At 47.8% G+C, this 71,634-nt stretch overlaps 1 protein-coding gene and 1 long non-coding RNA gene across 3 annotated transcripts in view; both read right to left on the reverse strand.

The window, feature by feature from the left end:
• Window positions 1-15,411: 15,411 nt before the first annotated feature.
• Window positions 15,412-41,984, reverse strand: LOC116446192. Its single transcript, XR_004241080.1, has 3 exons — window positions 41,880-41,984; window positions 20,985-21,152; window positions 15,412-18,791 (listed from the first exon to the last, which is right to left on the reverse strand). It is a non-coding gene; the product is annotated as an uncharacterized LOC116446192 (long non-coding RNA).
• A 21,552-nt stretch (window positions 41,985-63,536) lies between these two features.
• Window positions 63,537-71,634, reverse strand: part of BMP4 (bone morphogenetic protein 4) — a 14,247-nt gene continuing 6,149 nt past the window's right edge. Inside the window, exons 1-3 of one of the 2 annotated variants that reach the window (XM_032113102.1) lie at window positions 66,541-66,655; window positions 65,609-65,985; window positions 63,537-64,597 (exon numbers count right to left, since the gene is read on the reverse strand). In XM_032113102.1, the coding sequence (XP_031968993.1) occupies window positions 63,756-64,597; window positions 65,609-65,978 (1,212 nt within the window). In that variant the 5' untranslated portion in view covers window positions 65,979-65,985; window positions 66,541-66,655 and the 3' untranslated portion in view covers window positions 63,537-63,755. Of the gene's footprint in view, window positions 64,598-65,608; window positions 65,986-66,540; window positions 66,656-71,634 lie in introns of those variants that run through there. The other variant, XM_032113103.1, reaches the window with a different exon arrangement.

A 71,634-nucleotide genomic window follows, 5' to 3' on the forward strand; every position in this document is an offset into this window, starting at 1 on the left:
TTCCAGTGCACTTTATGTAATGTTGATCACACACACACACACACTTGGAATTCACCTTCTGCCTGAGGATGGCCACGGGGTTACTGCACTTCCACGGATGTTCCTTTGCACAGCTGTGTCCCATTGCCCCGCTGAAGGAAAGATGTCCTCAGCACCTTGCTCTGCAGCTTTATTGCATGCATCACACCACCCCTTGGCATTTGGTTCCTTCATCAGCTTTAGCCTGGAAGCCATTCCTGTAATTTGTCAGCTGTAGCGTAGGACAGGCCTTGCTCTCCAAATCAGCTGCTCCACAAAGGCCGAGCCATGGATCTGCCTGTTCTTTGGTGGACCTGGACCTGAAAGCCACAGTGCAGCCATGCACTGGGGAGCCTCCCATGTATTTATCTCCTCTTTAAATTACCTCTTTTCAGCAGCTGGGGTTCATCTCCTCCTAAAGGCCAAACCTGAATATTTTGCAACTGAGGCAGAGCACTTCTATGATAGGAATTGCTTTCATCACAAGCACCTCCTGCCAGGCTGACTGGGTGTCTCTTACTGATCCGAACTGTCCTGGAGCAAGGACCTTTCTGCTTTCCAAGGGACGCTATTTCATCCTCATTTTTGCAGGTAGGATACAAGACTTTCTCTGTCTTCACTGCACAGGTGACAGACCTGGTCACCTTCACACCATGGCAGTGAAGGAGCAGAAGGCAGGAATCCTATACAGGATCCCTAAAGGATGGATCCAGCTCAATCAGTCCCTCAGGACACCAGCAATGAGGGCACAGGCAGATCCTTCTGAGTGAAGAGCACCACTTTCCCCATCTCAGCTCCTGAGTACACAGTTGTAGAGCATGGTCCAGGATGGATTCATGGGAATAACAGAACTAAAGATGTGCTGGACCCTCCCTCTGTAAGCTTTGCTCTCTGCAGCAAGTAGACCCCCAATAGTTCTCCACATCTTTGATAAGACAAGGGGGAATGGCTTTGAACTGAAGGATTGGTTTAGGTTGGATATTTGGAAGGAATTCTTCCCTGTGAGGCTGGTGAGGCCTTGGCACAGGGTGCCCAGAGAAGCTGTGGCTGCCCCATGATCCCTGGAAGTGTCCAAAGCCAGGCTGAACAGGGCTTGGAGCAACCTGGGATGGTGGAAGGTGTCTCCGCAGAGATACCACAGCAGAGGGGCTGGAAATAGATGTTTTTTGAAGTCCAACCCAACCCACTTCATGATTCTATGATCCTGGACACATCTGGGCCTGGCTGGAGCCCCAGCAACACGTGTACACTGAGTTCACATGTGCTCAACAGCAGTGACTCAAATCAAAAGGCTACAGATCAACCCACCCTTTTTCCTCCTCTTTCCTGCTCCCACCCCCACCCCAGGTCAGTACGCAGAGCACAAATCTTCGTGGTTTTTTTTTTTTGCCCTTCGAAGTGAAACATTCTGTATCTTATTTATTTTGAAAACAATTTATAAGGGCAATAATAACATCCTTTGGCTCCTTGCCTCCATAGCCCCGGGCTCTATACATGCCTCATTACGGGAACAGCACACACCCTGCCATGCACAGGCAACTCACTGTACGCTCATTAAAATTCTGTAGGTATTGGCTGATATAAACAAAGAGGAAAGTGCACAGTACTAGAAAGCCGAGTGCAGAAAATGATTGCAGGATAGGTCGTGTGGTTCAGCGACACGGCTCGGAATCCTGGAAATCTGAACAACCTTTTGTGGTTCCGGCATCCCACGCAACCGCGCACCGTTCCTGGACGAGCGGCGCGGCTACGCCAGGAGGCAGTCGTTTGACACGGATCCATGCTAGGGCCGGTGCAAAACAAAACAAAACAAAGTTTGCCTTTTGTAGGAGGAGATAAATAACACAAAAATCAAAGTGGCTGTGACAGAAAACTTTGGAGAAAAATCCGAGCCTTGGAAAGTCCAGGCTCTTGTTGGAAGAGTAACGCGCCCCAAAATGGCGAAGAAGAGGAAGAAAAATGTGCAGAATGCATTGTGTAAAGAGTGATGGAAAGGAGTTATAAAGTAAGTAAACATGACTTCCAATTTGATCCATATTAAGATTTATTGACCCTGGAAGTCAATATTCTCTGCACCAGGGCCAAGGTTAACATTGAGTTTGAGGCCAATGGGAAAGTTGTAATGAAGTGCTGGTTAAGAGGCCCTTGCAGAACTATCTGGTTTTGCCGGAGGGTTGGAAGTCTTTCCATATGATCAGCCCCATCTTCCTCTACATTTCAAAGGCATCCAAGTCTGCCAGTTTTTCTGTGAAATCCCAGCCACATTAACAGGGTGCCAAACTGATAAACCCCTTGGATAGCTTTCCCAGCAGAAGTCTGAACTACCTCTATGCTACAATAGCTCTGAGGCTTTGATCGTGGTCAGGACCTGCTCATGCCAATCCAGTGTAAACACAGAGGGAAGGAAAAGTTGACCTCAGCTGATGACAAGTTAAGAACATGTTTGATGATGCTGTAGGAAAAAGCAATATTAGTGAATTTCTGTCCTTTGACAATTCCTGCTTTAGGGAAGAGCAGGCATACACCATCACAGCAGAGATTTGCGAGGTTGTGCAAGTAAAAAGTATTTGTTTGGAGTCAATAAAGATGTGACAGCTCTTTTACAAGAAAAGAACTCATCCTTTGCTCTCACACCCTGGCCTTGCCATTGCAATTTTGCAATTTTCTTAGAAATTCACTGTGAGATGTTAGATGGACGGAGAGCAGACAATCTCGGTATATTAAAAATAAAGCTCTTGTCCAAAGTCTGCTCTGAGGCATAACTTTATACTTCCAGAATATCTGAGCCTGCAAAAACCTGGATTTCCAAGGTTGGTTTGGGCACTTGCCTAAAACCTTACTGCACCTGCAGAAAGATTTGTGTCCCAGACATGATCCGTTTTCTTGAGTTTTACCAATTAGGCCAATAAATGGCACCACTTCTCCCAGTGAACCTTTGCTTCCCTAAAACTGCTCTGCCAAATCTTCCTTAGCAAGAGGTGGGGGCTAGAGCTGGAGAGAAGACTGTGGTTGTTATGAACCTGGTGACAGCACAGTCCAGCAGAGCTCACCATGAATTGTATGAATATTTTTGGAGACTGTACAAGACCACAGCCCCGACAGGGAACATGGATTTCTTTGGAGCACAGAGGGAAAGCAGTACAGCACTTATTTCAGTCCTATTCCAGAGGAGCAACTTACTTTTGAAAGTACTCTAAATAAAGTTGCAATGATTTCCCCAGGACTTTGCTGGGTTTGTACATCTCAATGTCCTTCTCCAGCTGCTCGCTTTCTCCTTGTGTTCATTAAGACATTGGATTTTGTTACAAGGTCTGGGCAAAAGAAAAATAGCTGTATGCACATTTAAACAGACAATTAAACTAAAGAGCACCATGTACCGGCACAGAAGAATTCATGGTGTTATTCATATGTTTCTGAGCCCAGTGAGGCTGTTGTTGTGCACAGCAAACAGCACCTCACCAGTGTTCTCATCACAGCCTTTTTTGTCCGTGCTTCACTTTTCCTTCTCCAAAAAGCACCAGCTTTGGGTCAGAACCTGCAAAACACAACTGTCTTCTCTAGGAGGGAGGATCTTGAGGAAATCGATTCCTGGTAACTACTTTTGGCTCTCCATCCTCTTAGACATCTCCCGCTGACCCTCTACAGTTATGTTTTCCTCTGTGTCAGCATCTTCTTTAATGAGCTAAAATAGGAAGCACCTCAGTAGGCTCTAAGGGATGTACCCAGAATTCTTCATTATGTGGGAATTAAGCATAAAATTGGAGAGAAATATGGATGGATGGGAAGTATGTCATCAAATGGGAGCCTAACCCCTTACCAGTAACACAAGGCTGCAAGCCGCACTGCCAGACCACTGGGTAAACCAGGTTTCAAGGAAAGGATACTTACTGGGAAAGGAGATTCAGTGCCTGCAATCCAGTGACAGCTGCAAACACATCCCCAAACCCACATTACAGCCCTTCCTCAAGACACAATCAGGGAGAAGCCAGCTCTCAACCTAAACCTTAATTTAGCTGAGTGCCACAATTGCTGCATAACTTGGCATGGTGGACATGGCCCTACATAGACTAGGAGAGTGCTCAGCAAACAGGGAGGAGAGCTGGGAATGCCATTTTCCCACACTTCCTTACAGAATCAATTTTCTTCTCCCAAACGACAAACAGAAGACAGAAGAAGAAGATGGATGGAGCTGTTGCCATTCACTGGATCCAGGAGTGTATTAAGGATGACATGGTCACAGCAACTTCAGCAGTACAAGATACAGCCTTTTGCATTTCTGCACAAAAAATGTATTTTGTCCCTGAAAGAGACCACTAATAATTTTGTGCAAAATATTAACACGTTCCCACCCAAATCCTTTCATCAGCACGTGGGTATTTGAGGCACTTCAACCTTGCAAAGAAAGTTTTGAGGTCCATGATCAGTGAGCATCACCCGCTGGGGAGCAGGGAAAGGCATAGGCAGCAGCTGCGAGGTTTTGAGATGAAGCTCCAGCTTTTGGCTTAGAGAGTTTATACCTTTAAGAGGCACAAAACAAAAAAGAAACCCAATCCTTGAGATGAGTCACTCCAAAGTGTGCCCGCTTTTCTCCTCGCAGGCCTGAGCAGCCTCACACAAAGCCCCGGGGCACAGGCTCCTCATTTGGCAGGGCTCAGCGCAGCAGCAGGGCCAGGGAATACCTTTACGCTGGAGAATTTGGCTTGTAACAAGGCTTTTCAGGAACACGGCAATTGCCCACGTGAACGCATGGCTTCCTGCATTAATATGCTAAAGAGACAAGACAAGCATCTTTAGCTACAGCTGAGGACTAATTAAGACTGCTCTTTTACAAATATTGCATGGTTCATTCCATTCTTCCCCGATTAAGAACAAAAGAAGAAAGAAGTCATTTATTGTCATGAGTCACTTCAGATACAATGGAAGGAATTCCAACAGATGACTGAGACAAAACAAAAGCTGACATTATGAAAGCCATGTCTAAACACTAATTTAAACTGTCAACTTGCTAGTGAGGAAGGTTCATGACAGAGGGAGGATTCAAACTTAAAAGAGCACATAAATCATTGAAGAGATTAGCAGCGTGTGATGGGGCCAAAGTAGCTGCGCTGGAAACTCGCTGACTGGTAGCGAGCTCCTCGTAATTTGGGGGTGAATGTCGTGTTTTGCCAACAGTCCTGGACTAAAATGAGTAGTTCGGGCCGCGTTCCCAGAACTGGGAGTTCTGTGTGAGTCAGTGGCATTACTCCCATTTCCAGCAGGTGAGGATCAGACCCTTTGTGTCCCACATTAGATAAAATCTGGCCTGAGCTTTCCTCCGGCTCATCAGAAGTGCTTAATTTCGGAAAGGAGCCAAAAAATGGCTTTGGGTCACATCCAGAGCTGCTGTAAATGATCGTGACCGACTTCCACAAGCTGGTTACACCACTCAAGCACCTTCCTTTCAATAGCACCTCAGTAACTCCTCTCTTTTGATTTACAGGGGACGTATCTTGAGGTAGTGCCTTGTAATTCTCTGCAGACCTGCTTTCCACCGGTAGGAAACTCACTCATCTCCACTTAAGAAACATGGCACATGAAAATGCACTGAATGCTGCGGGGTTTCACTTGTGGATCTTTTTCCTACACATTAGAACAATTTCTTACAAAAGAAGCAAATACGTGCTTTTCAGCCCGTTTGGTTTTTCAAACAGGTGCATGGCCTCCAGCTCTCACACATCAGCTCTGCTTAATTTGTATCGGTCTTGAACTGAGCCACAGTTCTGCAAAATGAAAGAATACTGTATTTAGATCATCTAAAACCTCTGTCTTTATGTGCTCACTCCCGTTTTTGCTAATACTCCCAAAGCAGAGAAACCATTATGGATTACCAACGTAGAACCATTCATACTGATGGATTTAAGAAGATTTAGCATCTATCTCAACTATTTTAAAATCCAGTTCACCCTGAAATCCACACAAGCAAAAGCTCCATCTTTTCTTCAACTCAATATGCAGGCTCCTTCTCTGCTTCCCTCACAGACCAGAAAGCAACCAGTGACCCTGTTCCCCCAAAATTTATCTTAGTAAAAAGGAAGAGGCCAAGAAAGTGTTTGATAAGCTGATGAATAAGAAGAATTAAGAAAATGCAGTTATTTACCCATCTGAGGGCACTGCTGTGTGGACTGGTGGGCAATACTGTGTCTCCTGGACACCAGCAATGAAGAAGATCCACTTCCTCACTGTACTGCTCTCCCAAGGATGGGGATATTACTCTGGAGATGGCTCCCTTTAACTGTCTGAACATCACTCTAAAGTCAGTGGGGAAGGTCCAGGCCTTCGCATCCTGCTGGAATTAAATCACTCTCAGCTTTGGCTCCAATTCAGGCAGAAGTTCAAAAAGTCAATTATAAAATAAATAAAAAGAGGGAAAGTAAATGAGATGCAGAGCCCTTTAACTTAGAGGAATGAAATCACTGTGGAAGTTGGGGAGAGATTTGCTGGTAGTTAAGGCATAATCAGGATCCTTTCCAGCATCCTCGTGTTTTGCTGAGCTTGGTGCAGAGGAACGGAATTTTTTCTTCACATCTTTGCCATGGAAACGACTACAGATTTTCCTTTACTACCACTGGCTACTTGTGTTCTGATGGTCATTGGGCCTGTTGTGCTGGGCACTGCAGAAAGGCTGATCAAGAGGACTGGCAACAGATGATGACAGGTAAATAATGGGATGAAACTTGCCACATCCACAAAAGCAGAGGTTTAAAAAGAAGTAGACAGTAAATTTTTTAAGCTACTGAGAGCTTCTTACGGAGACCAGTTGAAAGGGTATTGCAGAAACTAGGACAAGAAATGAGATCCTGGATGAGAGCTTTAGCTGTGGGAATGGGGGAATCCCACTGTGTTAGGGATGTTCTGCAGAAAATCTACAAAAATTGACCATGGGTGAGAGGGCACTGAGATGACCAGGAGAAGATGAAGCACGGTATGGACAACAGTGGAGGCAGAGCTACATTACCCTTGGCATTCAACAGAGAAAAAGCAGAGAAATGTAGTGGAAACAAAAATGGATTTTGGTCAGTTGAGGAGTGAGCTTCCTCTCTGAGCCTTTTGTGGCTGGAAAGTCAGCAGCAGAGACAGCTGGATTTTTCTGGAGCAGTAGAACTGGAAAAGGAGTAAGTAGGTCCCATGTGAAAGTTAGAGTTGGACAAAGTGAAGGCAAGCTTGCAGGATTGAGAGAAGTGGTAGAAGCAGAGAGAAGCATGAAAGAGATTTCATGATGAAGAACATCAATTTCTCTCCAACAGGTGCCAGTCTGGTCAAGGTAGAGGAGAATGGGAGCATGGGGCTTGTTCCAAAAATGCCCCCCTCATTCAGACATGAGGGTCACCTGCAAGTTCACCAAATCCTGGTTTGGCTACTTTGAGGCAGTGAGCCTCAGACACAGGCAGGGCAAAATAAACCACCCAACAAGAGCTGTGCTTTGCACACTTTGGCTACCACTCCCCAGAGCCTTCAGTGGGGAAGACAATGTGAGTCCATTGACACTGGTTCAGTCATCCACCAGGCTGTTATCTCATTCTGCTACATCACTTTAACACCACTGTATCTTTCCCAGAAGCCTCAGCTTAAAATTGCTGCAGTGCAGGGGTGAACCAGGCCTTTCGTTTCCAGGCTGACATCAATAAAGCTACACCCAGAGTAAAATTAGCCCCAGGACAGTTATTCTGACATTTTCACAACATAAACTTTTGGGGGTTTGGATTTGTTTTTCTTTTCTTCCTCCCCCTCTCCCCTCCCCCCTTATTTTAGTGGTTCTCCACTGAACCCACTTCCACAGCATGGAAAGGGAGGGAGATGTACCTGGGCTCTTTGTGCAAGAGGATCACGAGGCAAGCGTCAATGTAGCTGTGCTGACAAACAGATCAGGCTTTGGAGATCTGAGCCTGAACGTTACCTCATGTTTTAGCAGCTTCACTGGCTCCGATGCCTCAGATTGCCTGAATTTCCCACCAGCTCAGCGCAGTTCTTTTCCACATATTTGAGGTGTTGAATTAGTCTGGAGCTCAAAGGAGCAACATTTCCAGGCTCTTGATGAAGAGCATGTCTATCAGTTGAGAACAAGAAGAGCTGCCAAGCTTTTCCAAGGTTGTTTGCCTGCATCTGAAGTGTGGATGAGCTGCTTGGCCCTGCGGGGTTATTTAAGGACCCTCTGGTATCTGCCGTGATACGAAGGCAACGTAAATATCCTTATGTGTGTGTGTGTTGACGGAATAGAGGTCCATAAATCCATGAGCAGTTGGCTGCATTTTTCGCTCAGCTCCCATCCATGTTTGTAAACACTGCAGAATGAGCCCCAAATCTGTGTCCAACACGGAGCAGTTATGGAACATGCTGTAATCCTGTAATGCGAACCAGAGCGGGCCCGCTAACCGTGCAGCTCTGGAGAGAATTCCTGACATGATCCTTTTACGTATTTTATGTTAATCACTTCCATCTCAGGAACACACACAAACAATACCCCATTAGACGTTCCCTTTGGCACTCGGACAGCAGCACAAGCTGCCGTGTGTGCCAGAGCGGCGGCCGGAGCAGCCGCAGTAGGGATGGGAGGCCATCGCTGGATGCTGCTCATGGGAAGCAACTGAAGGACAACGTGCAAAGAGTACAGCTGAGACCAACTCCTCCTTTGGGTTTCTTCACTGGTTTTCCTGTGGGCTTTTCCAGGAGAAAGGTCTCCAGCTGCTTGCCTGAGAGGGCTCATGGATGTTGGAGTGTTGCCATGATGCCAAAGACCCTAAAGGCCTTCTTCATGGGAGATGGAAATTTGCTCAGCACAGATCTCCACATCACTGTGCCTTGAGCAGATATAGCACAGAAAGGACAGAGCTTGGGATATATCAGTACCTGCCTGGTCAGGTTTCCCTGTCCTTTTTCCAGTACTAGGGACACACAGAGATTTAACTCTTTAAATAAGCCTTGGAACTACTTGGCAAGTATTTTCCTGGTGGAAAGAAAAGGGCTGGATCTCCAAGAGCAGGGAGTGTGCACAGAGGGTTTTGCTGCAGGCTGGGACACAAATACCACTTCCAGAGGGGAGGTGGGACAACTCTGAGAACTGAGGGTACAAATCCTGCTGTTGTGGGGAGCTCATGGGGACCTCAGCACTGGGAAGCAGGCAGAGGGAAAGGGAGGAGAGGAGGCCACATTTGCAGAAGCAACTGCTGGAAGAGAACATGTAAAACAAGTCCTCTGCCATGGCAAGGGAGATTCCCCATATTTAATTGAATACCCACTGGGTGGTGAGGGCAGACAGCTTTGTCAGCTCACCACAGCAGCAATTCCAGCAGGTGTTGTGCCCCACTGCCAGCAGGGTGGGATCCACAGGGACCCTCCATCCCCAGAGGTACCCAGCACACTCCAGCAGGTGGGAATCAGCCAGCACCATCCCACACCGGGTCAGTAGGCAATAACCAGGAAAAGCAGAAAGGAGAAGATAACTTCAAATACCCAGCAGTTTCATACAATTTTGAAATGCTCTAAGCCCTCAGATACTGTGTTTTCCTTCTCTGCCAGATTTTTTTTATTACTAAAATGAAGATTTCAAGAGCTCACACAACACAGGCCTTTGGTTGCAGCAAAGCAAGACGGACTGGCACTGGTGCCACTGAGAAGCAGTGCCTGGGCTGAGACATTTCTGCTCAGGAGGTACTTTTAAAACAATTAAAAAGCAGCTCTGACTTTGAATAGTAACGCTGAAGCAGAATTCACTCCAACATTCACTAGCCCAAATGTCTTCGCTGAAATCATGCTGTTCCCCTATTGTTATTTAACAATAAATCCTGCCCCAGGGGAAATGTGTATAAATATGAATTTAAGAGTTCCCAGATACAAAGTATCTCCACTTTTTTTACCCTCCTGGGAGATAAATGGCTTAGAAATCTCCCTACAAAGATGTGCTTTTCTTGATGCTTTTCCCCTTAACGCTCTAAAATGATTCTGTATGAGGGGAGAGCACCCAGCCACTGCAGAAGGACGAAGAAAAGCATCTTAATAAGATAATGCCTTTATTTCAGTGCTGAGGCATTAAATACCATGGTGTGCATGCAGATGTGCTGCTCTGGAGCCCAGCTGGACTGTTCTGTGGGAAGGATAATGTGGATTGTTGATTGTTGTGTTCCCTGCTCCCTCTCCCAGTGCTCTGGAGTCCAAGAGGCAGTTCTGGAGCTGCCCAAGGGCTCCCACTGCCTCTCCATCTCAGGGATGTGCTATGCAGAGGTGCTTTTGTTGGAAGCTTCATTTTACAGCTGAGGGGAGGGGAATGCTGAACCTCCAAACCTGGATTCCTTGTCCTTTGTGGCCCCATGGGTGCCAAAGTGGTGGCAGTGTGTGGCCTGCAGGTCAGGGGGATCAATGGACCGGAACAGCGACTTTAAAAACAACTGATTTCAATCTCAGCTCTGAATCCCAACCTGGCCACCACTGTGTGTAGAGGGATACATGGACAGCAGTGTTCTGTGGTCCAAAAAATGTTGGTGAATAGCTTCACAACCCTGCACTGAGTACATATCAGCCAGATTTTGCAATCTAGCCTATTTGTGTTTGTGATATGAGAGACTAGACTAGAAAGAGAAGAGGAGAAAAGAGGAAGAGAAGAGGAAGAGAAGAGAAGAGAAAAGAGAAGAAGCTGATCAGACATATGTGATATCCACAATCAGATATATCTCGAAATGCAGACAATGTTGTTAACTCTCCAAGCGTGGCAGAGTGCAGAATTTATCTCCTTGCTTTTTTTTTCTTTTTATAACATTTCACCCCTAATAATATTCTCCTCTAAAGGAAACCCTAAAGGTGATTCACCCAGAGTGGGGAAATGTGGGGTATGTCCAGCCCCTGCCCTGGAGGGATCTCTGCTGAGATAAGAGATTTCATAATCGCCCAGCAGGACTCCCTGGAAAGGCAACCACTTCTTTGGTCAGGGCAAGAAAAGACAGACCCACAATCCTTTAGAAGACCTTATGCAGATCCTTTGTAACCCATTGGTCTTCACCCATCCCCTGTATCCCTATAAAAGCAAGCCCTCTGCCCCTCTGGGGGTCAGAGAGGGTTCTTGTCCCTGGCTTTCCCCTTCGCCGGAGGGGACCAACAATAAAGATCTCTTCGTGTGGAACCAGCCACACGAGCCTCTCGTCTCTCTCTCTGGTCTGGCCTGGAGGCTGCCCTGCAGAGCTGAGCTGGAATCACGAGCTGATAATCACTAAAGAGCTGACAGCCTCTGCAAGGGCCCTCCTGCCAGCAGCTGAGGGAAGACACCGGGCCTCGGGAAGGCGATTCCCTTCGGGACCATCTCCCCGGACCGGTCACCTCTTCCTGGGTCAGAGCTACTGACCCCATCACCAGCTGTAATAGGGAAAGGCACATGTGCACCTTGGCAAGGCACGAGGTGTGTGTGGTGCAATGGATGCTGAGCACAGGCAGAGCATCCGACCTCCCTGACTGCTGGTGGAGTGACACCACACATTTTCCATGAAGGCTGGGCAGAGTCCCTGGGAGTAACTTGGTAAAGCCCCAGGCACTCGGAGAAATGTTGAAAGTAATCCAGCTAAAGCTCCAGCTGGAAAGTGGTGGGTGGGAAAAAGAGCTCAGTGATTGGGATGCCAAAGAAGCAGAGGTGAGATAGCAGTGGGGAGGGATCCTCCACAAGCCAGTGCCGTGCTCAGCTGCTACAGAGGAAAACATTTGGGTTTCACCACCTCGTTTCTGTGTTTGTCCATCCCAAGTGTTAATCAATCCTCTGTGATAGCAACCTAACAAAGGGCTTCTACCCTGCACAACAGCCACAGTTACTAACTGCTGCTGACTCCCTCTATCAACATTTCTTTCACTCTAGTTTTGCCCTGGGTTTTTCCATCAGTGCACTGAACTTTTGAGGGAGAAGAGCACAGCTTCTGTGTTCTTTTCCAAGGCACTGGAGGTACCGAGGGAGAATTAACCATCTTTATGATTTTTGCTGTGAAACATTCCCTCTGCTCCCCTCCCTTTCCCATAAAAAGCCAGAAATGCCACTTAAATCACTATTGTTCCCTATGATTTAATTTCATACCACTGCTCAGCAGCTACAGCTATTTACAGCAATCCCCAGTTAAGTGATCATGGATATTTAGGAATTTTAATGCAGCGAGCTCATCCCCAAATTCAGCATCTCTCCTGGCAGCTGGGGTGTAGATAGGACATGTTTACTTAATGTGCTGGAAGCCCAAATATTTAGTTTGTGGTTTCAGTGACTGAATAATCTGTGTTCGAGGGCTACGTGTGCAACTCAGAGACCATGGAGGGAGAACAGGTCTGGGACTGAAGGTGGAAATGTGTTTGTCAATACCCCAGAGCCCCCCACAGCCACATCTCACCTCCCCTACCACGAGGTTGGAGAGGGCATGGATTAATACAAACAGCCTGCTGATGTCCCTTTGACAGAAAATGTGGGAAATGGAGTTTAGCTTGGATTTATGAACTGGGAAGGCCGTTCCTCATCCTGATTAATGGCGAGTCACGGAGCAAAGCCGAGGCCGCTCGCGAGCCCGTGTGCTCCACGTCAGGTGTCGTGGGAGTGAGAACAGTGGGAGAGCACAGAAAGGTCTCATGACAGTCTGTTAACTAATTTTCATGTGCCAAGTGAAGACGTGTACTGGAATTTTGCAAAAACTATATTTAGCAGTGCCGAGCGTCTCTGAAGAGAGCTTTGTAAGATGCTGGAACAGGGAGAAAAAATACACACAGGTATAAAAAGCACTCCAAGAAAGCAATAACTTACACAACTTTAGAGGGATATCCGACAATACATTTACTGCCAGCTGGGGACTCAGATGAATATCCAGGAGGCTGATGAACAGCAGGCTGCCCAGCCCTGCACTTCTGCTGGAATACAAGTGCAAAACCAGCTCATGAATGGCCTTTTCCTCCATGGATTTCCAGGGTTTTTGCCCTGGGGAGCTGGCATTTCCTGGGAATCCACATGGCAGATCTCCTTCCATCACAGCCTCATCCTCCTGCTGAGAAACCTCAACAGAATCCCAGAGATAAGATTTTTTTACATTTCTCTGTATCTTTTTTGTCATGTTGTGGTGATGTAACATGGATGTGAGGAAGAAGGCAAATCCTCAAATCCTCAGCTGTGTGCAGAGGAGGGCAGGGAAAGGCACTAATGTGCTGCATGATGGGGCAGTGAGGTGACCCAAGACTTGATGGAGCTGGGGAAGAGGATGGAGAGTCGGTCCTATGAGGAGCAGCTGAGGGAGCTGGGGGGGCTTAGCCTGGAGAAAAGGAGGCTCAGGGGGTCTCCACAACTCCCTGATGGAGGGTGCAGCCAGGGGGGATTGGGGTCTGCTCCCAGGGAACAGGGACAGGATGAGAGGGAACGGCCTCAAGCTCTGCCATGGAAGATTCAGGTTGGGCATCAGGAGGAATTTCTTCCCGGAAAGGGTTGTCAGGCATTTGAAAGGGCTGCCCGGGGAAGAGGCGAACTCACCACCTCTGAAGGTGTTCAAGAAATGACTGGAGGTGGCACTCAGTGGTTTAGTTGATACGGTGGTGATCAGTTAAAGGTTGGACTTGGAGACCTTGGAGGTCTTTTTTGACCTAAATGATTCTGTGATTCTCTTTCACCCCATGGTCATCCATGGCTTGGTCCTACAGCTGAGGAGCACAGAGGAGGATCTCCTGCATCTTCATGTTGTGTTTCACTATGCCATGCTTGCTCATTTGGACACCAGAAAAGGAAGGGTGCTTTCATCCCAAACGACCCTTCAAAATACTCTGGTTGAACCCACCATCACCAGGCAGCGTTATTATCAAATATCTGCAGGAAAACAACCAGCAATTAACCTGCTGCAATACACACACGTTCCTTTCATAGAGGAGGAAAAAAAAAGGAGAAAGAGAGGAAAAGGGAAAATAAAGAATAATGCCACAGGATCTCCGCAGTAGCACAGAGGGCACAATCCAGTACTGTACAAGAGCCATGCAGCAGAGGCCCAGAGGACACACTGTCCCAGCACAAGGCCTGCCAGCATCCTGACAGAATTAGGAAGTCCTCTCTCACAGTTGCCCTGTAGACATGAAATTACACAAAGAAAGACTTCATTAGGATCCCGAACTAAATATAGTCAAGTGAGGAGAGTGGAACATTCAACTTTCGCTCTTGGCAAGCAGCACGGCTTTGCAACCTTTAGGATATTGTTTTAACTAAGCTGGAATTCTGCATGGCTGTGATTCTGACAGCTCAGCACCTACCAGGGGGAAAGAATTACAAAAATAAAACCTTTACCTGAGAAAACCCTGGAAAATGTATGTGCCCTCATGGCAGAGCTCCTGCCCAGACAAAACTGCTGCTGTCACTGGGAATGACAGGCTGGAAAATTATTGGCATCAATGAGAGTTTTGTATGAGCTAAGATCATGGGGTCAGAGCCAAACTGTTTGCAGCTCCAAAAGTCTTAGAAAATTGTGGATAAAACAGAAAATAACCAATGCTGAGCCTGTGAGAAGCCTTTCTGAACAGTCCAGGTCCACCAGCATCTTCAGGGCTTCAGGTAGCTCTGTCCTACCTAACACACTGCTCCACATCCAGCAGTGCCTCGGCATCACTGCTCCATCTGCACCTCTGCTGGAGGAATGACCTCCCTGCTGAGGCCTCAAAATGCAATCCCACCAGCTTCAGGAGCAAAAACACAGGCATGTGAAGAACAGGATCACTTTTACCAAAGAGTGTGGGCATTCAAATGCTCCTGAGGGAGGTAGGACCACCAGTGTCCAAGCTGGCATCACTTGGGAGCCTGGGTCCTGCTTTGTCTTCATGGGAAAAGGTCCTGGCATCAGATGATGCAGTTTGATGAGGACACCTATTTGTGTTAGGCAATCCCAGACCCTTCCCCCTGCAGGAATTGGAGCACCAAGATCCCAGTTCTGCCATCCAGCCTTGAGTGTATTTTTGGGGTGTCAGAAACAGGAGCCAGATTCTGATCCTGGCTTCCTTCATTGTTCAGGTGTTTTACTCTTGCACAAATCCAGAGCTCCCAGAGCCAGGGACATCTTTTTAGGGCTGTCACACTCTGTTTCTGCCTGCTCTGCACGGGGAACAAGCACAAACACCCAGGAGACAGCGGAGGATCAGCCTTCCCTACAGGAAAACCAGAGGTACATGGGTGCTCACTTCAAGCACATAAATTCCCAACACCTCATCTGCTGTCAGGAGTCAGGCACATTGAGGTTTTATTAATCTGGCCTTTGGAATCATCCTTTTGTTTGTTCTGAATCCCTAATAATATCGCCAGTCCCTAATAAAGGTCAGAAATCCCACACTCATCTGTCATCCTAACAGCATCCATTAAAGAGAATAAAACACTCCTGAATCCAGCTCATGATGCTTTAAGAGGGGGCAGGAAACCCCCTGAACAAAAAGGACCCATTAAGAGGTGAAGTGGGACAGAAGAGGAAAAAAATTCCATCCTGAAAATGATCTCTGCTATTTCCCTACAGCTACGTCAGTGGGGTGAGGCCTTCGGTGGAAACGACTCCTCTGTGGGGACACCGTGAGATGCAAAACCTTCCCAGGGACATCCCTCCTCATGTGCTGTACATCTCTCCTGTCATGGAACAACCTGGAATAGCTTTTTGAAGACATCTCCCATTAAGTGAGCTGCCTCCAAGGGATGGGGAGAGTGACCAAGAACAGCTGGACCAGGGGAGTTTCCAACCCAGCAGGAATATCCACAGATAGGAGAGGAAAAGGTGGATGACCCTGGGAGAGTGTTTGCAGAGAGTCAGTTAAGTAAACCAGGTGGAATAAAATCAGTTTATTCTGATTAACTTTTAGCCTCAGACATGAATTTGCACTACCACAAACCTGCAGACTCCCCTGCCAAAACCTGCAGCTTGAGCATGGCACAGAGCCGCCCTCGCCCTCTCCCAGCTCGGGCTGTGCTGCTGGACCTCAGCTCCAGGGCTGGAGGCTCCCAGGACAGAGCAGCTGGCAGCCAAGACCAGCCAGGGCTGCAGCTTTCGAGACACGTTCCACAAACATCACTGTTTTAGGAAAAACATCAGCAAAGAGCGGTCACGTGTTTCACTCCAGGAGCTGAAGGCGTGAGAAGGGCTTTAAGAAAAAAAAAAAAAGGTCTATTCATTGAAGAAAAGCAATCCAGAAAAGAAACCAAAAAAGGAAGCAGGCCTGATGTAGACCCCCCCAGAGAGCTGTGGGGCATCCTGAACAGAAGAGTGGCTTTGGAGCACCACCCTGGCCCACACAGGCAGCAGTGCCCACCTCTGGGATGGGTGCAAGGGGCTGATGGGTCTCTTGAGACCAGGAATTCCCAGGATGGCTTTCCTGCACCCATTCCTAGCCCTTTGCTGGAGCTGTGCCCTCTGCAGCAGGCATAGGGAGCCCTGCTGAGGAACCCCTGCCTTTCACTGGTACCAGTGCAATTATTTCCTAAAATGCCCCAGGTTTTCCTTCTGCCAGAACGGAGCCTACCTGTGGCGTATCTGATCCCCTTCTGTAACTCTGCCTAAAGCAGTCCCTTCTCATCTCTAGACTTCTGCATTTTTAGTTTTCTGCATTAAAATGGACTCTCTGCAAAAGGCAGACTCCCCAGCATGGTGGCAGGTGTGATGGAAAAAGACATTTTACAGCATGGATTCATGGTCAGAACAAATCCAGGAATGTGGAAACACAGGTGTGTGGAAGCAGGGATGCCCAGCCCCAGAGCGGAGGCATCGTTCCCCCACATCCCCAGCCAGCCCTGCTGTTTGGCCCAGGGTTGCACTGGCTGGGGAAGAGCAGGGAGCTCCCAGGCCTCCTCCATTCCCAACTTTTGCTACCCTGTGTCTCCTGGGTGGCAGCAGGATGTTCCAGTGACACTCGGCTGCAGACACAGCATCAGAAGGGACAAAGTTATACCTGGCTTCTGCATCTTCCATCTGTGCCAGCTCTCCAGCATTTATCACCCCCTTTAAAAGCACAGCTTTCCCTCTGCCCCAGACTCTTCTTTTGAGCCCAGGCTGAGATCTTCACCAGGAAAGTCCTCTGGAACTGAGAAAAGAGGTAGAAGGGTCCAAAAGAAGCACCAGATGTACCAAGCAGTGAAAACGAGCCCTGCCACTGTGTAAGAAGGCACAGGCTTGTACAATATGATATATACTGTGCATACTGAGAGAAAGAATATACTTCTCACTGTAAAGTGTTTTACATGTTAACCATCAGGCATACACCAAGTCAATGGATGCTGGCACTTTACATAAATATATGATGATGCAGTGCTATATGTAATAAAAATCTGGAGCCCAAAATATGGAAGCAATTCAAGAAAACAGATCTCACATTTTTGCCTTTGTTACAGTTCAATTCTGACATGCTCAGATTAGAATTCAACATCTGCATGCATTTAAAATTAAAATATATAGGTATTCATGTTCTCCTCCTTCCACAATGTTTTACTGCTGCCTTTTTCTTCTTAAATATTAAAAACATTACATTATTTTATTTCAGATGTCTCAATATATTACGCATCACCCTTTCACCTCAGAGCTTTGGTTCAAATCCAGCTCTTCGCTGAGGAAATAGAAAACATCTGAAAATATTTAGTAGTCTCATCTCAGTGTCTAATCACCGTCTGCTCTGACATGACAAAACACAACAAACAAACTGGCTTGCCACAGATGAAAAATGTTTACACAAAAATACTCAGGAGTGTAAGAATGAATAAAGACATCTCTAACTGCATTAAAGCCCATGTTGTTAAGTAATAACAAGTAGTTTGCAGATAATCTGAGCTGCACCTGCCCCTCTGGAAAGAAAAAAACAAAAAGGCAGGTGATTTAAAGTCCTCGCAGCCTAACGGGTCCCAGCTGCATGTTTTTTTGTTATTCTAAAGCAGGAAGATGTGTCAGGCTACAGTGCAAATATTGTCCATGGGCATCACGGTCTGGAGAGCCTAAGCACCTCGTGATTTAGGAATCTCAGAAGAAAACTTTATTGCCGGCAAATCCTCCTGGACTAAAATATATGTACTTTAAGAGGAGCGAGCATAAATAAGTCTTTGTCTTTGCTGGGGAATTCAGCCATTTGGTGGGTGGTGGGGAGGGACAGCAGCTGTCCCAATAGGCTCCACGTTGGGCACTGCAATGGGGCACAGCACAGCTGCTCCACGGGGCAGGGATGGGTTTAACATGCAGGAGAAAGCACAGGAGGAAATTAGCCACTATTCCAAAGGCCAGGAAGGTACAGGATCATCCCCCTGCAGTCACCTCGAATCCTGGATTCAGTTTTGGGCCCCTCATGACAAGAAATTGAGTGATGGGAGTGTGTCCAGGGAAGGGCATGGAGCTGGGGAAGGGTCTGGAGCACCAGGAGCGGCTGAGGGATCTGGGAAAGGGGCTCAGCCTGGAGCAAAGGAGGCTCAGGGGGGACCTTGTGGCTCTGCACAACTCCATGGGTACAGCCAGGGGGCATCGGGTTCTGCTGCCAGGGAACAGGGGACAGGATGAGAAGAAATGGCCTGAGCTTACTTTTACTATTAAGGGTTATCAGAACTCCACATAAGTAAAAGGAGTGATCATAAAGATGGAGCAGCTCTTCCTCTTCTACAGACAGCTCCCACCTACCCTGCCTGCAGCATTGACCTCATCCCTAGACATGATCACACACTGGCTGTTGTCAGGTTTCACCCCACAGAGCTTTGGGGGAAGTGGTTCCATAACTATTTCCAAACCAAAATTTTTCAACTTGCAGGAGCTGACAGGAACCTATATGGGAAAAAAAAAAAAGGTTAAAATTCCTTGCCCTGTCCTTGAGTATCCTCAAATCAGTTGAATATCAATCAAAATACATTATTTTTTTTCAGGAGGATATTGTAGTATTTCCTTCTGCAACAGCCAAATTAAATACGAATAAATTAACATGCTAAGGTTTCACCATATCCCCTTTAATGCAAAATAACATCTATCCCTTAATTCAATAAATTAGAAAGTATATTTTTTCAAGGGGAAAAAATACCAGTGTAGCTAAGTCTTTGCAGATCTTGGCATGTCTACAATACACAAAGGACAGGCCAAGGAGAGAGACCCATGGCCATGCTGCCTCCAGAAGTCAGGGCTCAGCTGAGGAACCTCTCTGGGAGGAAGATTTGCTCCTCTGGGCACAGTTGAGCCAGGGCAGGTTCTGAACAATCCCGAATCCAATCTAACCCCACTCCTGCTGCAGCACTGAGCTGCTTCCCTTTGCACACACCAGCACTGGGTTTCTCGCCTGGATAATAATTTCCTCTCCATGTGACTTAGACAATACCCAGAGCATTTTCCAATAAGGCTTTCTCCACAGCACCCCTTGGTCTGGGGTTACATTTTATTGTCTCTGCTTCATTTTCCTGCACTTTCCTTCTGCTGTTGTGTTTTCCTTTTGCCCCTTGATGAAATCTCTCTCTTTGCTCACCATATTTAAATTCAGCAATGACACACAAGCTTGTTCACACAACTTCACACCTCTCTGCCCCTGCTACAAACCCACTCTGAATTAATTCCCATTCCAAGATGTGAACACTGTTCCCATCAGCCATGTGTCCCTGCAAGGCAGTGTATTAGTAAATTATTTCTCCAGGCTCTTGATTGACATTGTTGAAAAGATACTTTTCATGCGTGTCAGTCTTTGTGGGGTGAAAATGCTTTTAACATGCTCCTAGGATTTACATGGGCTTCCCTGGGCTGCTGCTGCCAAGTTCAGATGCGGTTGGAACATGTGACATTCTTTGTCCTACTCTTATTACATTTTCCTTTTTATGCAGCCCTGCTACATATTTCATATTTTTCATATTTCTGCCCTGTGATGTAAAGAACAGCCATTTGCTTAATGTCCACTCCAGCATGAGCCTGTCAGATCCTGCTGCGACCGCTGGGCTTTCTTCTCCTTCTCTTTTTTTTTTTTTAATTTTGTTTTCTTTTCATTATTTACCTTCTCTTAATATTTTAGGACTCAGCCCTTCGAAGAGCTGAGCAGATGCCACGTGTCTGCTGAGCCAGGGTAGGAGACCACACGTGCACTCATGGAGAGGGACAAACCCCAAGCACCACATGTTTGCTTCTCTCCCAGCAAGCAGAGATCGGGTCTCATTTCTGGCTCTGCATGCAACAGTCCAGCCCCAGAGCCAGAGCTGGGATGTTTCCAGGATATTTTCCCTCCTTTGCAGACACAGCCCTTGCTGCTCAAGCTCTTCCAGAGCTCCACACCACCCAAGACATTACCATACCGGCGATGTCTCTGCAACCTCATTAAAGAAGCTGCAGCAGCATAATCAAGGACTGGAAGCCTCAGAGCCAGGCAAGGACAGGGGGAGCAGAGAAAGAAAACATCATTTCGCTTCTAGAAGACTGCATTTAGAGCAGAAAATACTGGGAAAAAATGTCATGTTTCTCAAAAAAGCTATTGCATGCCTAAATGTTGCTTTTATAAGCCCAAACTCTGTTTGAAAACAACAAACTCAGGACTGGTTTCCTAAGGTCATGCCCAGGAACGGAATTTTATGAATTAAATGTATCATCCAACATTTGCTAGCCAGTTGTCCACTTCGCTTAAGAAGCTACTTCCTAAATAAAATGTAATCTCTTCACTCTGGATGAGGATCTGTCTTCAAACCACACCACTTTTGCTCCATTCCTGAGAAAGTCTCAACATCCACGCTCAACATCTTCCCCAGTGACTGTTCTGCCATGCTCTCATCCCATTCCGTGGAGCACACCAGGAGACTGCAAATACTAGCGCAGACAGAGGTCATGGTTGAAGCCCCAGAACACTAATTACTAACACTGGTTATTAAATATAATCAACAAATCATAGACCAGGAAGGAAAAATCATAATAACAGAAGTATTAAGACATACGCATTTGAATTGAAGTTGATCGTCATCATCACTTGCCAGTGTCCAAAAATAATAAATAAAAAATCACCTGTTTCCTTGGCAGGCAGCAAATGGAGAGCTTTCTTAAATTTGCAGCAGTAGAGTCCACACTCAAATTGTTCTGCTGATGGAAATCCAGCAAACTTCTCCGTCACTATTGCGGGTAGAGGACAGGCCACCGATGGGAATAGTTTCACAATTCTTTTATTGGAAGCATCTGTAGAAACCATAAAACAACAACTACAACAACAGCAACACAAAGCCATGTTTTCTCACTTCTTTCCGAGCAAGGAGGGTGCCACAGCGATTCCCCACCCTACCCCCGCACTGCGTGGTGGTTTCCTTTGTTCATATTTCACTGCCTGGATTCAGCAGCAAGATTTATGGGCTGGTGCTCAGCTCGGGATGTGCACAGGACTGGTCTCCGAGGACCTGGGCTTGGCCATGCAGAATGGGGGTGCAGAAAGGCTCCTGCAGCTCCAGGGAGGGAGAAATTGGAGGGAGGTTATTCTGGGCCAGATTCCAGTGCCTTCCACTGAGTAACAGCTCACCGAAAACCCAGCCCTGGTAGCTAATGAGACTCTTCATGGAGAAATGTTGTCACTCCGTGTCTGCGGGGTATCGCACCCAAGGACACAATGCCTGGACCGATGTCCCCTGTGCTCCCTTCCGGTCTTGGTCACCATCCCAGCCCATTTATTCCAACGTCAGATGACTTCCCTGCAACAAAGTGTTCCAGGAGCACTTGCCAGCCTGGCCAAGAGCAGCATTTTAGTGCCTCAAGCTCTGCTGGGACCTGAAGTGGGACTGAGCTGAGTGAATCCCAATGGAGAAAGGGCTCAGAATGTTGGGAAGATGGTTGTGCAAGAGCAGGACACGAGATCCCAGGTGAACATCTTGGCTTAGACACCTTCCCAATGTGGTTTCTGGTAGGTTACAACATCAGTTCTGAGCCACCCTACCCCAGCAACGGGGGGATGTTGTATTTCCTGACTCTTCAGGATCTTGTAAGGAAGAAAGTCTCCTATTTGAGAAGGGTGGGAGGAGGAGGCCAGGAAAACAAAGCACGGAACAAGACAACAAGCCAGCGGTAGAGCCACTTAGCGCAGCAAAAGCAGTGACCATGTGAACACACAGGGCTGAGCACAAAAATATCCAGGGTCTGTCCAAATCCTAAAGGAGCAGAGCTCCAACACCTCTGGGCAATGGCAAAACCGGGTCCTGTGCGTGCAAAACAGGAGATTCGTTTTTGCAGTCTGCTGCGCGTGTGTGTTTTTGTGGTGCGTGTGCTCGTGATAAGCCAATGAAAGAAACCCAAGTGAAATACAGACTGGGAAAAACGTAACCTATGAAAGCCACACAGAATCTCTCTCCCCCCCCCCCCGATCCTCGCTCCTTTTCAGTTTGTCTAAATATACCTCAGGGCTTTTTCTCTTGGTTTAAGTGTGCTCTTTCATGGATAGTTTTCGATGTATGTTAAAGTCGCTGGCTGCTGCCAGCTCAGATTTTTGCACTGTGCGTCTCGGCTTTCTCTTCCATTAAGACAAAGTGCTGGCACTGCTCTTTGACCAAGCACATTGTTCATGGTACTGAGCAGCAATTTTCCATCTCTGACTGTCTTTGGGCTAACCCCAGGAGGAAGGGTGAGCCTGGCTTATTAAGCTCTTGTTTCTCAGAGAGCAGCAACATCTGGAGCGCGGGGTGGGCTGCTGGCACGCCTCAGCGGAAAGGAATTCGGCATGGGGTGAGGTCTGCCCAGCTCCAGAGGTGTCACTGCAGTCAGGTCTGGGGACAGAGAAATAATGAAGCCCCACATAAAGTAGCACATTTCAACCTGTGCTGGGCTGCTCTGAGATTTTGCTTCCTCTGACAGGGAGTCAGGAGGCCCAGGAACCATGTTGGTCTTGGGTTTTAGCATCCAAAGCTACATTTTGCTCTTCTGCTACACAACATTTTGAAAGCTTGTGTTTCCTTTGATGTCTAACTCAATGCATTACCAAAAATCAAGGCAGATGTAGAGGATGAACACCACTACTTGATTTCAGTGTCACATTTGAAGTTCCCTCTGAGGCACTCCTGAAAACCCATCCCAAACAGAGCTGTCCCCTGCAAGTCACAGTACAGAAACCATCTTTGGCTGAAGACAGGTAGCATTTGCTGTGCCCACCAATGTGGGCATTCCCCCTGACTCTGTTGGGCGTCACTTTGGTCCAGGTGAGATGAGATGTCCTGGAACAAGAGGGTCTGTTGCTTTGGGACACAGGGCCCCAAGATCTACACACAAGACCCCCATATGTTGCTCTTCCACAGCTTCTCACTAATATCCTCCTTTTCCTTGTGCTCTTACACACCCCAGATCTCGACCTTTCCTCCAGCTGAAACCTTTTCCTCTCAGTAATACTGGGGAGTCACATGGAAAAGAAACCTTGCTGGATGGGGCTTTCCAATGCAGTGCTAAGGGACTTTAACTGAACTTCCCCCCAAAATGTTTATGCCTTTGGTCCCCACGTGTGTTTGCAATCCTACTTGCTGGAAAGAGACCACCACCACCGTGGAGATAAAAGCCATGCAGCATGCGACTCCTAGAAGTTTATTTTGGCTGCCAAGCCAAATGTGGAGATAGTCTCTCATTAGAAGTGTTGCCTCTGCAGCAGTGCAGAGCAATAACAACAGTGGAATTTGTCTGAAGCGTGCGCTCCCCTCGCATGGCTATGGTGAATTAAGCAAAAATGTCAAACTCAGTCTGCAAGCAGCAGACACATTGCATCACATTCCATGTTTACTCCACACGGCAGCCTGACTCCAGAGCATGCTTCTTGACGAGCCTTGATGATGTTCATGCTAATTTGGGTTTAAACCCAGAAGATCCCGGGATGTTCCCCTCTCCACCTTTTCAGACTACTGTGATGATGATTAAGAAAGGAGAGTTTCTAGTTAACGCCTGTCATCGCTTAGCTTTGGGAAGATGTGTAACACATTTCATCCAGTGAACCCCAACAGCTGGAGTACACCCACTCAGGGTATTCCTCGTTTGCTGCAACATTTATTTATTTAGAGCTGACTTCTCCAGAAATGTTTAACCTTGCAGAAATATTTGCAAACATCAGGAAGTCAATGTAAAAGCTTTCTGCCAAAATAATACCTCTGCCTGATTTTTTTTTTAAAGGCTTTAGACCTTGCTGTAATGTACACAGAAATGGTACTTATCTACGGATGCCCAGGAGTTACAAAGACTACGGACTTGAATGCACAGTAGCATTTTATAGCATCACAAATATACTGCATTTCTCACAGGAAGAACAAAAGTTTAAGGGTTTATGATGTCCTTACTGGGCCTCTACTACACATGGACATAATGCTCACCTGAAAAGTCCTCTTTCCCACTTTTGTTTTTTTTCTGTAGCATTTTTCTCTAGCATACCCCAGCATCAAAAGAATAAAAATAGTCAAGCAGAACCTTCCAGGAATTCTTCAAAAACCAACCTTTTCCTATATGATGACAATGTCACTCTACGGTAAAATGTTCTCAAGACCTACAAAACTTAGAAATAGTTCCTCCATCAAATGCAGGTCTCTGCTTTGAAGCCTGGAGTACCAGACCTGCTCTCAAGAAGTGTGAAGCTATTGATTTCCTCCTCTCTGCCAAACACTGTCAGTACCCCCAGCCCCTTGCCAGAGCACATCGCTACACACCAAGCAGGAAAGAAAACCAGGAGTGAAAACAAATTTGTCAACCTCTCTGGGCCCTTGGCTGGAGCTTCACAGGGTCAACAGAGGCCAAGACACAACTGTAAGATTAATTTCTCCCCACCTGCAAGAATTAGTCTGCTTATTTAAATCAGGCCAAAGAAAAAAAACCCACAAAAAACCTCTCAATGGTCACATACTGCAACATACTCAAATCCTTTTACAAACTAGGGCAAGCCTGGTGCTCACAGGTGGGCACATCCAGTTACAAACCCAGTTTATCTCAGCTTGGCAACACCTAAGGCAGTGTTGAAGCAGTGTCTTCTCCAGGAACTGCCCCCGTGGTGGTTTTCTCCCAGTTAACTCCAGTTAAAAGCTGTGCCTGAAGCACCTGACTGTGAACAATCGTTCCCAGCGAAGTCTTGTGCAAGCAGAACAAACAATTTTCTTCCTAATAAAAGCAAGACCTTCAAGACTGACGGAGCCAACAAGTTAATCAAGTTTCCTACTAAACAGGAAGTTGTGGGACTGTGGCAGGAGGAGTAAATCTGTGTTTTGGCTGGAGAAAGAGTGGAGAGGAATAATACAAATTAACCACTGGGGTTTGTTGTTTATTTGACAGGAAAATACCCTTCAAATGTACCAGTTTGGACAATATCCAGTCTGATAAGACTGGCAATAAAATGAAAGCTGAGCTTCAGAAAAGGGAAGGGTGAAGCCACCACAGGCATGAGGACCATTGTAATTAAACCAGTCCTGCTATTAATATTTTTTAGGACTTTTCCCACGATAGGTGTTATTACCACTAATTACAACTGCAGCAATACTTGCACTGCAGCAGCATTTGGCTTTTCTGCCCTGGAGCAGGATCTCAGCGTGATGCTCAAATGTGGAACAAAGTTAATAGCCCCGAGCCCCAAAAGAAGGTTTCTAATATAGCACGTTCTTTTGCAAGAGCTTAAACAGGAGAATAAACTCGCTGCTGGTTCCATTCTTGTCCATATAAACCAGCTTCCACTTTCAAGGACTTGCACGTTTCCCTGTCATCTGATGGGCAATTAGTCCAGTGCATCTCACAATGGTGGCGACAGACCAAATCAAGAAGAGCAAAAAAGTACAGACAAAAATGCAATCATGCCATTACAGCAGAACATATGACCACATTTTGCTTCTAGCTACCAAGCAGTACTATGGGATGTGTGTATTCATGTGAAAATAAACCCAACCAGTCATTGAGATATATACAAAATGGATGATTCATGATAATTGTGACACTGGAATTGCTCGACAAAGAGAGGGAAGAAAGCTGTTGATTGCCAGGCACCTCAAGAAAGACCACAGATACAGATAAATTTAATGTTATAGACACTGTGGACGTGCAAATTTTTATCTGAAGACTAACAGACAGGCCTGTGAAAAGAAATGAAGAAAAACATGCTTGTTAGATTCAGAATAACTGGGGAAAGTTGCACATCCACCAATTCAAAAAGGGTGGGAGTCACCGAGTCGATAAGAAGCCCTCAGAGGTCCTAATGAGCAATACACCCTTTCTAGCCTTAATCCTTTGAGACAAAAAATGGCAGAGAAGACCACAAAGAAAACACATAGATCACAGCCTAATTATGGTCCTTCAGCTCTTTGGGATTTATCTTTCTCCAAATAAGCAGCATTATTGAACCCTCAGCACACTGGGAGACTTGAAAGTGTAAGTATTTGTTGGATCAAAGTACACATTACTTCAAAAGCATAAAATGCTTAGATATTGAAGGCAATAAATCTTCCTCTGTAAAATACATGCATATATAATTTATATGATAAGCTTAATACCGAGATTTTTAGCTTGGCTTCCAAAAGACATGAGATGCAGGCAATTATGTTCCCTTAAGAGCAAGTCCGTCTGTCCCCTCTCAGTCCCAAAGAAAATAACTTTGGAGCCCATTAGCCAATTTCAACCAGTTTTGGCAGAGGGATGGAGGTCTTGAGGGTGTTAAGTTCCCATATGCTTTGTGCTCATAGGTGGCCAGGTAGGAGTGGCAGACTCATTAGAAAGTGCCTTGAAGGAACAGCGTCAGTATGGACACGACCCTTTCCGAGACCTCAGAGCACCCAGAGAGACGTCATGAATCTTCAAATAGGGACGTGTGAAAAAATTCACATCTCTTTAGGCATCAGCAAGTCAGAGCACAAGACTTGAGGATCTCCTGCTGTTGAAACCACTTATTTCTCCTTCTCCTTTGGTCCCAGCAGCAGCTGTGGTGCCTTCAGAGCACCTTCACATCCCAATTCTCCACTCACTGCAGTTGTGTCTTTCCGTTTAATGGGAACCCCGCTGCATTTTTATGTCTCAGCTCTCTGCTCATAACTGGGGCTATCTCCTAACATATGGAAACAATTCATTTTCTTTGTCATCGTTTGGATCTGAAACTTGGGTACTCTGAAATGTAACTATACATGAATTTCCCTGAACTAATTGCATAATATTTATCCTATTTTCTTTAAAGTAATACTTGCTAGCTAAGAAATTAAGAACTGCATTGCTTATAATAAACTCTGCATGCTACATTGTAATCTAAACTGTACAGTTATATATGGTGAAGAACTAAAAGGTTTGAGTTATTCCCCTTGGCAAACATTTTTTTAAGGATTGCTTAAATAAGCAGTACAGAAACCAGATGTCATTTGGTAAGAGTATCTGAATGACCAAAAATTTGCTGTCTGGGTATTTTTTTTTAACTTTATAAAAACATGAGAAATTCTTTGGATTTATATCATATTTAGCAGCTGTGAAACAGTGCAAACATCTGTTTGTACCTATAGGGAGCTGACCTACGGGGTCCTCATCTCTTAATCACCAAGCAACAAGCCAGTCTCATATACATAGTTTATTGTTTTCTTTTTAGCTGCCTCCTGCACTTCAAAGTTTTTATACTCTCATGTTCCATTATCACAGTGAGAGGGACAGTCCATTCATTACAAGCCCAGATCTGTGCAATAACTGATCAAAAATGGCCATAAACCACCATGGACACAGAAGTGCCCTCAAACACAGCCATAAGCACCTCTAAATCTATCATAAAAATTGTTGCTTCCCTTTGTTCCCTGTATTATTCGTTGTTGGTCTGCTGCTGTGGGTTTTTTTAATGTAAAGGCTGAAAGAAAAGAAGATGAAATGCAACAGAAGTCTCTTTTTATAGCCAATCCTACTGTGGGAAGAGGGGTTGACAAGACAGCTCCATGAGGTCCCATCTACCCTCTTTTTCTAGGTTTCCACAATTGTCAGTTATTATAAGAAAAGACTGCTATCTTCTACAGCTATGGAGCATCCCAATGAATCAAAAAGAAGGAAAATGAAGTAGCTTTAGTGGATATCCCCTTCCAAAGAGGTTCTAGTGCTGTGCCTATGCCCAGCACACAGCCTAAGGAAGATCCCATCCTCCGTCAGGAGTCCTAATATAATGCAGGGCATGGGGGGGAAAAGAAACTTATTTGAGAAGTTTTTTGCCCTGTTCATTACCACAACACACATTCACACCCCATCCTTTACTGATTTAGCCAGGAGCAAAATTTTTAAGCCACTGAGATAATCTCTCCACTTTTCCCCCCAATGTAATATTGACCCTGAGACCTCAATTTTTATGCAGTGAGGGAAAGGTACAAACAGCGTGGAAGAAAAGATTTGTGGGCTTTGGACATGGGAGTAGAATCAGCACTCCCAGATATACTAAGAGAGCTTAAGCTACACTCCGAACTAAGGCTGAAAACAAATGGGAAACACTGTATGATTCCATCCCATTACAGTACAAATAAATCATTTCTGGAAATCTAAAACAAATGGCCCAAGCTCAGCTTTATGGATGATCCAAATGCAAAAAAGCTGCTAATTCTAAAAGGCAAATGCAAGTAACCAATTAAGAATGCAGCAAAAAAAAAAAAAAAAAGGAGTGTAACTTGTTTAGCAGGAAGATGTTAAGGCCACAAAAGTGGGTCTTCCAATCACCTTTTTTGGTATTCCTGAGCAAACATTCTTTTTTGCTTACGTTAATATGGAATGTATTATGACAACCTTCTTATGGATATCCATGCCTTTTGTCTATCAGTACTTGCAGATACATTCAAAACAGCTGCAAATATTTTTTAAATTATGTAAAAGTCCCAAACACTTTGAAAAGAATATTAATATCCCTTTAAAACAGCAGTGTATTATATTAAATTAAGGATAGGAATTTAGGGAACAACAAAAAATGTTGTTAGCATTAACATTTTCACTGCTTTCAAATGCAGTTGCCTCAGATAAGGCTTAGAATTATTTCGGTAACATTTAGAAGCGTTATGGTGTTTGCATATTTAGATGACAAAGCACATAATCACACCTATAGGTTACAAGGAAGGTTTGTCTTCTCAAAGCACAGCTGGTTTTTTAACAGCTATTTGAAAAAATACAGAAATTTTTCTACATATCACCTCTCCCTAACTTTGCTTTGCTTCAATCTGGAGATCAACACAGCTGCAGTCCCATTCCCAGTGCCCACGGAGATGTTCTTTCTCTTAGTGCTGCTTCCTCAGTATTTATCTCTAAATAAAATAAAATAAAATAAAATAAAATAAAATAAAATAAAATAAAATAAAATAAAATAAAATAAAATACCTTGGAGGGGTTTTTAGGAGGAATCTGGCAAGAGGAGGTATCATTTCTTGCAATGAAACCCTCAACCATCTTCCTGGAATGGCCTTTCAACATCCATGACAAAGCTGACAGGAGGTAGGGGAGTTATGAGACATGAGCAGCTCTATCTGCCCCTTCTACCAAACTCCTGAGGAAGGAAAAACACTGATTAGTGCTTTTCCCTGGCCATGGGAGCAATGCCATGGCAACAGGGGCATTGACACCACTAGAAGATCACCATAGAAGGACAACAGAAAATGCAGAAGATCAGTGAATGCCCAAGCCCAGGCACAGCCTCTTGCAGGTCCTGGCCAAGGGGCAGAATGGGAAAGTTCTGCAGTCATTACATGCTTCCACACAGCATTTTTGGGGAACATCTGCTCTGCAAAGGCAGGAGGATTTGTGTCTTGACTCAGAATTCAGCAGAAAAGAGAAGGGGCAGTGCAAAAGCACCCAGGGGAGCTGAAACACCACGCTCTGAAATGGTTGCACCAAAGGATGCATATGCAGAAGTGACAGCAACTTGGAAATGCATTTCCTGGCTCTTGGGTCAACCACTACATTTAATTTTAATTTTAATTTTAAGGGACACTCAATACATAACTTGGACACAGTACAGGCTGCTTGAGCAAGGGCTTTCCACCATCTTCTGGCTGATTCTTTTCTCATGGACTGCAGTGTCCTTTGATCAAGTGTGTGCAGCTCCACTTTCTCCCTCCCAGGACGGACTAATGATAGATCAAGTAACAGGGAGAGTGAGAAAAAGAGGGAAGGAAGAATAAACCTGATTCCATGTGCTAACTCCATTGCTGGGTACTTGTGGACTGATGTTACTTTCCTTTTTTTTTTTTTTTGGTAGGATTAAACAGCTAATAAGTACAGATTTCATGTCCCATAAATAACATTGTGTTTGTCAGCTCACTCAAAGAATAATCGATAGTGCATGAGACTTTCCAGTACAACAAAATAAGCTCCTCATTTACTTTTCCCAGAGATACCTTGGAATCCTCCACCTGATTCTGTTCTTACCTAAAATATCAGTTATGTCTCCCAAAAACCAACCAGTGACTTGGTTACATGCAGATGGGCGCCTTCAAAACTTCTGGAAACAAGACCTAAATAACTCCTACATCTGTGGAGGCTCCCTTAAAATTTGGTCAATCAGGACACAAATTCTGGTCAGAAACAGCCTGCAGTTCTTGGCTGTCCCCAACTGCTAATTCCTTGCTCAGGCTTCATCTTGTTGGAGCAGGTTTTGGATACAACTGGCTCGGTGCTATTAGCCCTTCCCTCTGTCAGTCCTCACTGAGTCAGCTCCTGTTATCCTTGCTAAAAACATGGGAGATTTCTGGTTTGCCCATGTTGAAATATCAGCCTCTGAAATTAATCTCTGATTAATCTGAGGTTTGAAAAATCACAGAATTGAATGGGGACTAGAGATCATCTTGTTCCAACTCCCCTGCTGTGGCGAGTTTCACTATCTCAGGTTGTTCCAAGCCTCATCCAGCCCAGCCTTGAACACTTCCAGGGATGGGGCACATCCACAACTTCTCCAGGAAACCTCTGCCAGTGCCTCAGCATTAAGCCAGACAAAATTAGCAACATCAAACTATCAGATGATTCTTTGCAGTGACCAAATATCAAATCAATATCAAAACTCAGTTTTTACCTGTAACTTTTTAGCTATTCAATAAAACTACTTTGCTCCTTCTGCTCTGCTTCTTTGGACAGAGACAAAGCAACATATTCAATGCAGTATTACTTTTGCTTTTCACCTTTACTTTCCACCTCATGGGCGGTGCTTATCAAATCTGCTTTTGCACCTGTACCTAATTTAAAGGTTATAGTTCATCCCTTAACCCTACTAACACCACCCAAGAGCCACAGCAGCAGTATTAACTTAGTGGTACCAGGAACTCTGCTCTAAAACCTCAATTAAAAATTTTTAAAAGTATTTCTAAGTAATGTTCATATACATAATTATAGATATACAATTGTAGCTATAATATCTTATCTATTGCATGTCATATTTTATATATTATCTACTATACTTTTTATATTATAATATATTATCTATAAAATAACAGATACATATCTCAGCATAGAGGCACCATTTTTGATACAACAGACTCCTGTCCTGGGTTTCCCCTGAGCCAACCTCCTTCATGTGTGTAAAAGCATCATTAGGATGCTTTTTGGGGGGCATCCTTGGAAGCCCCAGTGGTCACCACCCTCCCAGAAGGAGCTGAAATTTGCTGTGTCTGCATGTGGAAACAGCCCTGCTATCTGTGCCTGTGGTTACCTGGAAATTCCAACAGACAATTCCACTACCCGCTCAGCTACCAATTCTTGCAACCTGTCCCTGCCAAGAAAACTCCAGGAGAAATAAAATCCCCTGAAAACCTTGTTCACAATGCTCCAGCTCAGAGCTTGGCAGCTGCCTTCCAAAATTAAGTGATTAAAGTAGTGCTAATGAGACATTCATCCCCTGCACCTTTTTCTTTAAAATAAATCTGCAGGGCTCTGCATTACAGGTGCATGCAAAATTGCTTAAATAGACATCTTGGAAGCACAGGAAATAAAAACAAAGGACACTCTGGCAGAAAGTTCCCAAAATACTTGAAAATGTAACTGAAGAAATAACTCTTGTTTTTGGACTGAAATCTGCAGACCTTAGCAGATGTGTCCAAGCTAAACCAAATATCCAGAGAACTGGATCTCCTTTCTGATGAGACATAACAAAGAGCACTGCACTGGCAAGGAGACAGGCTGGAAGAACCCACTGGTCTTTTCCAGCTCTGACTTCCGTGATAGCTCGGAGTTATCCTTAGGCATTGGCTTGATCCATCAATGAAGTTACTTATTGCGAGCCCAGGCCCCAGGGCTGCCAAACCTACATCCATATTGAACTGGAAGCATTCAAGCATTCATGGAGTGAATAGGATTACAGGATACTCACAGACGAGCATGTGCCTCTGTCTTTGTGGGAGTGGAAGCACTGGAAAGATCGTGGAATAAAAGCGGGGTTAAAAATCCACTCAAGAAGAGGAAAACTACGGGGAACATTTTTTTAAACTTTTTTTTTTCAAATATTTTAGAAATGCCACCATGGAGGCGTCAGCTTAAATTATTAGGGAAAATACTAAGGCAAATAAAGAAATGGCATTCCACAGACCTGCATGGAGGTGTAAAGGGGATATTTTCAGTGGGGCTTTTTTTCAGGCCCTGCTCTAACAGTACCTGCCATTGTATTTGCAGGGCAGGGTGTCAAATCTGCTTACAGGAATTTTAGCTGCTCTACTTTGCAATCCTTTCTGTTGCAGGGCCCTGCTCCTCCGAAGGTGAAGCCTACAGCAAAACCCTTTCCCCCAACAGCAATGGCAGCAGGAGCAGGCCCCAAGTTTGTAAATACTAACTTCTTTCGAATGTCAGATTATTTACTCTCTGCTCTTCGAATCACCCAGGCCAAATGGATGGGGGCCAAGTTTGTTAACAATAGCTCTTGGCTGGGACATGCTGTAGCAAAGGTTAAATCCTGTTTGCCTTATTCCAGTGTGGAGTCCCATCGACTCCACCACTGGCTTTGGGAGGGCAGTAGGCTTTGACACCAGGACCTGCCCCCAGTTTTGCAGGATGCAGAGTTCCCTGAGCGACCCATGGGCACCGTGCTGGAGCCTCCAAGCACAGCAGCAAGACCCACCATGATGAGGGGCTGAACCCCAGCCAGAGGGGGTTTGTAACCATCAGGCACAGCCGTTGCTGCCACACCACTCAGACACATCCATTTGAGCCTTCTCCATGGGGTTGCAGTAGCCATGGTGGGGATCCCAATGAGAAAGGAGATCACAAAATCCCAGAATGGTTTGGGTTGGAAGCGGCCTTAAAGACCAACTCATTCCAACCCTGCCATGGGCAGGGACACCTTCCCCGAGCCCAGGTTGCTGCAAGCCCCATCCAACCTGTCCTTGAACAGTTGCAGGGATGGGGCAGCCGCAGCTTCTCTGGGCACCCTGTGCCAGGGCCTCCCCACCCTCACAGTCACCAAACCATTCCTGCTTGTCTTGCATGTCTTCATGAGACACCCCTCTTTGCAAGGTCAAGTCTTGCCTCTTCATTGATCAATCATGCACCATCAAGCAGAAGAGAGCAGCTGCCATTTCACCCCAAATCTCCAAAGCCACACCAAGAAACAAGCACTGTCTGGCATGATGGACACCCCGAAACACCCTCAGCATGGACAGAGGAGTTGCCTTTCCCAGAATAATCCTATCTCCGTGCAGCAAGGTAGGAACAGCACCCTGCAGGCCTTCCTCAGTGTGTGTATCATCCTCCTCTTCCTCCCAGCCCTCTTCCTCCCCACTGGTGCCAGTGGTGCAAAACATGCTGATCCATGAGGGCACAGGGTGTGCTTTGCCCGGCATGACCCGCACAGATGGCTTGCAAAGGAAGCACTCGCACAGCAGAGCCAAGTGGCCACAGGCTCATCCAGAGACATTCCTCTCCTGATTAGGAAGGTTGGGAGGGAGCCAGGGGTGGGTCAGCGATCTCCTTCCTGTGGCTGCAGCCATTCCTGCCATGACTTGGATCACACCTCTCGGAGACACTCTTGGGTCGGGCATGGGAAGTTCACGGCGGCAAACTCACCGGCGGGGAAGGGGGAAGAGCACTGGGATGGAGGGGAAGTTCACTGGGGTTCAGCCAAAGCTGGGTCCGGAAGAACAGAGGTCTGATAAAAAGGAGAGAGGAATTGCAATGGACATGACCGCCAGGGACTCCTCATCCCTTCTCCAGTCAGCGCAAGGTGCTGGACACATCGAGAATGAAGGGAGCAGCTCCGAGCAACCCACAGCTTAGAGAGCTTTGAAGAAATGAAGGTATAAACCTACCACCACACCTCACCTGGATGAAAATCAAAATCCCCAGGTCGGAGCACAATATTTCTCATCTCTTCTGGCATCCCCAACGCAAACCGTCCTGCTGAACTTGGACAGGTTTGCTGTGCTGCACACACTGTGTGCTCCACAACACAGGAAAGACTAAACAAATCTCTCCAGGCAGCCAGGATCAAGCCATACCATTTTTATCCCCGAAGCCAAGGAGGAGAAGATTGCACTTCCTAGCAGGGAAAATAACGACGCAGCAAAATGAAAAAACAAGGGAAGCATTACTCAAATTATCTCCACAGCGAGTGGAGGGATGGGAGTCCAGAGAACAAAGAGATCAGATGACCAGATGGGACAGATCAAGCTGACCGCAAAGCCTCTGTCCAACATTTTTTGACAACTGCTAGAGCCATATGTTCATGAGGATTGTGGAATAACTGGGAAGGGTGTGTGGACTCGGAGCGAGCCCGACCGCACTCAGAGCTGCGTGGCTGTAGGGCGTGAGCCAGGGAACCTTTGGGGTGTGACCCAGATCCCAGCCCTGCACCCTGTGAAGGGAAAGGGGCTGGTAGATCATTTAGCTCACCTCATGACCGGCTCTGGCCAGCCCTTCTCCTGTGTTTCCTGGTGTTTGGTCCACCTCTAATGAGCCATGCTCTGGGGGGAATTCTTAGGTCATTTATTTTGCATCATGTCTGCTAGGAGAGGTAGCAGGACTATGGCTAATTAGGAAAGCAGACAGATAACACTGAACAAAGCCAAGGACAGAGGGATCGTGTCTGGGCACACGAAGGCTGGGAGTGACCCTTTCTGCCAGCTGCCCCATGGACCTGAACATCAACACTCCTGAAGGGCAGAAGCTGTGCATCCCAAATGGCCCATCCTGCCCTTTGGGCGACGTCCCCATAAAAAACACACTTTCCTCATTTATTTTGTCAGCTGCTCCTTTTGATTACTTAGCGCATTCCAAGGAGTGCAAGGAAATTCGATGGATGACGTCCTGCAAAGTAAAGGTGACAGTTTTCAGGAGTGAGAAGTAATGGCAGATACCTCTCCTAGGGATGTGCAGGGACATTCAGCACTGCCCTGAGGCAGTTTGTCACCCACTAATCAGTGGGTCTACTACACACAGCAGATTTAGGACACAGGACCAACCAGCCACCATGGCAGGCAATAGTTTTTCCCTCTAAAATTGAAGCGGAGAGAATTTAACCCCATAATATTACTTAATTTTCACCCTGAGATGAGTGATCAAGGGACTATTTCCCATTGCAAGTTTTCAAACTGCCCCTGGTCTTTGAAAGAGCCTTGGAGTCCTTCTACAACCAGAATAACACTAATAACTTCCAGCAAAAGAAGTAAAACAAGTGCCAAAAAGCCCCAAACATGGGCAGGGGTGTGCTCCTGCAAAGCATCTGCTGGGGACCCTCAAGATGCACCACAGCAGCCCCAAGACCCCTCTTGCACCCCTTTCCCCACCCCCCCAAAGCCCACATAATCCCACACCGTTCACTAGATCCCCACATGATCCACAATTTTCTTTCACCTCCAAGAGACCAGACTGCCCCTCCATTGGCAGATCCAGCCTGTGCTCTGTGCTTTGTGCTTTGTTGTAATTCCCCAAAACTCCTGACCAGAGAGGAAAACACTGCGGCTTGTTTCTCCATCCTAAGGGCCTGCAGGTGTTTTGGGATAGTGCTGCTGGAATTTATATCCCACAGGCTGCTCTTAGGCAGTGGTGGCCAAAAGCTCAGCAAATGTCCATGGACCGAGGCCCTGGTGCTCAGCAGCCTCCCAGTGCCACAATCTCCCAACTCTCCTGCACACAGTGAAGAAGTGAAACCAGAGGAGGCCATGAAGATGATCAGAGGGATGGAACACCACTCCTGTAAGGAAAGGCTGAGGGAATTGAGATTGCTCAGCCTGGACAAAAGAAAGTTCCATGGTGAACTTTTTGTGGCCCCTCAGTACCTGAAGGGGCTACAGGAGACCTGGAGAGGGACTTTGGACGAGGGCCTGTAGTAACAGGACAAGGGGGAATGGCTTCCCACTGACAGGAGGGAGGGTTAGATGGGATATTGGGGAGAAATTCTTGGCTGTGAGAGGGATGAGGCCTTGGCACAGGTTGCCCAGAGAAGCTGTGGCTGCCCCATCCCTGGAAGTCTTCAGGGAGTGGTTGGACGGGGCTTGGAGCAATCTGGTCTATAGAAGGTGTCCCTGTCCATGGCAGGTGAGTGGAACAAGATGATCTTTAAGGTCCCTCGCCTTAACTATTTTAGGATTCTATGACTCTATGAAGAAGAAGAAGAAGGGAGAAACCCTGTGAACAGAAGCATTCATATTGTGACTCCAACACTCTGGAGTCAGGGACAGCAGAACAGCCAAGAACTCCACAGGGAGGGAGTTTCCCATCACTGTGATGGGAGCGTTTCCCCTCGCCAGGACAGCACATCTGCTCCCCAGAGCGGCCACACTCCACGGGGGCTGCACCCACGTGAGGAGCCCATCCCTCCTCTCTGCCCAGCAGCACTGGGAAGGGGCTGGCTGCACTTCCCCATCCTCCTCCGCTCCCAGAGGGCAGCGAGATTTCCCGGGAAGATGGGAGCAAGAACCAGGTTAGGAAACGCCATGTGAGCCCGTTCCCTGCTGGATAACATAAACAGGGCTGTTGGACACAGAGAGTGCTGCCAGGCTTTGATCAGAGCCAGCTGCACAGCTGGACTCTCCCCACGACCATTGTCCTGCTCCCCTGCCCTGTCCCTGCGGGGGCCTCGTCCTTCTGCTGGGAGAGAAAAGAAGATCTCATGGCTTTGCATCTGACACTGGCAATTTTGGGACGTGGAAGAAATAATTCGGGTTATTCCCCAGCAGCAGCTGGGAGAAAATGACTCCCTGCTTTTGGAGCTCAGAGTTCCTAAGGGGAAAATGGTGCCTTGGGTTTAGGGAATTTTGTGGGCATTTGAGCTCAAATGTAGCTCATTTATGGCTTTTGTCCACCAGCAGAGCCAGGGAGCTGGGGTAGGATCTTCCCATTGGCTGAGCTGCTCGTGGCTGAGCCTTTTCCCCTTAGATCACTTCACCCAACCTGGTGAAATGATCCAGGTAAAAAAAAATAGGAATGTGGGGAGTGTAGCACTTTTTACAGGTCTGGATCACCCCAGAGATGTGGTTCATGGCCCAGCCTGCAGGTGGTTTCTCATCCAGCAAGGGTCAGTGGGGACATCACATCTCACCTCACATCCCACCCAGCTGCTTCTCATCCTGTCAGGAATGGTGCTGCTCCATTGTCCCCTGGGATCTGCAGGGGTTGGGCTGATCCTGGCAAACACCCAGCTCCTGGGATCTGAGCACTGAGGGAGGCCAGGGGATGTAGTTACAGCTGCAGGGACATCCCCTGCCTATGTGCCAACAAGAAGCCTTACAAGTAGTCATTTTTCACATCAAGTTTTCCAGAATTCTCATATTTTCCTCCCTGCTACCTTAAGCTCATTTTGACCTCACTATTTTTTCTGGTTTTTACTAAAAGCTTAAGTCTTTCACCTGTTATAAGGCAACCACAGCCTTATGAGAGACAGAGTGAATAAATTGGCTTTTTTTGGTACAGGATTTGTCCACAACTCTGCAATCCCTATGTTATGGTTGAGAGAAAAGTTGAGGCTGGAAAACACCAGCATTTACTGCAGCAGTCTTTTTCAAAGTAGTAACAGCTCAGTGAAGTGGTTAAGAGTTTACAAGGGTTTGGAAAAAATTACCTCCTTTTAGTAAGTGTTAATTATATGACTAATTAAACAGAGAGGAGGTTGAAACACTCTCCTAGTCATAACCTGTGTGCTCCCTGCCCGCTCCTTGCGTGACAGAGAAAACAGGGAATGAATCCTGTTTGGCCTTCATGGCAGGAAGTGGCTACTAAACCAGCTCTAACTTCTAATTTATTTACCTGGGAAGCTGTAGGGAACTGTTTTAAAATTGACCAGTGTTCTGCTACTTAAAAAAAAAACCCCAAACCCACCAGCCATTCAGTAAAAACACATTTGGAACAGCCCAAGTTTTAAGTAAGAGATATAAAAGGCCACTTTGTTTATGTTTTTCAGCAATGGTATGTTGGCTTCTTTTTTTCCTAAATGACGGCGAAGAAAAAAAACATTATGTTAAATCTCTTATCTCCACACAAAGTGGTTGCAGCTATCATAAAACACACACATTGTGTCATTTCAAAACACAAATGGGCTCACGGTCAAACATTCTTCAGATTACCTCCTCTTTTCTTTTTCCTTTATAATTTTGTGGGCATTAATACGTTTCAGCATATTCAACCGAGGTGCTTTGTTCCTCCAGTGAGGAATTAATCACATCCTTCTGGAGAAGCACAAAGAAACCACAGGGTCAGAACTGAGCTGCAATTGCTGCAAAGGCCCCCATGATGCCCAGTGCTGTGGCACCAACCTGTGGTGGTCCCATGGACTTTTATAGTGCCCAAAAGTGATGGGAATGGGGCTGTGATACAGAAATCTGGGGCCAGCAACAAGATCCAGAGCTGGTCCAGAGCTCTGTTTGACTGCAGGCAGCTCATTTAACCTCCCTGTGCCCAGCAGAATAAGTTAAAAAGCCTCCTTCCACAGGGGATTTCATTTCCGTCCAGTGGGACTATATCTCAAACCCTTCAGACCTGGAACCTGAGGACAAAACTGCTTTTTTTGATGATTCCAGGATGATCTGAGCTCACCAGGCTGCCACAGGCGAGCTGGCAGGGAGGACAGGCACTTCTATCCACCGCCTTCTCCCTCCCCACTGCCAAAATCCAGGCTCACACATCTGGCCAGCTCCCACCCACCTGGGCAGGTCCTGCTGTTTGAGGGCAGGGCGTAAAACCCTGGGTCAACTCCAAGGAGAGAGTATCAGCCAGCCCCAACACGGGGGCAGCTCAGCCAAAAATTAGGCTCTAAATATAACAAAAACATGGGAGGTGGAAAGCAAACAGTGCCTGTTAAGGTGTGCTGCGCCTCAGAAGGGTACGTGGGAGAGGTGACAGCACAGCTGCAGGCTGCCCTGACTCACTGAATGTCCTGCAAGTCAAGAAGAAAATTCTGCCAGCACAGCCAAAAGGATATTTTTAGCACACAAAAGGATGTTTCGGCAAAGCTCAGCACTCCTGATGCTGCTGGGGCTGTTGGGTACCTGCTGGCCACCTGAGCAAAGGGAGGGGTGCCCCATTTTCCTGGAGCCTCCACAGCTCCTCCAGCACGTTTCCCTTGGAGAGGTTATGCACCCCAGAGTCCTCCTCCATCTCAAACTCCCTCCCAGTGCTGTTGGAGACCAGTTTGACTCAGAGATTTCCGTGATGCCTGCTGGTTTTACTTCCCACATCCTGCCCCATTTCAAGGTGACTCAGACAGTGATGTTTGAGTCATGTTTGAAGATGTTGAACCCAAGGGATGACGCTGAGATGGCCCAAAATTACAGGTGGATTTTCCAGCCCTCACTCATGAGTGTTTCCACCTCCTCCCCTTTCTCTCTCCTTTTTGTTGCTTTTAAAGGCTTGTGGCTGCAGACAACTGAGAAGAGGATGTCGTGCAGGGACATGACAGTGGGTGTTCCTGGGAGAAGTGGCGGGGGGGAAGTGGCAGTGCCAACAGACTGGAACTCCTCCCTGGGCAGGTGCAGGTCACTGATATTTGGCTGGGTGAAGCAGCCACGAGGTGTTCCAGACTGTGAGGAGGCAAGGGAGAGCCTTCCCCTCCCATACACCTGCAGCTTTTTTACTCCACAGTGATTCTTCAGCCTCCATTCACTTCCAAACAATGTCATTAAAGAGCTTCCAAATAAGCATCTAATAAAGGAACAAGCAGGAGGAGTGACGAAAACTTGGACGTGAAAGAGGTACTTAGATTTTTGAAAATGAGGAACCAGAGGAGCAGAAATAGTCAGAGTTTCTGACCGGTGGCACCTGGCCAGCACACATGACCAGCCACCACCAGCGTGGCCAGTCAGCTGGTACCACTAAAGTTTGTGCTATCACAACACCCCAGTCTCACCACAGCAGAAGCAGCCTGAGGCTGTGGAGATCTTGAGCATTGAGGACCCAAATCCACCAGAAACCAAGATTTGTAGGCGGTTTGAACCCCAGAACTGATCTGCATCCTCAGGGTTGTGCTTTGCTTTGATAGTTTGGTGAGCTTGAAGGTCTGGTACCACCACAGGGACACCTGAGGGTCAAACAGAGACAACCAAACCACACTTGGCTTGGGGAGAGGTTTCCTCCTCCTGCAGCAGTGGGAACTTAGAGGAATCACAGAATCATGGAATAAGCTGAGCTGGAAGGGACCCACAAGGATCATCAAGTCCAACTCCTGGCCCTGCACAGCACCATCCCCAAGAGCCACACCCTGCTCCTGAGAGCATTGTTCAAATGCTCCTGGAGCTCTGGCAGGCTGGTGCTGCGACCACTTCTCTGGGGAGCCTGTTCAGTGCCTGACCACCCTCTGGGGGAAGAACCTGTCCCAAATATCCAGCCTAGACCTCCCCTGACACTACTCCAGGCCACTCCCTGGGTCCTATAACAGGTCACCAGAGAGAAGGGATCAGTGTCTGCTCCTCCTCTTCCTCCCATGAGGAAGCTGTAGACTGCAATGAGTTCTCCCCTCAGTTTTCTCTTCTCAAGGCTGGACACACCAAGTGCCCTCAGCCGAACTGAACCCCACAGGTCTCTGCCCACCAGCAGCCAGTTGGATGCTGCCAGACCCCATCAGCAGGAACCAGGACCAAAGGCTGGAGAGAGAGTGTCCTCTCCAGGTGATTCACACACACCTGCCCTAAATCCATGTTGGTGGGAATGCAGGACATGACACACACTGAAACCACTGTCACTTTGCAAATCCATCCTTCCCTCCACCCTGCCAAACCCAAACTCTGAGCTGATCCCCCAGAGCCAACTACCCCAGAGAGAGTCAAGAGCGAAGAGAGTAAATGAACAGCAGGTACCCAAATATTCGAAATGTAAAAGGTTAAAAGCAACACAGACTGTGAAAACAAAGGCTTGGACTTCAAAACAACCTGAAAGCACCATTTCAGGGAAATTTCTGAAAGTGTTTGTTACCGCTAGTGCCACGAAAGCGATGGATTTAAGGAACTTGGACGTGCTGCAAACAGGCTCTGTTTGCTGGCCATGAGTCACCCGCTCCGAGCGGGCATGGCCAGCAAACAAACCCCCGGAGCACCACACAAACACTGATAACACTTGCACCAGGCAACAGCCACAGGACCTTTCAGCAGCTGAACTAATCTATTCCCACTGCTACGCTGCGTTACTTCAGACACAAAGTGGGGAATTATTTTTTTTTCTTTCCCTGCTAATTAACATTTGTTCGCGCACAAAATGCAGAGGCCGGTGCCAAGCGGACATACCTAGATAGAGCCTAATATTAGATTTCACAAAAGCATTCATCCTGTCTAAACAAACATCCTCCATAGAGTGTTAACCTCAAAATCTTTGCCCAAACAGATGTTCCCACCGCGGGCATGGCTCGGCATCGTTTCCTGGGATGAAGCGAAGCCTCTACATCCATGACCATCCCCAGTTAACCCAGGCATCGACAGGAAAACACACTGTTATTTTAGGAAGCTTTGCAGAAAGCTTCCTTTCGAATTTAAAACCGGATCAGTCATTATTTGTCTCTAGCAGAGGCTTCGTTTAAGGTCTGTTCGAGTTACTCACTTTTTGTTACAGCCACAGACAACGTCCTGCTTTTAACAGTGGAGAAAATTCGCTGGCAAATGATACAGGGTATTGATTAACCAATATGTGGTTCAGGTCTGGTCTAACAGGCAGGAGGCTGAAATGGGAAAGCAAGTTTTTTAACAATTTGTTATACACGGTAGCAAGAAAAACAGGAAGTAGGTGTTTATTAGCAGTTTCCAAATATACCAGCCAAAATAAAACTCCCCGTGCAGTCTGAGGTATTCAAAATACAGCGACGACCAGAATTCCTCAGATTATAAGAGGGTAATTAATCACAAACAGTGTTCACAGACCAGTGATTTGGAAACTTCCTTTTTATTGAAGATCTGGATCAAGAGCAAACTTCAAAGCAAAACTAATTGATCTGAGATTCATTGCGTCTGGGCGATAAAGCAAAAAAATAAAATATCATTCTGACACAGCCAGGTCCGTGGTTTACATTCATCCTGCCCTGACAGCCTGTAAAGCACATTAAAAAGCCGTTTTTCACTGAATGCTATAGCTCTGACCTATTGCAACATAAAAGCTATTCATACACGGGAGACTGTTGCTTCCTCACAATCAGTGTATTGCACCCAAAGCCAGCCGTGTTATTCCAGGCTTGTTCCTCAGGAATGTGAGCATATCTTGGAGACTGATTCATAAAAGGAAGAGAGCAGCCCACTTCTGGGCCAGGCTCACATGCTTTATTCAGAAGTGAAATTTTCTGAATTTTGTTTGGCTCCAGCAACTCTTAACTCTGCTGGAGCCAGGAGAGCAACTTGAAATGAACAGCTCTGTCCTCCTTTTTCTAAAATTTGCCAGAAAATAATGGGGTTCACCAATTTTTCTCCATCAAGGTTGTATGCACATCCCAGCCAGGACACTGCCATTCACCAGCAGCCAGAATTCATTGAAATATTTGTGATTTAAGCTGTATAATTTGTCACCTAAATCATCTGGTTTTTTTAACCTTGTCCTCCACTAGAGGATTCAAAAGGCCCCAGTGATATCTCCATGAACACACAGCCCCACTCTAAATCCATATGCCATAAGACAAAAAAAAAAAATAAAATCAGTAAGCTTTCAAAGGTATTTTCTCCACATCTGCTCTCCTGGAATGTGCCATAGATACTCCCAGTCCCACATGGGATATCGTCATCTGATTTCACAGGTGGCTGAGGCAGAGCCATGGGGCAGCTGGATTTTTACAGGGTTAATTTTCATGTCAGACTGGAATAGCATGGATGGATACAGAGTTTAGAAGAAGAGGAGAATTGGTTTCTTCTTTGACTGTAATAGATTCCCAGGCTGAAAGCACTCACACCAAGAGGACCTTCTCAGTCGGAGAATGGTTTGGATTGGAAGGAATCTTAGGGGGTTCCACCCCCTGCCATGGGCAGGGACACCTTCCACTAGCCCAGGCTGCTCCAAGCCCCGTCCAACCTGGCCTTGGACACTTCCAGGGATGGAAGCTTCCAGCCTCAGCTTCTCTGGGAAAACCTGTGCCAGGGCCTCCCCACCCTCCCAGCCAGGAATTCCTTCCCAATCTCCCATCCATCCCTGCCCTCTGGCACTGGGAAGCCATTCCCTGTGTCCTGTCCCTCCATCCCTTGTCCCCAGTCCCTCTCCAGCTCTCCTGGAGCCCCTCTAGGCCCTGCAAGGGGCTCTGAGCTCTCCCTGGAGCCTTCTCTTCTCCAGGTGAGCACCCCCAGCTCTCCCAGCCTGATTCCAGAGCAGAGGGGCTCCAGCCATTGGAGCATCTTCATGGCCTCCTCTGGACTCGCTCCAGCAGCTCCACGTCCTTCTGGATGTTGGGAGCCCCAAAGCTGGACACAGAACTCCAGATACTTCCATCTATTCTCCTCCTTTGTTTTTCTGGATAGTCTGAGGAGTCACTGGCAAATAAATACTGAGGTGATTCCCCCTTCAGCCCCAGACCCCGCCAGGGAGTTCTGCATCCCAAGGTGTGTAAATGACCAATTGCTTGGAGAAGAAACTCTCCTTTCAGGTGCCCCTGGGCAGGAGATGAGCCCTGGTTCTTCTCTCCCAGAGGAGTTCTCTGGGGGTGAAATCTGGGGAAAGGTCTTGATCCTGCTAGGAAGACAGAAGTCCCAGTCAGACCGTGGGATGGGGTGTGCTTGGATCACACATTAAACCCTTCCAAAGCCAAGACTTCCCACTTCAAACTCTGTCAAAACACAGACGATGCGGATATATCCAATTTATTCTCAATAGGTTTTGCAGACTTTCGCTTTGCTGGGCTGCTTTCCTGGAATCAAAGGCAGAAATCTCTAAGCTGCCAGATCGCCAAAACCTCTGATAAAGATTTAATCCTAAATGCAGGCTGTGATTATTTGACTTTTATTCTCTTTTTTTGTCTATTGTTTGCTGCTATCTTCACCTGTGTCATCTGCTCTCAGCCAGGCAGCCCAGTGCTGTGAACAGGAAAGATCACCACGAACAAAACCTTTTACAAGGGATTAAATTTCATCTAAAAGCATGTAATTCTCCATAGCCAGGAGCAGTTTCTAATCTTCATATATAGGAACTTACAAGGCAAGGAATTCAAAGCCACCGGATTAAATGAAAAATGTGAATGAAAAGCTACATGCTGATACTCAGCTGACCTAGGCAAGTTACTGTACATTTTTCAAAGTTTTAAATTACCACTAATGGAAAACGTGGGGAGTAAGGCTGTAGTGTCTCTCTACATCATTCCTTAAAAAAAAAAAGAAGTCCAAAACAATGAATGAATATTTTCAGCTTAGCCCCTGATGCTTTCCAACACAGTTGGCCTCACTTTGCTCTCACTGTATAGATCAGCAGGTATCATCGGATTAGATTAAGACCAGCTGTTAGTTTCTAGTAAAGGAATTTCCCAAAAAGGTAAAATATAATTCAAGCTTAGCAGCCTAGATACTTTGGAAGAATAAAAACCTCCGCTCGTGACTGTAAAAAGCAGAGAAAAAGACATTATAAAGCATTTAAGAGCTTTGGTTCCAATTATTTTATATTAAAGGATAGGTAAGCTTAAATTGCTCAGACTCTTTATAAAAATAAAAGGGATTGTAAATAAAATTGGAAACAGATATACAACAACCGAGTTCCCACAGGTGCATTTTCTTTACTGGGGAAATACCCGTGTGAATTTCCAGTTTCCCATCATGTAAGGGGAGACAATGAATTCTGAAGTTACCCCGTTTGCCTTCAGACTTTGCCACAGAAGAAGAAACCTCTTGTCTCTTTAGACCCCAATGTCCCTCTGTGTGTCTCACACCAAAGCAAAGGTTTGTGCTGCCCGCCGGGGCTCAGCGCGAGATCAAAGCTCTGGGCCACTCACAACAAAACAAGAGGGTAAAGCCCAAAGAATCAAAGAGACAAAGGAAAGGTTTAAGAGATAAGGATCAGCCCCAGATATGATATTTCATCCAGATCAGATCCGGTGCAGAAGTTCAATTCAAAGTTCATAAGACAAAAATACAGAAGAGATCAGCTCCGAGGTTTTGTTGTTCTCTATCTCTCCAGGTTCACAGCGACATTACCATCTTCCAGGCAACAAAGGTTTCACCTGTATTATGCAAAACCATGGAGCTTATCTCATCTCCTGCTCCTGGCTATGCATCTGCTCAAATATGAATTTCAGGCATTTATAATATCCTTACCCAGCCCTACACCAAATGCCTCCAGCTGCATCTCACAAACAAGATGTGACGTCCTGGGGTAACCAGCCAAACCAGAAACTCCTTTCCTCTGAGAAAGGCATCTCTCCACTCACTGAAGCTCCACCAAGTTGAAACATCTGGAGGGTTTTTTTAAAGACCAAGAGAGAAAAAAAGTGCACCTCTGGATTTGTCAGAAGTGCCAAACCTGGTGCATATTATATTTACAGCCATAACAGTCTTGGCTTGCAGGGGAGTGCTTGGGAATTACTTGGTTGAAAGAGTCCATTTATCAAGAGTTTAGGCATGAGAAGATGATGGCTGTGGAGGTCTGTACATGTTTGGAGGTACGGAAGGCAACTGGGAACTGAGATGTCATCGCCCTCGGGCGAGGTGCACACTTGGCGGTGCCTCCCCTGGGAACAGCTCTTCTGAATGAAGTGAAAAGAGCATCACTGACTCTCAGTTGCTGCAGGCAGGACTAAAGGGACGGCAGGATGCTGTGCTCCACAAAATCCTACAGCTCTTTCAAGCTTTTATAAAAATACAACCAACATCTCCCTCTCAGTGTTACAGACCCTCAGCTTTTTTCATAGAATATCCTGAGCTGGAAGAGACCCACCAGGATCATCGAGTCCAGCTCCTGGCCCTGCACAGACACCCCAACAATCCCACCCTGGGCATCCCTGGCAGCGCTGTCCAAGCACTCCCGGAGCTCTGGCAGCCTCGGGGCCGTGCCCATTCCCTGGGGAGCCTGGGCAGTGCCCAGCACCCTCTGGGGGAAGAACCTGTTCCTGATATCCAACCTAAACCTTCCCTGGCACAGCTCCAGCCGTTCCCTCGGGCCCTGTCACTGTCACAGTGGATGGATTCATGGATGTAGCTCCTACCAGCCAGTTCCCAGGGCAGCCCCAGCTGCTCCAGATCAACACAAACCTGTGCAGCCCTTTGGGGTGAGCAGGTCACAACACACCTGGCACGGGCTGGGCACTGCCCATCCACAACTTCCATGCAGGAGAAGAGCCCTGAGCATGGCAGGGATGCTTTGCACCAGCACACAGAGAGCCCCTAGGGATGCAGAGCCTTGGGAAACGGTTCAGCAGGACTATTTACCATGGGGTTTTGAAACAGCTGTTGCCTAAACACAAATGTGATTTTATCACTTGTCAGTCTCAGTGGTCTGCAGACACACAGGTTATTTCAGGCAGGGCGGAGCAGAGCACTGAGTTCCCTTACAGCAAGTGAGGTTTCTGCCTGAACCCACATCTAGCAGAGCCTGCTCTGGCATCTTCACACCCTTCTGCTGGCTTTCCTCACCCCACTGCTCAAACAGAGTCACTGTGTTTCACAAATATTTACTAGAATACCTATTTCACCATGTTGCAAAAGAGGACTCTCTACCTTGTGAAGCACCAAATCAGAGGCAGCAGCTGGATGCAGTAGAAGACACAGGAAAATCAAGGAAAGGTTTGGCAGGAATGATGAGCACCTTTCTGAGCACTGTGTGAGGCAGCTGTCACTGCCTCCCTCTTAGGCAGAGCTGCACAAAACTGTGTGGAAAAAAAAGCAAAGAAAAAGGGATTTAGGAAAGCGCAAAAGAAAAAAATAACTAGAAGACACAGTTCTTAAATTTTGTGAGTGCTGCAGGCTTGTGGTCGGGTTAGGGCAGTTAAATATGTGCTGTAAATATACAGCAAATGGGTCAGGGCTCCATACAGCATCCATTCTCTTACAGGGATGCTTTTGGCATTAAAATATTGAAGGACATCACCAGGCCTTGGGGGGGGCAAATGCCCCCAGTGACAATGGGTTTGCACCTGAGCCATGGGATCTGTGCACAGCCTTGCAGTGAGGTCACCCTGATGGCACAAGGGCAAAGATGCATTTTCTGAACCAGTTGGAAGCCATGGTGCTTTCCCAGGCACCAGTGCAGCCCTGGATTATCCCACTTTCCAGCATGAAGGAATCTGGACTCCAAGCGCCAGCGCCTCCTGAAGGGGCCAGGTTGTGCTTGTGGGGAGAACTTGTGGAATGGAGGAAGCCACGTGTCTGTTCCAATACTTTCTGCTCCAAAGGAGGTTTGTGAATGACTCACTCACAATCCTCAGACATGTGAAGACCCCGGAGAATCAGAGGCAGCCTGGAACATGAATATTGTCCCCACCACTGTTTATCTGATGCAGCACAAGAGCGTCACTCCAGGGGTTTTGTTTTGGCTGGGGGGGATAATTGGCTCCCTGTCAACACCACAGACAAACCCACCTCCTGGGGGATGTGGGGTTTTTCATTTTGCCCCCAGAGATCACACACACCTTCTGAAGTTCCCTCACATGTGGTCTCCCAAGGTGCTTTCACAACCTCCACACCACGGGTACATCAGCCAAGCAGAATTCCAGACTCATAAAACTCCCAGCAATTACGAGACCTCATTCAACCTCCCCGTGAGATAAAACAACCTCTGCACCGTGGTGTCATGATGGGATTTTTTGTTTTCCTTTTCTTTTTTCCTCTCTTTCTAACACATTGAGCTGGTGAAATGACAAGATGGAAAGAGGAGGGATTGTCCAGGATGATCCTTTGGCAGAGCCTGACTACACTGCAGAGATTGGGAAACCTGCACCACTGCTGGGACCCATGGTTGGGTGGTAGGTAAAAAAACTAGGTGAAAAAAGTCACAATATAAAAATAAATACATAATGTGAATAAACATATATACATATAATGTGTTTATATAAATAATTATAAATAAATAAAAATATAAATAAATATATAAAGATAATAAATATAAATATATGTTCACAGAACAATATAGTTTAGACAAGACTATGCCAGAAGTAAAAATAACAGGTTCTTTAGTGCTGCAGTTGTGGGGTTACTATTATTATTATTATTATTATTATTATTATTATTATTTCCTGTCATAGTTGTTGATATTGTCGTTATTATTATTTTTTGCTGTATGTAATTACTTCAGCTCTTAAAAAGGAGAACCTATGGCAAGACAAAGAAAAATTTTAAAAGAAGATGAAAAAAACCCCCATGTTTAAATTTGCTTTTGTATTAAGCAGTCTTGAAGCTTTGATCTGAAGAAAATGCCAAAAAGAGCAACCAAAGTGTCTGTTCTTACCTGGAGTCTTGTCACAGCACTTTCACACCTGCTGAGTTCTTAAGAAGGCTCAAACAATCAGGTGGAGTTGAATAAAATTCAGAATTTCAGTCCCTTGGACATCTCTAATATCCTGTCACCTGTTTAGATATTTGGTTAGAATTAAAAAAAAAAACAAATTAAAATATCACAAAGAATGTAAAATGAAAAGGTTGGGGAAATTTCTGTGTGAGAATCAACACTTAAATGAAACTAAAATGAAACTAAATTAATAACATTAAATGAAAAATAATAAAATTAAGTTAAAATAAAGTTCAGAAGGTTTAGTTCAGAAAATGCAATTTTTAAATTTTTCACTGAAACAAATCAGGCTTCCTGGAATTTCAGGAGACAGAGAAATGGGGATTTTACCCTTTTTCTTTGACCAAATCCCATCTTTTAGTGGAAAAAAAATACAGTTATGAAAACTGTAAGTGAATCTGTTAAACCATGATTTGTGGGCCCCACATGAGCAAAGGTGAAACAATATCCTTGTCCACAATCCCATGGAGCTCACAGCAATTACATGAAGCTGGAACAGCATTTGTAGTTACATATTTTTAGATCCTAAAGGATTTCATCCTTTCCAGTCCCAGGACACTGAACCAGCCCATCTTTTCCTTATTTCCTCAGACAAACAGTAGAGTCACAGAATGGTTTGGGTTGGAAGGGACCTTTAAAGGCCACTTTTTTCCACCCCTGCCATGGGCAGGGACACCTCCCACTATCCCAGGTTGCTCCAAGCCCCATCCAGCCTGGCCTTGGACACTTCCAGGGATCCAGGGGCAGCCACAGCTTCTCTGGGCCATCTGTGCCAGGGCCTCACTGCCCTCATCATAAATAATTTCTTCCTTTATCTAGTCTGAATCTGTCTATTTTTAGTTTAAACCTATTATGCCTTGTCCAAGCATCACCAGTTGCAATCCACCAGGGAGTGACAGAGGAACCCAGTTACTGCTGAGAAAGGGAAGAATTCCCAGCCCTGTTGGCATCACTGGGTGACAGCCGAGCATGAGCAGCCCCTCCAGGCTCTTCAAAGACTTCCTGCAAGTCCTTCTTGACTTGCCACAGATTCCCGCTGCTGGTTGTCCAATATCTGGAAAACGTGGCAAAGAGCTGGTTCACTGGATTTTGCTTCCCTTGCCAAGCTCTTTAGGAACGAAGTCATGGGTACCCTGCACAGGGCACTCAGACTTTCCTGTGCCCCCATCAGCAATGGAAAGTTGTTTGAGTTCAATGGGCAAACAGCTTCCTCTGGAAAGCTCTTCCCTCTCCAAACATGTGACTGCGCTGCTGGACACCGTTCAATTCAGCAAAGTCATCAAGTTAAGTCATCTGAGCACATTTTTGCAGCGAGAGGAGGCTGTGTGGTGGGCTGCTTTGGGAGAACAGTTGGATGCAAACCTCCCTGGGGGGAACAGATGCGGATGACATGCTGGAGTCCGGCTGGTTTTCATACAGCACCGTCCACTCCAGCTCCCCAGCTTTACTCCAGCCATTCCACACTGGCCAAACACAGACCAGGGGTGGTACAAAGCCATTTCTACACCTGCCTTCTGCCACAGCTCATCCCAGAGCCCACTGGAGGGGCCTCTCTGCTACCTGGCCCAGAGCAGAGCAGCTTTGGGGCTGCTCTGTGTTGTTACCGTTGTTGGTCCTGCTCAGCACAGCTGAGGCATCTTCCTTCCAGATGTTTGCAGGGTGTGTTTGTGCTCACTTCGCTGATGCATGAGAACAGTCACAAGACAAGATGCTCAGCACCAGCCAACATGCCCCAGCCTAAATAGCAGCCTTTATTTCAACCTCACCTGTCCTCAAAACAATGGAGTTTGTGATTTCCTATGTGTGTAATACAGCAGTGAGTGCTGAATAAATAAACAGGAAACCCTTAGGTCTGATGGTGTTGCTCAAGAAAGGCACAAAAGCAAAAATTCCACTTATCTGAGCATCCCTCCCAAATCTGCTTCCCACACAACCTTTTGGGACATCACGTTTGCATCAGTTTCCTCAATTACTGATTCTATCACTGGTGTGATTCTTCAAGTGGCTTCCCAAGGGTGCCCCAGAGATGAGCCGGGGCTGGGAGGAAAGGGGGTGTAGTTCCTTAGCTCTTGTTTTCCTGAGTGCGCCTGAGGCCACAAGCCATGAGTTTTCAGCTTGTGATTTAACCAGGTTTCCTGGAAAGGCAATTCCTTGGATTTTCATCCTACACCTTCCTCCTGGCTGAGCTCTCACCAGTCACACCAACCCACTGCATGGCCAACCTGTGTGTGTGGGACCGAGCTGGGGCAGGGACCTGAGACAGGCAGGGGCAGAGCCTGGGGGGACCGAGGCTGAGCAGGGAGCTGTTGCATGGAAAGGGATCTGCACTCCTGCACAGGGACCGGGAGATCCGAAATTCTCGAACGTGCCGTGCAGCAGAAGGAAATCAGAGCATGGGATTGAAAGACCACTTGGAAAACATTAACAGCTCATTACTGATCGTCTGTTTAAAAAACCCCATTAATGTATATACACATGTCCCTGGACAGCACGTTTACCCCCAGCTAATGGCACTGAGTGGAAGCTGGAATGATCTGTGCATAACGACTGAGCAAACTCCCAGCCCTCCCTCATTTGCACTTTTCCCGCACAGGCTCCTCCTGACCTCTTCAAATCCCATCCCAATTACAGCCTCCCACTTACCCTTCAATGTAAATAAATCCTGCGTGGTGGGGAAGGCTGCTACCAGCACGGATAAAAACAGTGGAGGGAAAGCACAACCTGCAGCCGGCTCTGGAAAAGGGCAAGAAAACAAAGCACAGGAAGGAGGGATCGTGGGGCCGAGCCGTGGGATGGGAGGTGACACCCTTGGGATTCTCAGAGCTTGGGCACAGCTCAGTCCTCTGGGGAGAACTTGGAATCATTCAGGTTGGAAAAGACCCCTAAGATTATTGAGTCCAACCGCTCCCCAGCACTGCCAAGGCCACCACTGAGCCATGTCCCCAAGTGCCACATCCACACGGCTTTGAAATTCCTCAGGGATGGGGACTCCACCACTGCCCTGGGCAGCTGTGCCAGGGCTGGACAACCCTTTCCATGAAGAAAATTTCTCTAATATCAAATCTAAACCTCCCCTGGCGCAGCTTGTGGCTCTTTCCCCTTGTCCTGTCCCTGTTCCCTGGGAGCAGAGCCCGACCCCCCCGGCCGCCCCCTCCTGTCAGGGACTTGTGCAGAGCCACAAGGTCCCCCCTGAGCCTCCTTTGCTCCAGCCTGAGCCCCTTTCCCAGCTCCCTCAGCCACTCCTGGGGCTCCAGCCCCTTCCCAGCTCCATTCCCTTCTCTGGACACATTCCAGCCTCTCAGTGTTGTCATGAGAGGCCCAAAACTGAACGAAGATCTTGCAAGGCAGAGATCCAAAGCAGCATAAAGATACCTGCACCAAATAGACGGATATCCAGCAAATCCCTACAGGTTATCCACTCACCTGACTCTTCTCCTTGCTTGGATGCATAGGAAACTGCCTTAGGAAACTTAGGATCTCCCCCTGGGAAAAAATGCTGTCTCCCCAGATGGATTCAAAAGGGCTTAGAAAGAAAAGAACCGGATCTCTGTTGGCTTCCTGGGACATCCTTAGGCTGCTGCTACACTATATTTTCTCTGGATTTATGGATGCTGAAGAGTACTTTTGGGCACTGGGGCAGGGTGAATGCCATATGGATGCTCCTCACAGCACAAGGTGAATGGAGGCAATGAGCCAGCTAAAGCCACCCAGGCTGTTCATTCCTAAATCTCATCTCTAAATGCGTCTTCCTCGACTTGCACCCTGTCTCATCCCTGGGTTGGGATGCTGGGATCTCACACTGCAGTTTCCCCAAGAGCCATGGCTTCCTTTGCAATTTCAAGCCACTGGTGCAATTACAGGTGTGACAGGTCTTGGGGTTCAAGTTGCTGGAGGTTGGGGGTATCTTTGATTTTTTTTCCTTATTTGTGGGCTTAATGTGGGACTCTTATACTGATCATTAAACCATTACCCTGTGGCTTGAAATTGTTTTCAAAGAACTAAAAGATGTTATAATGCTCTGGAGCTGTCAACTTAATATATGGGGATGTATTCAGCATAAATTATAGGCAGTTTCCATGCCACAAAAGCCGCACAAGTTCATGGATCCAGCCAAAATATTCAGCCGAAAGTTGTGCCAGGCCGCAGGGCCCGTTTTGCCAAGACATGCAGGTGTTCACCATGGAGAGCAGCCCCACCACTGATCCAGGAGATTCAGCATCTCCTCCCAGCCAGCCACACTCTCCTTGGGTCACCTGAGCCAAAGCGTGGCATGATCCCAGAAGCCACAGTGGGGATTTTCAAAGGTGTTCCAGCCCTGAGGAGACACAGCCTTTCACCTGCAGGTGCAGGAGCTGTGGATGGAGACCCTGCCAACCGTTCTGGAGAGATTCAGCTCCAGGATGCAACAGGGCTTAGAGCCTTGGGCATCGCTGGAGCTTTGTGGGATTGAGGTGACACAAGGCCATCTGCTTTCTTCTTGCTCATGAGGCAAGTCCTACCCTGTCAGGAGAGCAGAGAGTTTGGAGGCTGGAATATCGAGGGCAGATTTCACACACACAGTCCTGCAGACAGGGCCCAGCTCGTGGACATGGACACAGAATATCTGAACCGGACAGTTCCTCAAGAAAGGCCAAGGCTGCTGCTTTGCCATCACAAATCCCAGATTTGGGGCATCTGCAAATGAAGTCCTCCTTTGGAGGACATGTGTGAAGATCAGGATGGCAGTGCCTGCAAAACAGGCGTCTGCATGAATGATCCTAATTATCCCAACAGCTAAGCCACCTGCTGCTGGGATGCTGGGGCTTGGCACGGATTCAGTGCAAGGAGAAGGTTGTTTGTGTGAGTCTGGGTTTCACTGTCATGTTTTTCCCATGTTTCAGAAGAGCATGGAAAATACTGGAAAGTATGCCAGGCACATACACTTCACATCCACTCCATGGAATGGTGTTTCAAGGCCTAATCGAGGCCTTTGGATCTTCAAAACACCACCGCAGGCTGAGGAAATGCTGTCTGTGCTCTCACTTGAGTTCAGGGGTTGCAAAGAACCTGCTCTGCTCCTCCTGGAGATGGGGAAATATCTCCAAGCCTGTCAGATTTCAAGAGGCATTTGGAGAAAGCCCTTAATAATGTTCTTTAACTTCTGGTCAGCCCTGAAGTGGAGAGACATCATTGGAGGTCCCTTCCAACAGAAATTACTTAATTCTATTCTACCCAAAAGGACATTCCAGTAGCAACAGGGAACCACCAGGCAATGCTGCCTCGTCTCAGCATAAATACTGGCTTCAGAGCAACATCCAGAAATAATGATCAAATAATCATCATTTTGGGTGCTCAAAGGGCACTTGGTTCACTGCTCAGCTGGACAAGGCTCCCACCAGCAGCTCTGTGGGACATCCTCTCCTTGGCCTCCCTCTTCTGTGCCTGCCACAGAGATGGTGAGCTCCAAAGCAGGGCAGAAGCTCCAGCAGTTGGAGATGCTTCTCATCCTGAGTTCCCAGCAGATTGGAAATGGATCCTGTCACCCACAAGCCTCAGGGAACACAGGAATGATGGAGTCCCACCAGCTTTTCATGGCAAATTTTCCCACCAAGTGCTGGCTCCTCCAAAGCAGGGATGGAAGAAAATTCAGCAGCATTTTTGTGGCAGATTCTTGCACTGCTTGGCCCGGCTGTGCCTTTCCCAGGGAGCAAAGGGAAGAGCCCTGTGTCCTCATGCAAGAACAAGGTCAGGAAATATTTAGTGCATCCCTGCTCCTGGTTTTGCTGAGTCCAGAGTGAGTTGTCCAGAACAAGATAAACGGAGAGCAGCGGATGTGTGCAGGATGCCATGGGCTCTGTGCAAAACATCCTGTTGTCCTCTGCATTCGAAGTGGCAGGGACAAACACAGCTCATCAGGGTGGATGCAGGGCAAACTGTCCCTCCTCTGCATCAGGGACCTCCTTTAGGATGGAAAAAACTCTCTCTCCTGCAATCTCATTTGAGTGGCCTTAATTGCTGGATGGGCTGAGACTGGTATCAAGGATCCTTCAGGAAAAATTAACTGCAGTAGAGACAAACCTCCTGCTACGGTGTCGGAGCAGGGCTGAGAGAAGGGAAGGGAGGAGCAGCACCCAAAGCACTGGTACAGAGGTGGCTCTCCTAGATGTCACATTTTGCTTCATAAATGACACATTCCAACAGAAAACACTTCCAAACATCCCTCATGTGGCCTCTGGATCAGACCAACCCAAACCAGTCACATCTGCCCCCAAAACGAGAAAACATCCACTTGTGTCTCACTTGCTTTTCTGGGAGCATTAACACACTTCAGCCACATAAAACCTTCACCTTCTAAAGGGAAAGGGGAGAGACAGAAAGGAAAGCCACGGAAAGCAACTGGCTTAGCCCCAGTTACAAACTGAACAACACCAATCCAAGAGGAGCTGACCTGGTGCAGAAGGGTTTCTCCACACGGGGCTTCAGATCAAGCAGGGATCTGGGGATGCCACGTGGCAAAATGATGGGATGCAGGAACAGATTCAGGATCATTGTTCCCTGGTTGTCCCCAGGATGCTGGGATGCTGCCACCGCCTCATTCCCAGGCGCCACGTCCAGCCTGCAGCTGCAGACAGCCGTCATCGCCCCGGCTGTGGGGTCTGTCCGTGGTGATTTGGGACTTTTTTCCACGGAAGATGCTCCTAACCAAAACCAGATTTGATTCCCAAATATCCCCGATCTCCCTTAAAGCTTACAAATCTTCCACACCTGTGTTTGCTCATTGCTGCCGCTGGGCCCTGCCCTGGGAAGGACGATGTTTATCCCACTCCTCCACAGCTATTTACAATGGGGTTTTCGGATGGAGATGGAGCACATATTTGTCTAATGGCAACAGGGCAGTGAATTTAACTCTCCTCATTAGCAGTCATCAGCTTAACGGGAAGCAATAAAAGATTTTTTTCAAGAGCAGCTGCCTGTGAGATAATATTTATGGCCGGGACTGTCAGCAGGATGAGTACATTGCTGGCTTGCAAGGGGGGAAACTGAGGCACGAGGCCATTCACTGACCCACCCTGGACCACACAGATGGAGGTGGGAAGAAAATCCAGTCCTCCTCTCTCCCATCCTGAGGCCGTGCTGCCCCAAGGCTACACAAGCCATGTTGTTACTATAAGCCAGCTATTCATCCCACAGGAACGGGAATTTGTGAGCAGTGCCATATTTCCAGTACCCAAGGGAGTCACAGCAGGGCACTCCACCCTCTTTTTCCCTCCATAAGCCACTTTCAAATCTCTGACTGGCTGGGGACAGAAAGTGCCCCTTCCCATGTGCCCCCCACTACCCATCAATTCAGGAAAGGGCATTTTGACCCCATTCGGATGATGAGAAATAATTTTGTCTGAGGTTGCTTCTCTTTTGGCTGTGGCTGGTGACATCCACAGTGAAACCTGGGATTGCAGGTGCTCCCTGAGTGGCTTTGGGCCGAGGTGCTCACCTGACATCCTGTGCCCAAAGCTGCAGAGACCCCCAGCAGGGGAGAGCTGCTCTCTGCTCTCCTGAGAACCATACTTTGCTTTCCCATTGGTAAAAAGGAGTCACCTCCAAACAAGGATAGATTTATGACCTGAGTGGCCCTGTTGAAGTGGCCCATCTGGGATCTCATTTCTGATAACTGGATTTTTTGTTTTGGTTCCCCAAATGTTCCTAATCAGAGATGAGCAGCCCTTCCCTCTCATTGGTATTTAACCCAAGACACACAAAAAAATCCCCTCCAGCCTCTCATTTTCCTGGCAGAACCAGACCAGGCTGTTCCCTAAGGTTGTTTGATCCTGATGCCAGTCCAGTAAGGTCTGAAACAACTCCCCATGAATGCAGGGATCAGAAAACCAGTCAGCATTTAGCCCTGCCTTTGGCAGCTCTGGGGGAAAATCCTTACTTCATCCATCCCAAGTGTAATTTGGGCTCTCTCGAGTTGTTTTCTGACCAGCAAAGCCCCCAGGTCTTTGTTTTCTGCCATATCCAAGAGAACTGCTCAGCTCTCTGTGGAGCCCTTCTCACCACATTTTGTTGCTTGTACCACCAAATTTTGCTCCCAAATTCCATCCTGCTACTGAGGCACATGTGAGTCCTGCTCAGTGCTACCATTGGTTAATCAGATTAAAAATATTATCTTTGCAAATGATCCTTGGGGACTGCCTCTTACTGGGAAACTGTCCAGCTCTACAAACTGTCTTTCAAGGAACACTGCCATGATTATTTTTAATCCTTTTAAACACCAAAATAAGTAGCGACTCCTCAAGCTGTATATATTAAATCTCTTCAAGTGACACCTAGAAATACCAGTTTCTGATGCTCCAAGCCCAGAAGTGGGAAGGAGCAGGATGTTCCACAGCCTGTCTTGCTTGGGGCCTCTGCCAGAGGCGTTCATGATGTGAATTGAGGCCCTTGGATGAGGGTTCCTGTGGTGAAGAGCAGGAGGGCAGTGCCATGTGGGGTTGGAGCCCTTCTCCTCAGACATCCAAGTAGGAGACACTGATGGAATAAGGGCCCAGTTTTCCTCTTTGATGTAGAACAACACCAAGAAACTCCCCTCCAGTTCCAGCTCAGCAGCGTGGGTGCTCTCAGAGCAGACCCAGAGCCCAGCCACGAGCAGCCAGTGAAGCACCTGTGGGGCTGTGCTGCTTCCACCAGCCCCAACCCAGCCCACAACTTCATCCATTTACTCTCTTCTCCCCAAAGAGCTTTTTCCAGCCTGGAGAAGCATTTTCATAGAATCACAGACTGGTTTGTGTTGGAAGGGACCTTAAAGCTCATCTTGTTCCACCCCCTGCCATGGGCAGGGACACCTTCCATTAGACCAGGTTGTTCCAAAAGACAGGGAAAAAAGGACATAGGTGGCTCTTCACTGAGCTCCCCAGTGCTCCTCCTTCAGAGATAACTGCTTAGTGTGGCATTCAAGCAGAGTGCTTGTTTCTATTTATTTAATTCCCAATTAAACATCCTTCAACCTCCACATCCTGTCCAGGGCTCCTCCGGTGAGGTGTAAAATCAATTTGGCATTTCTGAGCTAATCTTGGCATGAAGGATTCCAGTACTGAATAGCAGGTGTACATTACAGCCCAGGCAAAACCTGCAAAGCCAGTAACAGCAATGCAGATTGTCACCATCTTCCCTCAAGTCTGAGCTGTAAAAGAGCATTGTCTGCATCAGGAGATCACTTCATAACATATAATCTCATATTACTGAAGGAACAGGTGAGGGGCAGGTGGATTACTTGGAAAACCACTTGCTCTTTGCCTGTGGGACTCCACTGTGTCCAAAAACATAAGAACTGTGGGACATGAAGATGAACTTCTAGGTGATGGTTTCAAAACCAATAAAAGGCAACAGTTCAAAAGGAATGGATAAACAAAGTGTGGGAATCTCTGGCACAGGATTACACTGAGAAAAAAAGTTTTAAGATTTATAAAGTAATTCTATAAATTACTGGAAGTAAAGTTCACAGTGGCCTATTAAATACAGTGACCCTGATTTTGGATCTGGAAGCTCTGACCTGTAAATAGCTGGAGACTGATGGGTGCTGCAGAAAAAAGTTGTTACAGACCTGCTGAGCTCCTGACTTCTCCCACAGCACTAGATGGAGAGAATTAGCATGGACTTTTTTCCTTCTTTTTCATTGTGAATATAGAGTAACTTCAACATTTCCCATCCATAGTCTGCTAGAACTGAGGGTCAACGTCTCCTCCAGGAACCGTGTGGTCTCCCTGGATCTGCACATCTGTGATCTCCAGGAAAAAAAGGAGAATCAGACCAAAAGTGGAAAGGAAAATCTGCATCTATAAATACATTCTGTGCCAGCAGCTGAAAGCAGACTGGAAGAAATGCTGATGGTGTATAGCACCTCAAGTTGCAGCCACGCCTGGAGCACATGGACAGATCCAAAGCATAGGGTTTGGATAAGGATTTCCTTGGCACCCTGGTGTTACACAATGGGCAGCTCATCACAGGCCCTTTCTAGGATGAAATCCTACTGGTGATGGCCTTGTTTGAGCAAAAGGTGCAGGCAGCCCTTGTGGTCTGTAGCACAGCTCTGGGGCTGGGAGTGATACCCCATCCTTGGAAGAGTCCAAGGCCAGGTTGGATGGGGCTTGGAGCAACCTGGGATAGTGGAAGGTGTCCCTGCCCATGGCAGGGGGTGGAACAAGATGAGTTTTATGGTCCCTTCCAACACAAGCCATTCTGGGACTCTGAGATTTGATGTCCCTGCTCATTGCAGGGGGGTTGGACTCTAAGCCCTTTAAAGGTCCCTTCCATCCCAAAGTATTCTGTGATTCCATGGTGCCTCTTGTGGACATGGATCCCATTAACTCCACCGCCATTGCTCAGCAAATGGGCTCAGAGCAGCTCTCCACAAAGCCAAGCCGGAGTTCTGGGAGAACACAAGGGATCAGTGGGATCTTGCTATTCTTGTGTAAAATATGGAATCAAGGCATGAGCAGGAGGCAGAGGATGAAAAATGCTGACAGTGTAAAAAACAGCACAGAGGTCCAAGCTGGGGCAAGTTCTGGATGGACCACTGAGAACCAAAGTCCCAGCACATTTTTTTCATCTGCTGGGTGGAATAAATAACTCACAGCTGATCCAGCAGAACCAGAGCTCCCCATGGAACCTTCAGACCTTCTTGGGCTCTGCTAAGGTGTAAGTGACTGATGGAATTTTTCCTTCACTGCTTGTGTCTTAGTGGGTGCTCTGCAGTCAACCAAGGAGCAAGTTTAAGGCACTTCTTTAAGAAGCCAGGTGAAAATAGGGTATTGAAAATCCTGTTTTACACTTTCAAACTTGAATGCAGGATCCATGAAGTAGATGAGCATTGTCTGGGCCATTTCTGATGCTCCCTGTCATTATCACTTCTGCCTATAATACAACATGGGCTTTGTAGCTTCTTCTCCTTTATATTATACAGGAATCCACCTCTGGTTTGAGGTGAAGTGGTGGATCTTCAGAAGGCCAGACTCTAGACCAGAGAAGAGTTTTGTGCTGCACCACCAGGCACAGACTGAGATGTCAGACACCTCTTCTGGCTCTACCTGCTCTTCATACATGATTCTGCCCAAGTCTCTTCATCTCTCTGTGCTCAAGATCCTTGTCTATAGGGGCTCAGTGATATCTCCTCTTATCTGTTTTGGTCCTGTGATTTCAGATACAGACTCCACGGCAGAGGACATTCAGACCTGCTCTTATGCTATGAAACCCCAGGACAAAGAGAACAAAACCTCTGTTGATGCCAAGATTTCCAAGGCATCCCAGCCTGACTGTGCCCATCACTTTGTGATGGGTGAGAAGTATTCCAGAGGTGTCCAAGCAGTGCAGCAGGGAAGGGCCCAGTCTTCCTTTGCTGGCTCCACAGCAAAGCCTCAGTGCTCTTCCCAGAATAGCAATGTGCAAACCTCGGTGCTTCTCTTCCAAACCCATTTGTGTTTTTAGAAACTAATTTGCAAAGCCTTTGCCCCTGTGGCTGCAAGCAAAGCCTGGCTGTCTCTGCAGCCTCCTCAGCCACGGCATCTCTGGGGCAGCAGCTTTGCTCAATATGATGCTGTGAGCTTGGACTTGGGGGTGGATTTACACCTGCCTGAAGAGTCTTAAGATCCTACAAGCCAAGAGGGAAAGGGTTGGGGATGGGATCGGTGTAACCACAGGTCTCTGGGGGGAGCTCCTGACACATGGCAGAGCCTGGGACCCCATTTTCCAGCGTACCTGACCCCACGCTCTCACCTGTGCTCAGCAGTAACATCATTCCAGAGCACCAAGAGGCTCTCACCATTGCCACTGTGACCACTGGAATGCAGGGAGCTGGCAACCCCCACTGAGATCTTCTCCTCATTTCCAGTACCCATAAGCCAGGCACACAGTACTTTTTAGGTATCCAAAGCTACAGCCTTCCTGGGGAAAGTGGTGAGTGGGATCGTGGTGAGCTGCAGAGCATCTCCCATCCAGCTCACATTTCTGGGAATGCTGGTCCATGGGCACAGCTGCCAGGACACCGGATGGGGGAAGTGGCTGCAGACCCACCTTCAACCTGCTCCCCTTTTGTTCACAGCTTGGATTGAATAAGGGGGGGATTAAACTGATATGCTTTATCTCAGACCTCCCAGGGATCCCTGCACCAGCCAACACAAACACAGCTCTCCCTCTGAAATAAGTCACATTTGCAAAGAGTAAGTTCCACGGTCAGAGGGATGATGGCACGATAAATTTGTCGTATTTTTAAGCAAAGATAAGCACTGGTTGCCTGAGACTAAGCCTCACTCCAGCTCACTCCCTGTTGAAACCAAACCAGCACTTCCCTAGCACGGAGCACTCAGCAAACAGACAGGATCAGTCACCACATTAATTCCAGCACGGGATTAAACCCCATAACTGCTGCAAGAAATGCACAAAACAATGGCCAGAAATACTGTGTGGAATTCCAGGGTCTCTGCACCAGCACTTCACTCCCAGCTTCCCAAGAGCAACCCTGCTCCTCCTTGACAGGATGGTGAAGAGAGCCCAGGTGAAACCCAGCATTAATTGAAGTGGTGGGGGAAAAACACCACTGGCTGTCAGATGGAAACGAGAAAAGGCCTAATTCTGGCTTCTCTACAATTCTGTTGTGTTTTCCTATTTTTAAACGATTTAGCAGTTTGAGAATTTCACTAAGTGCCTCTCCAATCAGACATGGTTATGCAGCAGTTTGCCACCCACGTGTGACAAGGACACACACAGGGACAGGAACCCTCAGCCCCTGTGCTCAGTGCAAAACACAGAAGTTCAGCTGTGATGAATAAATTCCTTAATGCATCTATGAGTATTTTGTCACTGAGATCACGTTTACTGTCAGCAGGTTTATAGCCACAGTTTAGATGCCTATAAATTTTACATAATTAAAATACTTTAGAATTTTTTTTTTTTAAAACAGTTGACTTTTTTTCCTACACTTTCTGAGCAGAACACCCCATGTCGGATCTCACCAGCTCAGGCAAAGAAAAATCTCCCAAAGGCCTCAGGACAAGAGCAGCACCTACGGAAAAGCAAGTGCCTGTGCCTCCACAGGGTCAAAACTTTGATTTCATCGTTGAAAGGCAATGCAAAAAGAAGCACCAAAATAAACAGCTCCATAAAGCAGCAGGAACGCAGCAAAGCAGTTGGAGGCTCCTCCAGCAAGAATGACCTAAATCCAAGAGGCATTTGTGCAGATGCTGCTCAGCTCCACAAAAACCTCACAGCCTCCAGGACAACCCGGGATGCACCGACAAACAGGGAAGCAAACCTGGGAGAAACCTCTTTCTTTTTAGTAGAGTCACAGTGATTTTTAATTTTTTTTTTTTTCTCAAGGTACCCTCCCCACAGTGGCTGCCCGACATCCAGGGCTGCCGGGGGGCCCGGAGACCCCTTTTCCCACCCGACCCGGGGTTATCGAGGGAGATGTGTGTAATTGCCCTGTCAGGCAGCTGAAAGGCGCTCGCCTTTAGCTGATGCCACTTCAAAATGAAATTCTTTCTTTGGCATGGCTATGTCTGATATGCAGGCATCAAAGGGGAGGCAGCAGGTCGCCGATGCCCCAGGCCACACATTTCCCTTCTAAAGGCAGGAATGAGAGTGTCAGCTCAGGGCCGAGGGGGCCCCGGAGACCCAACACCCATCATTCCTCCATGGGGTGCTGGGAGCCTGGGAGGACCCCCCAGCACCCGGAGACACCCGAGAGCTCTCCGGCAGTGGATGGGACCCTGTGGCCTGAACACCACTGGGATGGAGGGGTGGGAAAGTCTCACTGGCACAGAGGAGGTCGAGGGCTGGGGTTTTTTCATTCCGAGAGAACCACAGGGCCACGCTCGCCTCCCCCCCGCAGCTCCCATCTCCTCTCTCCACCTGCACTCTTCAGGGAGCCAAGGCTTTTGGCAAGCTTTCCGCTCCAGTTTTTATTGGTTTCAACTAAGCTGCCCCTTTCGGAGGGTTGGAAAGCTTCAATCGTTAAAGGAAAAGAAGAAAAAAGAAGAAAAAAAGAAAGCATCACACACCCTCACCCTGCTGCCACCTCCCCACTCCCACGATGGCCCCACACCACCCATTCCAGGCACAGCTCCCTATTTTCCAAGCCAAACACAGCCCCTCCAATGCATTTGAGGCAGGGTTTTCAAGGCCCTGGATACCTCCAACTGTACCTGCTTGGCTCCAATCACCTTCCTGCTCGGAAGCAATTTAGAAAGGACACAGCACAGGTAGCTATTAGCTAACACATATTTAACTGCTCCAGATATCTTTTTTTTTTTTTTTTTTTTGGCATTGTAATGGAGCGATTTGATCTTCAAAGGACCCGTGGAAACCTTTGAAGCTTCCCAATCTCCAGTGGGGAGGGGAGGAGAGGGGGAAAATGTTAATAGTTTTAAAACCTGGGGAACCCTGAAGTCAGAGAAAGGGTATAAAACCCAGCAGGTTTAGCATAAAGCCCTCAGGTAAATCTTCACCTTCTTTTCAAATGCATTTTTGGTGGGTTGCTTTGGAAAGGCTTGGGCCAGGTTAGCAAGGTCGGCTCTATTCCCAGCGGCTCTTAAATCCCCAGGGACCCTCATCTCCCACGAGGCACAACCCCAGGCACCCGGGGCACCCGAAGTACCTTGGTGAGAAACAGAAAGACTAAAGTTTGCAAAGCCTTTAAATGAAAAAAGGATGGGGGAAAAGGAGTGAAGGAGGAGGGGGTAAGAAGATAAGGAGACAAGATAAACTCCCGGCTGCACTCCCAGCCAGCACAGCCTCAGCAGCACCCTGAGAGGCGAGACACAAAATGCATTTACCTTTAAAATAATGACTCATTTTATTTTTTTCTTTTAATATGTAGTTATAAATATATTTTGTCAAAATATATGATCATTATTGTCAAAAACATTTGCACATAAAGTCATAAATAAGGTCAAGGTGAACGTTTAGTTTAGAGAAGAGTCCAGCTATAGCAAGCAGTTCTGGGGTAGGACGGAAGGGAGAGAGAAGGGGAGGAGAGGGCGGTGGGGAAGGGGGTCAGCGGCACCCGCACCCCTCCACCACCATCTCCTGGTAGTTTTTCAGGACCACCTTGTCATACTCATCCAGGTAGAGCATGGAGATGGCGCTGAGCTCCGTGGGCACACAGCAGGCCTTGGGAATGCTGGAGTTCACGGAGTTCACCAGCGTCTGCACGATGGCGTGGTTCGTGGAGTTGAGGTGGTCGGCCAGAGGGAAGGGGCAGTCCCCGTGGCAGTAAAACGCCTGGTACCCCGGGGGTGCCACGATCCAGTCGTTCCAGCCCACGTCGCTGAAATCCACATAGAGGGCATGGCGGCGGCAGTTTTTTTTGTTCTTGCGGGAACGCTGGTGCTTGGGGCTCCGGCGGGCTCTGCGGGTCAGCGCGTGGCCTCGCCCGTCGTGCCCAAAAGTGACCAGGAGCGGCCTGAGCTGCGCCCAGTCCCCGCGCCCTTGAGGTAAAGATCGGCTAATCCTGACGTGTTTGCCCTGATGAGTCTGTGCGTGGTGGAGGTGGGTAACCTCGATCACCAGCCCGTGGTTCGGCTGCTTGTCCTTGGTCCACCGGATCACGGCCGGGCTCACATCAAAGGTCTCCCAGCGCGTCACGTTGTGGTGCACCAGCCGCGTGTCCAGCAGGCGCGTAATGGCCTGGGCGCGCTCCGACAGCGGCTTCATCACTTCATAAATGTTTATCCGGTGGAAGCCCCTCTCCCACGCCGCGCTCGGCTCCTCCACCTGCTCCCGGTACAGCCTCAGCTCCGCCGAGGAGATCACCTCGTTTTCCGGCACGCTGCTGAGGTTGAAGACGAAGCGGATCCGGGGCGCCTCGCTGGGACCCGGGACGGTCTCCAGGTGCTCTGGAGGGGAGCAGGGAGGGGGGGAAGTGGTAAGACAAGCAAACGAGCACGTCAGCCTCGGGGCACTCAGCCACGGCCCCGGCACAGCCACAGCTCACACCCACGCTTCACCTGCCCGGCAGCCACCGGCTCCTCTCCGCTCCCCCACGCATCCCTCCCGGCCGGACCGGAGCAGCTCCTGCCCGGCACCGCTCCTGCCCCGGCACCGCTCCTGCCCCGGCACCGCTGGCTCACCCGCACCTGGAGCAGTCCACCCCTTCCCATCTCGCCTCCCCGCTCAGGGAGACTTTTTCCCTTTAGCTTTTTCCCCTTTTGCTTTTCCTTCCCCCGCCTCTCCAAAATCATCTCCCCGGCGAGATGCGGCGCCACGGAGCACAGAGGTGCCTTGTTATGGGGGGCAGGGGGAAAAAGAGAAGCAAATTCCAACGCAGTAATGATGCGGCTGGATTAATAATTCAGATTTACTTTGGAAAAGAAACATCCGCTAGGAAACATTTGGATCAGATTACAAGGGTCTATTGAATAAACCTTATAAACACACAGCTGTAAGTATTAAATTCGAGTCGGGGTTTGGGGGGATTTTTTTTCTTTTTTTTTTTTTTCTTTTTTTCTTAAGAGTAAAAGCAGGCAGCAATTGCTTTGATAGTTCAAAAGAAACACTCCAGGGGCGAGATCCCGCCCTCGCTTTACTCCCGCATCCGATCCAGAGCCATTAAATCCACGCGAGCCCAGGGAGTGACCCCGAGGCAGAGGCACCGAAGGAAACTCACTGTTGTCAACAGAAGCAAAAGCACTTCAAAATATGGTCAAGCTCGGGTTAAGCACAGGATGCTGGAAAAAATACCGAGCAGCACGCCTGTCACCCACACACGGCAGGCTTGGGGGGGTGGCTTTCCTCCCATAAATTTAGGGCCGGGCACGTCCTGCTTCTAAAGGCATTTGTGAGCTTCCAAACGCAAGGAAATCCCGATCGCTACCGGGACTGGGAATTTACCGCCTCCCATCACTGACCTTCATGGTGGAAGCTCCTCACGGTGTTTGCCCGGCTGGTCGATCGCTCAGGGTACTGCAGGCTAATTTCCTGGAGGCTTTCCTCCTCTTCTCCGGACTGGAGTCGATAGAGATCCAGCATGTAACTAGGAATGACGGCTGACTTGCTGGGCTGAGGCCGCCTTCGCAGCCCAAACATCTGCAGCAGAGTTGTTTCGAAACCCCGCAAGAGTTCATGGCTTTGGGCAGAGCGGCGTCCGGATCCGGCTTGTCCCTGAAGCTCTGCCACTTTCTTCCTGCCGGTCTCAGGGATCAGGCTAGCATGGTTAGTACCTCCTAGAAGGACTTGGCATAGTAGGATGACCATCAGCATTCGGTTACCAGGAATCATGGTGTCTCTGGGGTGTAAAAAACGCGACAACAAACAAGAAGGATAGTCAGGATGAGAAGCGAAACCCCCCTCCTCTTCCGAATAAACTTTAAAATAATAATAATAGTAGTAGTAATAATAACAATAAATGGCAAAAGGACATGGGGAGCAGCCCCCATTCGAGCGGCAGCCGGCGCGCCCCGGCGGGCAGGGACCGGCCGCCGGCCCTGGGCTGCCCGCAGCCCCCTCGGGCAGGCGGGCTCCCGGCGCATCCCGGCGCCGCTGCCCCGCGGCCCCCTCGGGCAGGAGGGTTCCCGGCGCATCCCGGCGCCGCTGCCCCGCCGGGACGGGACGGGAGCGGGACCAGCGGCGGCGGCGCCCGGCGGGGAAGGAAGGGGCGCGCGGCTCGGCGCGCTCTGGAGCCGCGGGTTCGAATCCCGCCGCCGGACCCCGGGAGGGAAACCCGGGATAAGAACCGCATAAAGTTTTTTCCCCTTAAAAAAAAAAATAAAAATAAAATAAAGCTCCGCGATGAAAACAAAAAGCGAGGAGCGAGGCGGAGGAAGAAGAGGGCTGTACTCACTGACAGCAAGCAAGGCATATCAGCACAGTCCATGATTCTGGAGAGCCAGCCCGGACCCAGCGCGCCGAAAGCCCCGGGGCAGCGGCTGCCGAGCGCCTCCCGCGATCGCCACCCGGCGCAGTGCAGCCGCCGCCGCCGCCGGCCCCGGTTTTCTGCCGGCCCCGCAGTCACGTGGAGCCGCGCTCGCCGCCAGCCCGGCCCGGCCCGGCCCGGCCCGCCGCCCCCGGCCCGCCCCCGGCCCGGCCCGGCCCCGCGGGGGACGGCCCTGCCCGCCCCGCCGCCAGCGCTCGGGGAGCGGGGGGAGCGCGGGGACCCCCGGCGGAGCGGCCGCGCTCGGACCCTCGGGGCGCGGGACGGGGTCGGCGCGGTGCCCCCGGGATCCCCCCGCGCCGCTCAGGTGCATCCCCGGGGGACCGTCCCGCCCCGCCCTGTCCCCGCACGGCCGGGGCGGGGTCCCCGGGGAGGTCGGGGCACCGCGGGGACCCGGCTGGGGAGGGAGACTCGGGACGGGAAACTCGGGAAGCGGCTGTCCCCTGAGGAGAAGGGAGGGAGAGCTTGGGAACGATAAGCAGCTGCGCGGGGAAAGGGACGGCGGCAGAGTGCGGGTTTCTCCTCTGCTCCCACCACCCCCGAGGGTCTCCTCCCGGGGAGTGGGAGCGCGCTGCCAGCACCGGGGCTTATCCCCGGTGCCTGCCATGGGTTCCCACTCGCCCTCCAGGTTTTCTCATCCTTCCCCCATACTGCTTGAATAGCCCTCTCCCCCTTTCCACCAGGCCGGGTTCCCGGACCCCCACCTAGGTGTGCAGCAAGCGCCTTCCCATGCCCGCACGGGCTGTGTATGGCCACAGCTGACTCCAGAGAGGTACGGTATGGCCACAGCTGGCGGCTCCAGAGAGGTACGGACAGGGGTCTCCGGGAAGAAGGATGCTCCCTGCCCCGCAGTTCAACCACAGCATTGCTCTAGGCCAGCTTGGGGCTGAGAATAAGAACCAGACTTCCCAAGGCTTGAGGCTGCTCCCAGGTGGGGGTTTGGGGCAGCCTGGTTTGCCATCAGTACACATTAACTGGATGCAATGCTCTCAGGCACAGGATGGGATTCTTGGGGCTGTCCGGTACAGGACCAGGAGCTGGATTTGGTGATCCTTGTGCGTCCCTTCCAGCTCAGGATATTCTGTGATTCTCTGACACACTGGGGGTGGTGTATGAACAAGGTGTGGAGAAGGCAGCTCTGGGGAAAGGCCCCCTAAATGAAGTGTGATGGGTGCCACATACTTTGCAGACACAGAGTAGACTAAGCAACCCCATGGTAAATAAAGGCAGCTCCACCAGGGCATTAAAATCTGTCCCTTTGTCCTGCTGGGGTATCCCTTTGTGTTGGGCAAACTGTCACCCACAGTGAGAACACTCGGTTAATTTATGAGACCAAAAGATGTGGTCATGGAGTGGCCATGGGAACTCCTAAGCTCATCAATTAACCACAACCAAAAACCAGCTCAAAAACAATGACTGTGGCCACAAACCACGGGGCTGCTGTGCCTGAGCACAGCAAACCCACACCAGCGCCTTGGTGTCCTCCCAGCACTGCCCCAGAGCTCACACACCATCACAGACGCCTTCTTTTCATATTTCACTTTTTTTTTTTTAGCTTAGACCTGACCCATGCATTAGAAAAGCCCAGGGATGTCACCGAAAGGACACGCACAGATAAAAGGCAGTGCTGACACTGTAATATCTCTGAGTTATTCCTATACCACTCCAAGTTTAAAAGAAACATCTGTTAGCAAGGTATTTGGACTATGAATCCATCAAAATTTGTGAAATATTGCTATCGCCATTTCAAATGTATCACACTGTGTGTTATTCTTAACAAGGAAAAACAATTTTGGGAGTAGCTGCTGTGCAACTTTTTTAAGTTAAATAACATTTTCATTGAAAATACTCCAGTCTATAAAGAAAGTTTACATGAGGGCCTGTATAGCACTGTTCCTAAAACAGACCTCTGGACTGGGAAAGGCAACTGGCTCCCTCTTTGTGGGATGTGTTCCCCTCTTGGTCTGAAGACCTCACTCGGGTTTTGTTAGGATCAGAGAGTGGCGGTGCTGGAAATGTTTGTCCCTGAGGAATTCAGTCGCACGGCATCCAGTGCCTGCTCTCCTAAGCCATCCTGTTAAACTGAGATCCCAAAAATTGTTTATGTAACGCTGGTTAACCATGCCCCTGTGCGAGGAGGTGGCCAGCTGGGGCCAGAGAGCCAGGGCAGAGCAGTGTAGTTTGGGCTCTCGTAGGAGGCAAGAGCGTATTTGAGTAGCTCCTTGGTTACTAAGAAGTGTTAGTCATGGGGAAAGCTGTAGTATTTATTCCGTGAAATGTAAATACATAACCCAAACCACAAAGGAATAACCATGGATGGAAATAGTGTAGCGTTTACTGAAGGAGCTGGGCTGACTTTCTACAGAAGCTGTATTTCCTCAGCCCCATAGAGCGTAATTCACCTTGAACGGAGCTTCTGCTCCAGCCCGTGGAGTTACACATCGGCTGAACTCGGTCCAGGCACACTAAACAACCCAGTGTGTTACATATTCCAACCAAAAAAGTGATGCCAAAACGGAGCTAAAAATACAAATGTGGAAGGTTTGAAAAGCAAACACTGCTTAATTCAGCGGTAGATGCAGCATTAAAGATCCAGCACATCAAAAACAGAGAACATTGTGTCTCCACTCAACACAAGGCTCAGCTCCCCTGATCACACCTCACATGGGTGAGAGGGGACTGATGGTGGTCTTGCCTGTGACCCAGTCCTGGCCTGACTTTGGGATCTGTTGCCAGGTTTTTTCCTCTCTGTCTTCTGTGAGAAACCTTCTGGGAATCTCTGCACCTGGACAGCAAGACCATTGGTCTCCTCTGGAAGCAAAGCACTGGGGCATTGGGGACATCATCCTGCAAAGACTGGCCAGACAAAAGGGTGATTCATCATGTGCAGACCTTGGCTGTGACAGTAGACTTTGTTGGTGGCAGCAAGAAGCCCAGGTGTCCTGGAGCCCCAGTGCCCAGCTCTGCTTGCAGGGGTCATTAGCTGAGGGGCAATTATTTGCTCACTTTTGTTTCAATCGTGGGTTTGCCCAGACATGTTCCTGATAAAATCCCAGCCACTCACATCTGACCCATTTCCAGGTTTTCTGTACTCAGGACCTACCAGCAAGCACTGCAGGTTGAGGTTCAGCACCTCTAGAAATTAGGCCAGCTCTGTTTACAAGGGAAACTTCTCTAATGGCAGCATTTCAGGAGATGCCTCTGGACTCAGACCTTCCCAAACCAGTTCTTGCATCCTATGTTATTTTTAGAGCAGCTGCACCTTTTTGGGCTCTAAAGTTTGCAAACAACCCGCCTTGGGAAAAACAAAAAAGAAAGAAAAAAAAAAACAAGTGAACTTGCCTCACCAGATTTGTGCTTGAGCAGAAACAAGCCTAAAACCATAAATAAATAAATAAATAAATAAATAAATAAATAAATGCCTATGTCAGAGACATTTTAGTGACATGAATTACAGGAGGAGATGCCCATAAGTGTGCTAAGATCAATTCCCTCCTACCCTTTCCTTTCATCTGCCCAAGCTTGTCAATTAAAACAAAGGGAACTGAGCAAACAACTCCAAGAGATTACATTTTCCAAAGTAGCTCTTCACTAAAGAACCGACTGGTAAAAACAAGTGCAGCTGCTTGAATGGCGAAAGGAACATTTTTTACAACCACTCTGAGATTTTCATGATTTCTCTGAGTGCTTCAGAGCTGGCCTGTTCTACCAGAATGTTCTACCTCCTCTTGAATAAATAAATTCATACTTCTCCTAAAACACAGAACTGGGCCCAGCTTGGACTTTATTTCTGTTTTACATTTAAGTGTCTCTGCCGAGGTGTCAGGACCACGTCTAGAACCACTCCTGAGCTAAGAGGAGAATCAGGTTCAGCACTGCTGTTTTATTCCAAACAGGGTTGTTTTTTTTTTTTACAAATCCCTCCAAAAACACTGTGTGGGAACATTAAAATAATGCAGTTCTAAAAAGGCAGTCCTTGGTAATCAGACACATGACAGTCAAAACAGTAGGATTGTCTGCTCTTTTCTATTTTTAAGTTTTTAAGGATGATTTTTATTGTTTTGAGAATGCTATTAAAAGGTTGGCTGTCCCACGCAGGGTGAATCTTAAGTTGCTGTTACTTGACTCATTCACTTTGTCACTTTTCAGAGATGCCCAAGAGTGAGCAAGGGTAGGAATGTCACCCCTTGTTGTTCATACAGACACTGTCTGTCTTCTGCTGTGAGAGTGTGAGGTCTCTACCGCTAAATATTGTTCATTTAGAGATGACGGGCCTCAAAATTCGGAGGTGTGGATCTTTCGGGCTGGACATCAAGAAGAATTCCTTCACAGAAAGGGTGGTTAGGCATTGGAATGGGCTGTCCTGGGAGGGAATGGAATCAGCATCCCTGGAGGTTTCAAGAAATGGCTCAGTGCTCCGGTCTGCTTGGGAAGGTGGTGATCGGTCAGAAGTTGGACCTGGTGATCTTGGAGGTTTTTTCCAACCTTAAAGTTCCTGTGATTTCATGATTAGGGAACACATTCAGCAACACGACTCATAAAATAGAGGGAGAACCATTTTAATGGTCTGTTGTTAAAATTCCCCTGAGCTGTGTTAGAAACACATCTGTTGTAAAATCATCTCCACATCAATGGATTTCCTCGAGGGATGTTACAAGAAGAACACGCACTGATTTCATCCAGCTTTTGGAAAGAATCGCTGCCTTTAGCCCATGTTTGCTTCTGCACTGTGTTGCTCCCCACCCCATCAAAACCTCATCCCTGTGAAGCAAGGAAGACCTCCAGAAGATGAAGGACTCATTCCTCCTGCTCTGCGATTGTGGCTGGTACTAATAAAGCCCATCATTCTCCTAACGAGCGCCGTCCAGCCATGTGGCTACCGGAGACAAGCAGATTCCTTTTGGATCTGATGAATCATGAAGGCTTTTGGAGAATAGCACAGGGCTGGCAGCTCCCTGACCTTACAAACCACTCAATGTGTCTCTAGCCCTGAGATGTGGCTTT

Source organism: Corvus moneduloides, chromosome 6, assembly GCF_009650955.1.
Source record: "Corvus moneduloides isolate bCorMon1 chromosome 6, bCorMon1.pri, whole genome shotgun sequence".
NCBI lineage: Eukaryota > Metazoa > Chordata > Aves > Passeriformes > Corvidae > Corvus > Corvus moneduloides.